Genomic DNA, 60,948 nt, shown 5'->3' with positions numbered 1-60,948 from the left:
TATGAAGGTGAGGTTGTGGAAGTTCCGTAATATAGCTTCTACATAGGTACGAGCGCCCCCAGGGATTGTTAACCACTCTGGCTGACCAAAGACTTGTAGTAGGTGATGGTTGGAAAGAATTGTACAAGAGTTTTCACCGGGAATAACAGAGCGGTTTTGTCTGCGGGGGTTGACCAGATGGCAGAAGTCATTGGCTGTTGAAATTGAGGACATTCAGCCCTATGAAGTCTTTAGCACATATGCGGAACAAACGAGCTTACCAGTAGGCAATGACGCCTGAACGCATCTGAATAGCCATTTTCGTTCAAGTATTCCCCAACACTCAGCAATGGACGTGGATCGAGCAGGGCGTCTGGGGCGTTGGCATTGAAACGGATGATATCACACAACATGCGAGCTTGAGCGCCCCAATCAGATGCCCCAGCAAATGCTGCCATTAAACCTGTCCCAGCCCACTCATACTTTGAACCGACGCAAACTGAGAAAGACATTTCGGAGGGACCACTTCGAACGCCCGGTATAGTGAGAAGTTGGGTGAAGTTAGGATACGTGAGCCGATTAAAAACGATGAAACCAGTGTCTACCATAGCATTGGTGGGGAGTGGGACGGTATGGGGATGACCACCAACATATTCATTTGCTTCGAAAAGTTCGACTTGGTGCTCGGAATGTTCATTCAAAAGCTGATCAATTTGTCAGTGAAACATCAAGTATGGAACGTTCAGAGGGTGTCTCAAACGCTCACCCAGACAGCACCTAGTCCACTGATTCCACCTCCAATGACGGCTACCTTCATTCTGAGATGGGCGAAAGAGATCAGGGATTGATCAAGCTGCACAGCCAGTGCAAGGGCTAGAGATCGATGCAGTGACTCAGACTGTGACGTCTTCATCAGCGCCCCAAGGTTTGATGCCCAAAACCACCGGGGCCGGCGCCCTGACTACTCGCAGCCATTGGTCATCTGATTTCACCTCAGCTGCCAAGGGAGTTCTGAAGATGCGTGCTTTTAATGCTTCCTGCAGCTTGGATGGCACCGTATTTTCTAGTGTTCAATTGACGCCCTCAAGATTTTCTCTCCGGGCTAAAAGTGAATGTGCATGTGCGCGGTCATGTACAAAGTGCTATGCCTGTGCGCTGAGGTGATTGCTCATCTCCTGAGCTTTGGTGCAATACCTCAGACTGTTGACTGACCATAAGCTCAGTAAAGTAAAAAAACGTGGAAAGGAGGGAATTTCAGGCTTTTGACTGAGGAGAAGGTCTGTGAAGGAACAAAACATTGAAAAAGAGTTAAGTGGAAACAAAGTCGGGAAGATCTGACCATCTCGACGTTGAGAAGGTCTGTGGTGGACGCAGTGAATGAGGTACAATAGAGTCCTTTGGGGTTACAGAACAAAGCACGAAGAACAAAGCACGAAAAAAAGTAAAAGAAACATCTTATCAAACGAGAAATGATACACCTTAAACCGTATTCACCATTTCCTAAATTGCATTTTCATAAACCCATTCTGGTCTTGATTGTATTTCGACAGTTCTGGCCAACATACAATTAATATCTCATTAGCCCCAAAATTCTTAGAAGGATCCCTCTTTGCTTCCTAGAATTTTTGCAAGTGATTTATGATTGGTCATCTTATTCTTGCAACTTCTGTTGGACAAGGTCCCTGAGTATTGTAAGAGATATCAGGCTACCCTAAGCTCCCAAGCTCAAGGGAAAAACTTGGGTTCAGGATTGACCATCCCACTTTGTTGAACAGACAGTAGGCCTGAGGCTGTGCATTCAAAAAAACTTGTATTTATCACTATAGATACTGATGTTCAACATTCTTATTTGATACTTAGGTTTCATCCAGTTAGTATATCCGGAGTAAATAGTGAGATACATATTTGTCAGGATCTCTACTGAGTAAGTACTAGACCTTTCTCAGCACCTTTATTAGATAGCCACCCTGACAGGAGTAGTATGTCATAGAAGGATCCATCACTGCAAACCTGAGCCACAATAACCACACTAAATATGTGCAGTAGGCTAATTAAATAGTTGCCTATCTTGTACATCCAGGTCTGCTCATCTGAATAGATAAATCACATGTAATACATCCCATAACTTTTCTGACTTTGATAAATTTATCCCAAACATTCACTACAACATATATCTCTATAGCAACCAGGCAATATTCTCAAACACAACCAGAATAAAGTAATCTTCCCGCGGACAAAATGATTACATTCAATCCATCACATAATCAAGAATGCTGAATTAATGTATCTTTAATCATTTGTTGCTCTAAATGATATCATCTTCTCCACAGGAAAATTACTTTATGCTGGTACTGAAACCCATTTGTCAGTAACAGAAAGGGTCACATGAAGTTTAGTTGATGAAATTACACCAAAACTTTGAGTCAGTCTATTGTAGTCAATTTTTGGAATGCTTTTTTCAATCTGAAAACTGTTACAGCATGTATTACATATGAGTTGCTAATCCATATGAGCTAGGACTGTGGTGCGGCCACAAAAGTTTGGGGCCGGCCACGGGGCCAAAACAGGCCCCGGGTAGATCCAATGGGCTCTAACAGGGAGGGATGGCCGCCCAGGGCACGCCCCGGAAGCCCTGGCCACGTGGCCAGGCAGGACCGGACTCAACAGTAGGGTAAAAAATGCACAAGAAGGGGATAAGTAACAAGTATATTGTTTGATATTCAATAATTCACAAGTATAACACTTAGATAACCACTTTATGAGCCTATTTAGAAATGAAAAACAAGTTTCTGATCCCAAGAGTTCACATGTATAGAAACTTGTACAAGAGCTTTATGAGCAGTTTTAGAAAGTAAAAACATTCTAGATTTGCAAGATCCTACTTGGTTAGTATATTTTGAATTTTTGTGTATAAAATTTCATAAGAGCTCCTACTTCACAAGAAAAGAGAACAGATGTCAGCCTTTTTGAAAGAATATATAAAGGTTTATGACACTGCAAAAATAATGTATTTTTCCAAGGTGAAAAGTGATTGAAATTAATGCACAAAATGATTAATAATGCAGAATTAATGCAGAATTAATGCATTTTTAATCATTTTGTGAAATAAATGTAATCATTTTTCACCTCGGAAAAATACATTATATTCGCGGTGTGAGCTTACTTGAAACATTTCAGGTTGATAACACCTTGTTCCAGCTCTTAAGGCATACTTGCACCTCAAGATTGGTGGGAGTGAATGATGATTGGTGATCGCTCATCACTCTCAACACTGCCAGCATTAAAGAGGTTCCCGGATGGGAATCTGGGTCCCAGGGACCAGATTCCCCTTCTGTTACTGTTACACAGCCTAAGAAATATTGCCTGAGTAGTCATTGTGATATATGTAGTCAATTTTTCAAAATGCTTGTCACAATCTGAGCAAAATTACAACATGTATTACATGTAATTTCCCTATCCAGATGAACAGATAACTGAGCTGATGTGTATGTAGCTGATAGCTAAGGATTTACACAGATGTTTGCACATATGTAGCATATGCTTCAAGGCTCAGTTGTGCAGTGCAAGATGATTTCATGACCATTTTACTCTCAATCATGTTCCCAGCCTAGGTCACTTTCCCACCTGGGAACCTCTTTAATGCTGGCAGTGCAAGGCATTAAAAAGACTCTCACTAGGTGTGCTTGCGGCAGGCACAGCAATCATTGCCTTTGCCATACATGCCAGGTTGGGCCACAGACGGGTGTTGATTTGCCGGTAGTTGAGAGGCTTGCATATCTTGTCCTCTTGAGGGGCAGTGAGATATTTGTGCACCTCATGTTCAATCGGCACCGTCCTGCGTCGCTTGATGTGATGTTGAGGTTGGTCAAGGCGGAGCGTTTCTTGAGGTTCAACTATTTCAATCTCCGTGTCAAGAGCAGCTTTAAAGGCACTGGCATGTTTGGTAAAGTAAGTAACTAGATCTTCATGTCCCCAACCCAGTGGTTCCATTGTTTGAGCTTTAATGGCGGTAAATTCAAGTCAAGGGTCAAGAATAGCACTGCAGATATAGACTGCCTTTTTCTGAGCCGCCTCTTGATATTGAATCACCTTCTTTATCATGGGCATAATTGCCACTTCCAACTCCTTGCATTTAGAATTGGCCCAAGCCTGTAACAAACAGATGTGATATCAGTAACTTATAAAAAGGAATAAAAAAGTAATCAAAAAGAAAAAAATATACACATTCAAGCTGTTTGACTAGCCATTGGTAGTCAGGCATAACAAGAGAGAAAGTTGGGTATTTGTGTCCTTTTAGAGTCTTGGTCACAGTAGCCAGAGGAGCTAAGAACTGGACAAGATTTTCAACTAAGAGCCACTCTTTGTGCTCAAGCTTGAAGCCCTCAAGGGCAGGGGTGCAATTAAATTGATACTCTATCACAACTCTAAGCTTGACAAATTGTGAAAGAGAAGAGTGGGTGGACAACCACCGTGTTGAAACTTTGTGAACAAGACTGACCTTGTGTGCCAACGTCACACAGCTGGCAATGGAATTGTTGAGGGAAGTCTTGAGCTGACCACTGTGTTTAATCTTTTTATGAAATCCACAAATTTGCGTGAGGATGCTGCATATCTCAGAATTTGAGGTAGGCTCAAGAAATAAGGGAATTGACGACAATGGTTGAGGAATAGCTGGGTCAAGGGCATTGATGAGGGGAGGTTCCTCTTGATTCAAAGACTCCCATGACAGCCTTGGCCATGAGATTGATTATGTGTGCCACACAACCATGTAGGTTCTGTGAAGCATTGGATTGAGGAATCATTGAGGAAAGACTCTGACCCATAGTTGTGTTGTTGGAAGCGTTATCAGCTGTGATACAGAAGAGCCGTTTGGCAATGTTGAAAGAATCCAGGGTGTGCTTGAGAAGCATGGCAAGATTAGCTCCAGTATGTGGTCCGTCAATAGGCTTCAAAGCAAGAGTAATCCCACACATTGTGAACAAGTTTTCAATCCAGTGGGAAGTCACTCCCAACATGGATACGTTGGTAGGAGTTGTACATACATTGCAAGTAATACTGATGTGGCTGATGTTTTAGAGTAAGTTGGTGATTGAAGCACAAGTCAAACAATACATGTCCAAAATTGATTCGGAAACAGCGCTTTGTTTGGATAGAAGGGATTAGGCGGCTGGGTTGATCATGTTGATCATTTCTTGGAACTCCTTTGCGTCAACAAAGGAGACCGGAACTTCTCAATTGACAACCATCCGGACTAGGACTTCCTTGAGGTTGGCTCGGTTGAGCAGTTTCACCTACAAATGCAAAATGAAAAAAAAAGTTAAAAACTTAACGGGAAAAACGAAACCCAGGGCCGGGCCACAGCCCTAGATGGCTATCATGTACATACAGGTTTGCTCAGTTATCTGTTCATATTAGGGCTGTGGCCTGGAATAAAGAAAGTCATCAACGACAAACTGGTGCGGATCCAAGGTAAAGATATGCGCCTGTACCTGGTACAATACAAAGGCAGGCCAGCAGACGAGGACAAGTGGGTAGAAGTTTCAACAATTGGAGTTGAGAACATGGAAGCATCCATCAAATTAAAATCACAAGTAAGCCAAGTCAGGGATTAAAGTATTACAAATAAAGTTGCTAAGAAATGCTAGAAAATTACTTGTGATAAAAGGACAAAATTTCAGTTCAATAGACACTGTGAAATGCGCTCTGAATACAACAGATGAACTGAACGAGATTAAGGATAACGGGGGTGAAAGTAGAGATTTTGGTTGAAATTTGATATTAGGAGACAGGTATGTGCTGTTGCTTTCTTTGTAATCAATAGAGGCTTGAGAGTACTCGCATATATTTCCTCAAAAGGTCATATTCGATCTTCTCCTGAGTTTTGCCCGATTACTTGTGGCGCGGCTTGGTTGTTGAAGTACCAATTTTCTTGGTGGCTGCGTCTATGATCTTTTTATTAACTTTACCATTTCAATGATATCACAAGATTGGCGTCAACTTGAATCAGATTCATATGCTCGGGTTGATGACAAGGAGATGTGGATGAAGAGAAGACCCTTACTTGGTTTGGCTTTGCCGCGGATTGCTGTGATATCTTGAGCTAGCTTTGCTGCGCTTTGGTCTGATTGACCTTTACCGCTGATGAATTTGTTCAATAAGTCTCTATGAGAAAGAATCCAGGATATTCCCTTCAGTCTTGGCTCTCAATGGTAATTCACATAGTACGGATTGCTCTAGAGCAATCATGGATACATTCTTGACGAAGACTCACATGATTTGGGAAATGAGCTTGTTGATCTCGTTCAAATCGGCAGTGAGATTTGCCACCTTGGGCCCGGCTAGAAACGCTCGGGCACCATTCTGTTGGATCTCCGAGCATATGCCATGCTTTGCAAGTTCTATGTAATTACCCCCCTTCTTGCCGAGGCCACCGACGATACCATTCATTTGTTTGACTTCTCTGTTCAACATGTCGATTTCTTTCTTGACGTCACCTGTACCCTTGTACTGGCAACCTCCTACCTTGGCCTTACCATCAGGTGTCGTGTTATGGTTATTCGGCTTGTGATTTCCTCCCTTTGCTGAACAAGTTCCGAAGAAGAAGATCAAAACCAACAATATGATAATACCTTTTCGTCTAAAAAAGGCAGTTGAGTGATCTGCCTTGTGCTTTAAATATCTAGATGTAGTAGTCATATTAAGCGAGAGGAAGGATGCCCGGCAATCCCTTAGATGTATAGTTGTTAGTTATAGAGGTCTAGCTCTATTAGTGTGATCCTAGGAAGTATGCGCAGATAGAAAGATCCGAGTACATAATCCGAGTTCTCTTTTATAGGTGACAAGAAAAAGCTGGCCTTGAGCTCACATTTCCTATCTTTAGCAGCAGTGCTGAGCGTGCATCGGCTACATGGCTACGCAGGTGTTCATGGATATATTTCAGATATTCAACGATTGGTCCCGAACATAGATGTGGCAAACCTCGGCAACATTCATAATGTTCTCCTGCCAACCTCACCAGTCGAGGTTCGCCAACCTCGTCAGTCGAAGTGATGTAATTCGACTGATCATCAATCACAGCTTCCGCCGAGCAATTGCTCATAGCATGCAAACCAACCTGGAATCGTCAAGATGGAAAAGCGACAACAAGACGTCACAAATTCTACGGTATCTCATTGCTTGCTCACCCGACCCATACCGAGCTTCGGTGTCCGACCTGAAGCCTTCCTAGCCTGCATTGATACCATTCAAGGTGGATGAATTTTCTTAGCAACTGGCGGGTTTTTTGACTGGTCACGTGGTTTTCTAGACCTTTGCTCGACCAACCAAGGAGGATCGATGTAGATGACAGCCGGGTCGAGATCGACCTTCGAAGAAAAGTCTTATCGCAAGTTTCTTTGACCACATAGTTATGGGGGAAAGGGAAGAATTATGACTTTGTACAGGTTTTTTCTAAGGTCACGTGACCCGAAATTCGCCTCGTCCACTTCATTATTCTAACTTTTTCGCCACCATCAACAACCTCTTATCCCTCTTTATCTCGCGCCCTATGGCCCCTGACGCGCCCGACACGGGCCAAATCGTCGAGGATGGTCCAAGCTCGAATTCGACGTCACGATGGTCGAATCCGACCGCGTCTAGCACAAACGATGACGCGGTAGCCGCCTTCCTGAGAGGCTCGGAACGCGGTCTACCCCAGATCGAAATCACCTCAGACGCCCTAGGAGCTACCCCGAAGCAATCAGAGATCCCATTACTAACCGAGTTCGCTAAAAAGAGAGCCCGTACTAGTACACCCGGACTAGTGGCTCAAGAACATATCCAAACGGTCACCGGAACGCCTCGTTCTGAAAGGATGGCGCGATTGGTCCCAGGCTGTGAGGAAGATCGTTGCCTCACAGTCCTGTTGGCCAAGCTCGCGGTGGTCGCCAACGACGTCATGCAGCTGCCGGCCAAGGGCCGGCTTGCCAAACAGGTTCACATCGATGTGAACTCTTGCGCAGACATCCTGGTCCTGATCAACGCAGCGTTTGATCAGCATCAGTTTGAACAAATGAGGTGTAACCTCTTTAAGCGACCGGCAGCTGACCTAGCAGGCTCCAAAAGAGCGTCAGTGCCAATAATGAACCCCCCATCGATGAGTTCTAATCCAACCTTCGATTTCCGAGCTGACTCGTGGACCGAGAAGCTTGAAGCGCTCTCAGCAGGTTTCAATCCTAACCTCCCACATCATTCCATCAAAACCAACTCAAAAAACAACTGCTACACCCGCTACAGGCTCATATGCCGCAGCTGCGTCCAAACACGCTGGTGACCAAACCCACACTCAAACAGCTGGACCACGTCCAAGCCAGAGAGAGATGCCCAAACCCAAGGCACGAAAGCGCCTTACAAACACCGTAACACTTGTCCAAACGGACAAATCTCAAGTAGCCTTAGGCTCACTATCTGTCACCCAGCTCATTCAGGGCTTCAACACGGCGTTCTGTGCTAATAACATGAAAGCTGAAGAGACATCAGAGTCAACTATAACAGTCAAGACAGTCCAAAGACACCCATCTAATGATCTAGTCCTACACCTAGCCAGCGCCGCACATGCTGAAAAGGTAAGGGAGATGGAAAAGTCATGGCTGCCAACCGTGTCAGCAAACCTTCACATCAAACCAGAACACTTTACAGTGTTGGTCCACGCTATCCCAACCTCATTTGACCCTGATATCCTTAGCCACCGTGAGGAGCTCCTCGCCTCCAACCCCGATCTATTACAGGGCGCAGCCTTCATCAGATGGCTCAACCCCAAACTAAAGGACAATCCATCAAAGAGGTACTCAACCCTCTTGATTGGTCTGGACTCTCAAGACCAAGCCAACAAATGTATCAAAGACAAAGTTTGGTTTGTTCGCGGCCTTCACAAGACGGAGGCTGGAAAAGACCCGCCTAAAAGGTGCTATAACTGCCAAAAGACAGGTCACACCGCCCCATCCTGCCCCTCCCCAGCCATGTGCCCATACTGGGGTGACGGACATCACGCACACGCATGGCCAAAAAAGGGCCCGACCCCCATGAAGTGCACTGCGTGCATCAGAGCTCTAATGAAAATAGACACAACAAAAACAGCCAAAGGCCTGTTTGAATCCAATAACCAGGATCTCACCCATTCCCCTTTTCACCCACAATGTGCAACACAAATTGCTGAGAGCCTACCCCCTCACAATCCAAGTGCCTCACCAAAACTAGTAGTTGTCCCAGAAGTTGTTGATTCCATGCTACGATGTTAGAACAACAACTTTGGCAAAAACTTACCTTACCTCACATCGAGTCAATTCTTCAACTGAATTGTTGCCACTCACCAGACATCTCTAACTCACTCTTTAATTCAGATCTCACTAACTTGTTCTCCATTCTGTCCTTACAAGAGCCAAACATCAACAAAGTCAACTACCTACCGCAAGAACATCCCAACTGGACACTCATTAGCTCAACACCTAACAAAAGAAATATCAGAGCACGACCTAGAGTGTGCCTATATATCAGGAAAGACCTTGATGCGCAAATCAACCCCCTCCAAACAACTTCACAAGACATTGCCGCGTGTACTGTAACATTCACATCCGGATTTAAGCTGCTTGCTATCAGTGTCTACAACAACCCGGCCATTTTCTCTGGATTCTCAGCCTACAAAGAGTTGATGAAAGGCCTTCCGCTCCAAACTCAACTACTCCAAACCATCCTCAACACCGACTGTAACCTCCATTCCGCCCTGTGGAACCCTCCTAATATCAACACAACAGACTGGGACGCAGAAAAACTAGTCGACTAAATGTCTGACTGGGATATGCGCCTATGATCCCCATGTGGTACCCCAACCTTTGGGGTTGGATTGAGCACCACACTAGGCACCTCAATTGACCAAACTTGGGTCAACAAAGCACTTGACGAAACAATCCAACAATGCCTGATAGACAAAGATAGCATCACCAGCCACTTCTCTGACCACCAAGCACTGATCACAACAATACTTACACAAGTCCACTGTTATGATCCATGGATGTCACACCTACCGTACAGACATGTCACGGGTGATGGGGAATAACTCCCGTCTCACAGTTGTATCATATGAGAGTTTTCCCCACACTGCAATCTCAGTTAATTGTATAAGTTCTCACGAACTCTGCATAGAGCCGTTCATAACATATTGCGGTATCTTTAAATCCCAAGAACTAAGCAAGATCTCAAACTTAAAATAGAAGAAGACAGACGATACAGAATCAAACTTAAAACTTTAAATCGAAGATTGTTAAAACTTTATATTGAAAATCATTAGTAAGAAGATTGGAAGAAGTTAAAGAACACCACAAAAAAGACGCCAAGATACCGACATCCACGGTAAAAGAAGAAGAACACGACAGCGAAGATTTCAAATCAGCGACTAGTCTAGACATGTCTGAAGAAATCCCAAACATTGCGTTACTTATACAAAAAGTTGCCGATTTGAACACCCGGCTGACTAAGGAAACAAACTTACAACAAGCTGCCGAACTTAGTAGACAACAGGCTGAAGTTAGATTGTCCCAGCTAGAAGCGAATGCAACTAATCCGAGCGCTGCTAATAAATCAAATACACAACCTACTTTTGTTTCGGTCCCCCCTACCCCAGCTGCACCCATAACACCCAAGGTAGCGACACCCAACAAATTCACCGGAACCGTAGGACTATTGGCTGAAGGATTCATTAGTCAAATTAGCTTATACATACTTACAAACCATGCAATGTTTACCAATGATCAATCAAAAGTCATGTTTGCACTTTCTTACCTCTCCAGAGAAGCCTTACAATGGGCCCAGCCTACGCTAGCACTAGTACTCAACCCGGCCACGTCAGACTCAGTTACATTTGACAGCTTCGTGAAAGCATTCAAAGGTGTTTTCTTTGACCCTATGAGGAAGACAAGAGCATAAAAAGAATTACGTGCTTTGAAACAAACTGGTTCCGTAGCCAATTATTCAATTAAGTTCAATCAATAGGCAGCAGCCACCGAATGGGAAGTTCCAATCCTTATTAGTCAGTAAAAACAAGGTTTAAAATTAGAAATCCGGATGGGAATGCTACAGAAGACTTTTGAATGTTTGGAAGACATTACTAATCTAGCGGCTGAGATTGATAGTGAGATTCATGGTGAACAATTGACAGTTCATAGCTCAAGCACTGTACAAAACACCCCGGCTAGAGATCCGGACGCCATGGATTTATCCGCCGCCCGGTTTCCTATTTCTGGAGAAGAGTATCAAAGAAGAGAAGCAGCAGGAGAGTGTTACAAACGTGGAGGATTAAATCATTGTGCACGAAACTGTGGAAAGTTTAAGAAGTGGAAAGGAAAAGGAAGGAGTAGAGTAGCTGATTTAGAAGCAAAATTAGCCAAGTTTGAAAGTAGAGGACGTAGTAGCGGTGGAAGATCTCAGGGTGAAGGAAGTGAGGCAGACCTATCAAAAGATGGTGACGCTCAAGAGTGATGGATGTGTCTCACTCGAGCGGAAGTGACGAGAGGAAGGACATGGTTATGATTGATGCAGGAAAACTTATTTGCAATTCAAATGATCCACGTTTATTTTCCCCCATAACATTGTCTGACCCCTCGTGCCCCACATCCAAAACTGATGCCAAAGCCCTGATTGATTGTGGTGCTACTCATGAAGTATTAGGAGAGCACTACGTTCGCAAGCATAAGATAAGAACCAGCCCCCTGCCCAAAGCCAAAGACGTCTCAGGATTCGATGGAAAGAATAGAAGAATCACTGAAGACACAAGATTGTGTATTGACGACGACACCGAGCCCTCAAGATTCATCATCACTAAGCTTAAAGACTCATATGATGCGATCCTAGGGATGCCGTGGATCAAGAAGCATGGTAATAAGATTGATTGGCAAAATAGAACTTCTAAAGAAGGTCAAGACATCGCAGCTGTCGAAGCAGTTTTGTCCGATCTGAAAACACCCCAAGTCAAGGAAGAGACCGTAGTTGGGGACGCTAAGAATTGTGACAAGGGGGTGTGTATCCATAGTGGTACTTTAGCACCCCCGCAATGTGAGTTTGATACTCATACCTCTAACCATTACGTTGAAGCAGCTAGCAAGCTTGATGCCCCTTTAATTAGATCACACCACGACACCAAGACTACGAAATCAACGGAGAGGAAGGAAAACGACCACGAAATCAATATCACATCATCATTGGAACCAAAAAACCCTTCCAGAGACCTGAGAGAGGTGATACGGGAGGAAGCTAGGCAAAATGATGAGGGGGTGTGTGCTCAAAAGAGTACATTAACGCCCCCACAATGTGAGTTTGATACGCAAAGTCTTTCCAAGTCTAAAGAAGCAGCTGGCAAGCTTTTACCTTTACAGGATAACTGCAGCCCTTCAATAGCAACAGCAAAAGCATCGTGGTCGACGTCAGCACGTATTGCAGCCGAGGCAAAAACAATGGTGAAAGAAAAGACTGTGGATGAATTAGTTCCCACGCGTTACCACAAATACCTGCACCTGTTTACGAAATCAAAGGCAATGACTCTTCCGCCTCGTAGGAAATATGACTTTAAAGTTAAATTGGTCCCTGGTGCTGTACCACAAGCAAGCAGGATAATACCTCTGTCACCAGCCGAGAATGATGTATTGGAGGAGATGGTCAAAGAAGGTTTAGCTAATAAGACAATAAGGCACACCACCTCACCTTGGGCAGCTCTGGTCTTGTTCACAGGAAAGAAAGACGGAAAACTTAGGCCCTGTTTCGACTATAGGAAACTGAATGCTTTGACGGTCAAACATAAGTATCCTCTTCCGCTCACAATGGACTTAGTTGACAGTTTATTGGATGCAACAAAGTTCACTAAACTAGACCTGAGAAACGCCTACCGAAACCTAAGAGTAGCTGAAGAAGACGAAGATAAATTAGCTTTTATTTGCAGAGCAGGTCAATTTGCACCCTTGACAATGCCCTTCGGACCAACAGATGCTCCGGGACATTTTCAGTACTTTATTCAAGACATTTTGCTAGGTCATATAGGAAAGGATACTGGAGCATTCTTAGATTTCATTATGATATATACAAAATTAGGAATCAATCATGAGGATGTAGTCAAAGAAATACTGAAGATCTTAGAGAAAAACCAATTATGGATTAAACCTGAAAAATGTGAGTTTTCTAAAGACGAAGTCGAATATTTAGGACTTATTATATCAAAAAACAAGATCAGCATGGACCCTGCTAAAGTTAAAGCTGTCAAGGATTGGCCCGCACCAAAATCAGTCACGGAACTACAACGGTTTGTAGGTTTTGCTAACTTTTACCAAGGGTTTATTAATCAATTCTCAAAGACAGCAAGACCTCTACACAAGCTGACCTGTAAAGATGTCAAATTCGAATGGAACGAAAGAAGGAACAAATCATTTGAAGATTTAAAGGAATCTTTTACTACGGCACCTATCCTCCGAATCGCTAACCCATACAAACCCTTTGTACTGGAGTGTGACTGTTCAGATTTTGCTTTAGGAGCAGTATTATCACAAGTTGCTGATGACGGTTTACTACACCCAGTAGCGTATCTATCACGATCCTTAATTGCTGCAGAAAAGAATTACGAAATATTTGATAAAGAATTGTTAGCAGTTGTGGCTACTTTCAAAGAGTGGAGACAGTACCTCAAAGGCAACCGCAACCGCCTCGACGTAATTGTCTATACCGACCACAAAAACCTCGAGAGTTTCATGACAAGCAAGCAGCTCACTCGTAGATAGGCTAGATGGGCGGAAACACTAGGTAGCTTTGATTTTCAGATAAGGTTCAGACCAGGAAGAGAAGCCACGAGACCAGATGCATTATCTTGACGACCAGACTTGGCGCCCTCAACGGAGACAAAACTCACGTTTGGACAAATGTTAAAACCTGAAAACATAGTTGAAGACACATTCATCAGCAAAATCGACAGTGTAGAGGCATGGTTCGAAGACGAGATGATTGAGAACAAAAAGGCGGAAGAGTGGTTCGAGGCACTGTGGACATCATTCAACTTCCCCACATTGGAAGAGGAAAATAATTAATAGTACAGTTTGTCATAAAAAGATCCAATACCACTCACCTGAGCCTCAACACCCACACTACATATGTGCAGTACACTAAGTAAATAGCTTTCTATCATGTACATACAGGTCTGCTCAGTTTTTTGCCCATTAGACTATATAAATCACATGTTATACCACATGTAACTTTTTTGACTTGGAAAAAATTGTCCCAAGAATTCACTACATATAATTCTGTAGCTGCTCAGGCAATATTTTTGAGGCTATTTCTTAGTAACAGAAAGGGTATTACATGCAGTTGAGTTGATGAGATTACACCAAAACGTTGAGTCAGTGTATGTAGTCTATCTTTTGAATGCTTTTGTCAATCTGAAAAAAGTTACAGCATGTATTACATATGAATAACTCATCCTGCTGAGCAGATAACTGAGCAGAACTGTATGTACATGATAACCACCAATTCACTGAGCCTGCTACACATATGTAGTGTGAGTGTTATGGATCAGGTGTGGAGTGATAGATCATTTTATGACAAATGATACTCCCAATCATTTTTTCCTGCCCACTTGGGGAAGTTTATTAATGTTTGCAGTGAGGCTGACGTCCTATGTCATGGCGAAATCAATTCAATTGAGTCTGATACCACAATCATAGATCGAATCCAAAAGACATCAACTACAGATCCCTATATTGGTGAAATGGTCCAAGCAGTAAGAAAGCCAATTTCCATCAGGATGAAAAGCTTAACGCAAGACTATTCAGTCGAAGACGGAGTATTATATCATAAAGGTTGTGTGGTAGTACCGGCGGACAACAGCATCAAAGCAGAGATAGTAAAAAGTAGGCACGATAGCCCAATGGCTGGCCACCCAGGCCGTGCAAAAACTTTGAACTTAGTGAAGAGAAACTACCACTGGAAGGGTATGAAGTCATTCATTAATAGATATGTTGATGGATGTGAATCATGTCAACGGGTCAAGTCATCAAATCAGAAATTATTTGGTCAATTGAAACCTCTCCCAATCCCGGCCGGTCCCTGGACAGACATATCATACAATCTTATCACAGAACTACCTGAATCCAACGGTAAGACTTGCATATTGACAGTTGTTGACAGGTTGACAAAGATGGCACATTTTATCCCGTGCAACAACACTACGTCAGCTGAGGAATTGGCCGAATTGATGTTACGACACGTATGGAGATTACATGGAACTCCAAAGACGGTAGTATCAGACCGCGGTGGAATCTTTATCTCCCAGCTGACTACTTCTCTGTACGAACAATTAGGTATCAAGGCTACACCTTCAACAGCGTACCACCCCAAAACTGACGGACAATCGGAAATCGTGAATAAGGTAGTGGAAGGGTATTTATGTCATTTTACAAGTTATAAACAGGATGATTGGGAGCCCCTTTTGGCTATGGCTGAATTTGCTTATAATAATAGTATGCATAGCTCTACAGGTGTGTCACCATTCATGGCGAATTACGGCTATAATCCGACGTATACTACAACTCCAGCACAGAATCAATGTATACCAGCGGTAGAAGAGCGAGTTCAACAAATTCAAGAAGTACAACAAGAAATTAAAGAAAGTCTGAAGGCAACACAGGAGTCAATGAAACACTTTTACGACAAGAACAGAAAGAAAACACCAAGTTGGAAAGAAGGATCAAAGGTGTGGCTAAGTAGTAAAAACATCTCAACGACAAGACCAAGCGCCAAGATGGACCATAGATGGCTAGGACCGTTCAAAATAATCAAATGTGTTTCAGAAGTAGCTTACAAACTTGAATTGCCTCACAGCATGCACATATTACACCCGGTATTTCACATATCAAAATTACGCCAATACAACAAGGACACCATAGAAGGAAGAAAGCAACCACCGCCGCCACCTATTGAATTAAATGGTGAGGAAGAATACAAAGTAGAAGCAGTGCTAGATGGAAGGTTACGTGGGAGGATTGAAGAGTATCTGATCAGCTGGACAGGATACGGAAGAGAACATGATTCATGGGAACCAAGGAGCAACTTAGAAAACGCGAAAGATTTGGTAGAAGCATTCAAGACTAAATATCCGGAGGCATTAAAGAACTTTAGGAGAAGGAGAAGGATGTGAGGACCAAGCTTTTTCCCAAGTGGTTTTTTAACGCTGGTCCGTGGAAAGAACGCTGGGCTAACATGATGGAGCCTGGGCATTAAGGAGGGGATACTGTTATGATCCATGGATGTCACGCCTACCGTACAGACATGTCATGGGTGATGGGGAATAACTCCCGTCTCACAGTTGTATCATATGAGAGTTTTCCCCATACCACAATCTCAGTTAATTGTATAAGTTCTCACGAACTCTGCATAGAGCCGTTCATAACATCCACCTACAACAAAATCCCAACAAGTCAGCTAGAACCAGAAAGAATTGGAAGAAAGCCGAAAGGATGTCACTGACAACGGAAATTCAGCAAAACCTACCGGACATCAAACCACTGACTACACGTGAGTTAGTTGAAACCTTTGACAAACAAATAACAGCAGCCATCACGACAGCTCTCAACAACAACTCTCCCTGGAAACCACCCATTGGTAAGCACAAAAAGTGGTGGATCCCTGAAATTCTCAAACCTCTACAAAAGGAAGCGCTTTGAACTGAGAGAAAAGTGAAGAAAACAAGAAAAGAAGAAGACCGCCTAGCTTCCAAAAAGGCACAAAACAAATTCAAGACAGCAATGAACAATGCCAAAGAAAACCGTTGGAAAATTCATCTCACAACACTCACTCACGACACACTTTTCCAGGCAAAGAAATTTGCATCTGGAAGACAACCATCCCCGGTGATAAGCACAATGATCACTTCAGATGGAATTACGTGTACGTCAAATGAAGAAAAGGCTGATGCGCTTTTCAAAGCTACATGTGTAGCTACCACACCATGTGACTTACAGGATACCACAACCCTTGACTTCCCATTAACTGAGGAAACAAAAACAACACCATCCACGATGCCAAGCCTTAGTGAAGCGCTGAACAAGGATTCACTCAATGAGATTGTCATGAAGAGCCCACCTTTGAAAGCCCCAGGTAGGGATGGCATCCAAAACTAAATCTGGCAGACCATATGGCCAGTGGTTAAAAGGCATGTTCTCGCTTTATTTCACTGTATCACCATTACCGGCATTTTTCCCGCGCGCTGGAAAGAAGCAAAAACAGTCATGATTCCCAAACCAGGGAAATAAGACTACACTTCGCCCTCTTCTTACAGGCCAATAGCACTCCTCAACACAATCAGCAAGTTTTTTGAAAAGCTGATTACAATCCACCTGTCACAACAGGTGGAGAAACTCCAGCTCCTAAATCGCGGACACTATGGTGGCCAACCAAACAGATCAAGCCAAGAAGCTTTAGTACAACTAGTCAGCTACATACGCAGCAAATGGACTAAAGGTAACATCATAGGAGCCATGCTTGCTGATGTTAAGTCAGCGTTCCCGTCAGTTCACCACCCAAGGCTCTTGGACACGATTGAGAAAAAAGGAGTACATTCTTGTACCATCAACATCGTCAATGATTTCCTCTTGGGCCAATCAACTAGGCTCTTGTTCAACGGCTTTGAATCAGAACCATTCAAATTATCCCACGGTTTACCACAAGGATCACCCTTGTCCCCCCTCCTGTATCTCCTTTACAACTCATCTCTACTTGATATTGCTAACCAAATGGACTGGGCCAAAGCTTCAGGATTTGTTGACGACGTTATCCTCCTTGCATCAGCACCCGACCAACACCAACTCAAGTCAAAAATGAACACCTTGACATTCAGACAAACAAAGTGGGCTGAAAGACACAGTGCAATATTCAACACAAAGAAGAGTCACTGGATGATATTCAGCACAAAGAAACCCAACAAAGACACAGCTCTCCCAACCATCAACTTTGGCGCACAAAAAAACATCTCACCACAGACAAATACAAAGTGGCTAGGTATCACCTTCACCGGCCAGCTCAACTTTTCACAACACAGACAGGATGTAATCACAAAAGGAAAACTACGGTCAGGTTTCATTGCATCACTAGCTAAATCAGAGTGGGGCATCCCACCGCACCTGATGAGAACACTGCTAATAGCCACAGTTCACGCAATGACTGATTATGGTATAGCTGCATGGATGCCACTCGACCCCCCAAAATACCTCATCAACCACCTTTCAACAATTGACAACACCAGCGCTCAAGCAGCGTTAGGGGCTCTCCAAACTACTCCTCGTGTAGTCCTTCAACACGACATCAACCTTCTTTGGCCCGAAACCAGATCAAAAGCTAAGCTTATGAACTTCATAGCCAAATCCCTTACAAAACCAAGTCACCACCCCCTTTTTCCAATCATCCAACAGGCCCAAGTATCAAAACCACAAATGCACCACAACATCTACCACCAGTTCTTCCAACACAAATTAGGAAAATAGTTTGATGAATTCACCACACAACTACCAGTAGACCCGACTGCAATTCTCATCAGACCTCCCAGATTATCGACTATTATCCAAGATATCAAAAAGGTAGCTATTTTAGGAACAAAAAAACTTAAACCCTCAAACAAACACCTTGTCATCTAAACAGATGGCTCTCACATCCCAACCAAGAACACCGCAGCTGCTGCTTGGTGTGAAAATACTAATAAATCTATCGCACAACACCTAGGTAAGGCCAGACTCCGCAGAATCTATCAGGCCGAATACAAAGGGGTCCAATTAGGTCTCACAATTGCCACGCAAGAATCAACTCAAGCTACTAGAAGAATCACAATTATTTTGGACAACCAGTCAGTAATTAAAGATCTCAGCAACTTTCCCCTATCAATCGCTTCACTACTTGATCGGAAGGAGACCTTCAAGATTATCAACTACATAGGAGCATCATTCCCAAACGCAAGAATTACAATCTGTTGGTGCCCAGGACACTGTGGTGTACAAGGTAAAAAAACGGTGGACAAAATCGCTAACAGCTTGGCAAAAAGAGAATTGCCAAGCACCTTCACATCTACGCCCTCTCTCGCAGGTTTTACATCAGCAATCAAGGAGTGGTCAAAAGCAGACAAAAACAACTTTACCAATAACAAAATCAAAAGATTAGGCCATCAACCATCCCAAAAACAACACTTCAAGGCTCTCAGTGAACTACAAAAACATGAATGCATGGCAATCACACAACTTAGATCTAATCATATATATGTTAACTCATACCTATTTAAGCACCAGCAGCGTTTTGATCCCCTCTGCAATTGCAAGGGAGGGGTTGAAACTATTGATCATTTCCTGTTCATATGTAACAGGTACGAGAAGCAACACAAGAAGCTCATCAACGCGATAAACGAACTCCAACTCTCAGAATCATCACTGCCAACATACTTGCCTCGGGTTGAGAAATCCGAGGCATCATCGGATGCATATCCTCGGATGAATCCTGTCTGAGGTTTCAATCCGAGGCAATCTTATGCGTCATGAAATGGCTTGGATCAAATCTTCAGACAAGAGCTGTCCGAGGGCATAGACCCGAGAATACCTCAGATCTCACAATCCGAGGCAAAAATGTTGGCAGTGCATCAGATATCATCAAGAACCCAACTGCTTTTGGATGCATTGCCAAATACTCCAACTCAACCTGGCGGTTCAAGAATTGTTGGGTGTGGGCAACCATCACCAAAGAGGAAACCCCTCAAAATCTCCAAACCCCATCCATCTAATAACTTACAATATCTTGTCAAACACCTTCCTTTAGCGCCACCATCTGTATCTAAACAAAAACACTTGTAATACTTTAAACAGCCAGCATGTGACCTTTTCCCCACTGGGGTGTTTAATGGAGTGGAGCACAAGTAGTTAAGTGCCTGATAGCCTTTGGCTCAGGAGGCACTCTAAGCAATGAATATAAAAAAAGCTATGGGGTCAATTCAGTCCAGCTCGATTGACACATACATGATACAATAGATTTTGTGGTATGTATTCACTTCCCTCTTCCAATCATCTTTTGTGTGGGCTCTCACATTGCTACACTCGGAGATCCACAATCAAACCTTGAGAGGACCGCGAGGCGCTCCCTAGAAGGGCTTCAAATTCCATTTTTTTGTCAATGGACATTTGAGGTGAACATGGTTGAAGCATCGCAGTCACTCCAAACTTAAGGTGCATCACAAACACCCCAAACTTAAGGTGCATCACAAACACCCCAAATATACTTTGCAGCGTCATAGGAGGGTAGGCAAGGGCAAACATGGATAATATCTACTGCTTCTATATAGTTGTATAAATCTCTTCTAGCATTTCTTCCCCTTGCAGTAACAGCTATTGAATTCATTCCTCAATTGCTAACATCATACTAACTGTCCTCACAACCACATCTGCATTGATCATAGTCTATGTAACACATTTACATCTCTTGTCTCTTTGTTATTGAATCTTAATATCCACATTGCCCCCTTCCTTCCACAGGCAGTGTAATATTCGTTATCAGTGAAAACAGTGGTGACAGTAGTCTACCTGGTTGAAGGCTCAGCCTCTCACACTCAGGATTCGAAAATAAAATAATTCACAGGGTGTGTTCAATACCGCACATCTTTGACTCATAGTTGTGCTAAGCAAAATACATTGGATCTACACCTTCAACCACTTCACACAAACCAAGAAGTAGAAGGCCAGCTACACAGGAAACAAGGGACAATTTTCCCGTGGGAAAACCAATTGTATCTGACTCAGTTAATGAGCCAAAATGTATTATTTTGGTGTTATATCTGTGTTATTTGTACATTATGGCTCAGAAACTACATTATGTGTAATCGGTCTTCCCGCGGGAAAATTGTCTCTTGTTTCCTGTGCTATCAAATGCAATAAATTCACTCGGTGTGATTGAACTCATTTGACCATGTTTTCTCACATATTGACATGTGTTATCATATGTCTGTGCTGTGCTTCTAACCTACAATTAAAGACAATGGTGAAAGACCACCACTTGTGGTGATCAGGACCTTTCAGGGCTTCTCTTAGTGCAATCAATGCTCACACCTTAGGGCAATGACTACGGTGAGTGGTAAGGTACGTTATGGCCCACAGATATCTCCCTAGGGTTAAATATCAGTATACCACCACTCAGTGTTCACAAGGTAGGGTGCTTGCCATCCCAATTTGTGTGTCTTTTACCTGCATTGGTGATGCTGCCAAGGAGACACTTGGATTTGACAAATGATTAGCAGTCTTCTTCCCCTTCCTTTCACTTTCTTCATCTCCATATTCCATCCATCCCATAATTTCTTATTCCATCCATCCATTTTTTTCTCTTTTATCTCTGACTAGATGTCAGACAGCAAGCTGCCATGATACATTAGGATTATGAATCCAATGATGCATGCAACAATCAAGAGGTGCATTCTCTTGTCATCAATACTGAATTCCCTAACAAATTGGACACATTCCCTTTCCAAATCACAGGCTGAGGTGATTGCTGTGCAATTTGCTCCAAAATTTGTTGCTTTGATCCTACATAATCTGAGTTTTGCCCCAGTATTTACACTGCGCCAAATTGAAAATTTACCGTGGAGTTTAGAAAATTGAGCAGACATAGAAAATTATAGAGAAGCTGGCAAGGGTCAGAAAAATATGAAAAAATCTTGGGAGGGCCCTTTGATGCATTCCGATTGTCTGGCATATTTTTTCATATTTTTAAAACCACAATGCATATAATACTACACAAAATATAATATCTTCTGGGCAGAAAATATAAAAACCAACAAACAGTGATATTGAGTAGTCTTGGAGAGAGACAAAAATACACAAAAATATGCATATTGTTCCTATGGCTGAGACCTTGGATTTGAGTATTTTTTGTATTTTTAGTGTGCAGATTGTTGATTGTACTAACAAAAAACCTCCAAGTTTCTCAGATTACAACCTGTAACACGGATTGGAATTTGGCCACTGGAATTCTATATCCCTCATATCTTTTGCAATTCTGGGTCAAAACACTTGGTAGTTAGCTGATTAGGAAGCCATTAAGTGCATTTGAATGTTATGCCAATGCGTCAAATCTGTAGCTCCGCTACAAAAAAACCTATTTGTCTTCAAAACAATTTCCTATATAGCCACATAGATATTCTTTGGGATTAGATGCAGGTTTTTTGTCTCAATGACAGATATAGTCACAGAGTTTGGCTTTCCAATGAACAAAAAATCAAGTGGTTTGACCAAGAATTGACAAAGATATAAGGGATTGTTGAATTCAAATTATGCCCTCCAATGTCTGTTACAGGTTGCAATCTAACAATCCTGGAGGTTTTTTGTGAGTACAATCAACAATTCTCACACTAAAAATACAAAAAAATACTCAAATCCAAGGTCTCAGCCATAGGAACAATATACATATTTTTGTGTATTTTTGTCTCTCTCCAAGACTGCTCAATATCACTGTTCGTAGGTTTTTATATTTTCTGCCCAAGAAGATATTATATTTTGTGTAGTATTATATGCATTGTGGTTTTAAAAATATGAAAAAATATGCCAGACAATCGGAATGCATCAAAGGCCCCTCCCATTATTTTTTCATATTTTTCTGACCCTTGCCAGCTTCTCTATAATTTTCTATGTCTACTCAATTTTCTAAACTCCACAGTAAATTTGCAATTTGGCGTAGTGTTACCCCACATTGCTAGGATCCGCACCCTTGCTACTTAACTCATTGTCTGCACCCAACACACTTAATACAACACTGGTGCCAAATAATCTCCTTTCAAGTTGTTGCTAAAGGGCTTTTGAGTTCACATGAAGTTTCATCTTGTGGACAAGTGAGGAGAGAAAAGAGTATGGCTGAGTAAATTCCTCAATAAACTGATATTAAGCCATCAAATTCCTATACAACACATGATTCATCAATCCAACAAAATGGGAGGGTAAAAGTGCAGAGGGGAAGAGGTGAGGTGTGAGGTGTCAGCAACTTTCAGGCTGACTCTGCACCAAAACTTGAAGTATGAGTAGGGTGCAGGTAGTGGTAAGGTTTTCACTTAGCACACTCAAGTGAACTCAGTTGGTTGACCTCTCAAGATAGCATTTACTGCCAGTGGGATGGCCAACTAACCTTTCAACATATCTTACTCGAAGCTCTAAATGTCATTGAATTTAGAGCCATCAGAGCTTCAAACATTGATTACTCAAATGCTCTGCTAGATACTTCACACTCCCTCTGGAAGCATCCTATGCAATTCTGAAGCTTGGTTCTTTGGCTGAATAGTGCCACTACTTCAAAGCTTACAAGGGCTTGCAGAATGTTGTAGAACTATAAGATCAAATACAATAAATCAATTTACCTAAAATTTGGTAAATATTAAGTGTTGAGGTTCAATCAACACAAGCATAGAATTACTTTTTCCTGGATTATGCTTATAGCAGATTCACCCCAATCTTCTTACATATATATACAATAACAAACTATCCTTGATCAGCCTTCTTTTCCTCATCTATGAAAAGAAGACTGTGAGTGAACTGTGTTTCTTTACTTCTTATTCTTGATCTTTGTGAGCTTGTCTGACTTATGTTATCTTATCCTAGTACTAGTTGCTATCTTTGTTAGACCCAAGATAAGGCTCTGAAATAGTTTGTTTTCCCCCAACTTAGACTGTGTTCCAAGACTTTCTTATTAAGCAAGCTGTGATGTGGAGTTGTGGAATGGTAATAAGTCCTTCCAAAGTGAGAAGACATAGCACAGCCAACAAATTTACCTCAGATTTTCAATCTGTGGTATCATCAGCCTCAAATCCTTGGACAAAGTTGTTCCAAGGATTTGATCTGGGGTATTTTTTGGTGCAAAACAATACCTTGGATCAAAACCTTGGACAAGATCTGTCCAAGGATTTGCATTCAATTTCAATGATGCCTCAGATTCTGTGACCCAAGGTATCTTCTATGTTGGTGGTGAAGGGTTTATATATCCAGGACCTAGGCATCAACTTGTGGTTGGAACTTAGGTCTGATTTTCTTTGGGCTAGGGTTAACTTCACTGTTTAAATCATAATCAAGTCTTATTGCTAAAAGTGACTTTTGACACTGGGCCATGCAGTGTAATTGTTATTTTAGACAAGTGACATATAGTTACATGTTTGTTTGTTAGTCTGCAGTCTTGTACAATGGGATCAGGGATGACAATACCCATGCCAATAAGCACACTTATTGAGTAAGGAAAACCACATACAGGAGATATGAATCTTATTACAAGTAGATTGCAATCGGTTTACATATACAATATGTAATCTTAACAACAGTAATCAAAGAGAAAAATGACTAGAATGAGCTCAATATGTGGCTAATAACTATGGATGGGCTTGATAAAGAACTTATGGAGGCTTTGGTGGTTAATATGGACAAATTGGACAACTTCAAAGCCATTGGTGATCTGATTGCTGTTGTAACAGGTGAGGAGAAAAACCAAAGAGAGAAAGCAGGGTTTAAATATTGGTAAGACAAGCTAGCATATATAACAAGTGTTTAACAAGCCAAGATCAAAATAAAAATGATGAGTTCAAATAAGTTAGAAAAGAGCCATTCATTATCCAAGACACCATGTCCTTCTGGCAGTCTCTCAACAACGAGCGCACACGGACTGCCTTTGAAGCACAAAGGCAACTCGTGTGCACTTGTTGACGGGCAAACACCACACAGACATGGTGAGATCAACTCATATTAATATTACGTAAAGATCAGTTATATGTTAAAGCCTCCTTACACTGCATCTACAGTACCACATATATTCTTGACATCAAAAAGGGTAGATTGGTTGGAGTTTGGTGACATAGAGGTCTTTTCAAAAAAGAATGTTTCTTCAGCTCAGTTGAAACAATACCTGAACCGCACCGCTTTGATCTGCTTTTTTAGCGAATTTATGTAACGGTACATCAACCCGCCACAGGTCCCATCCGCTCTTGCTCCGCTTAAGGATTGGACCCACTACGTATTCTAAGTAGCGCCGCGGGTTCAAGACCCGCTTGCGCTCCACTTAGGAGATTTGCCTGTCCTTGGAGCGGGCAGTGTGCAATACTATTCACAATTTTTTTTATTGAATATGGACATTGAATTGAATAAATACACAAAGAGCAATATAGAGTCTAGAAAAAACAAAAGGCAGTCATGTTTTTTGCCACAGATAGGAAAAAATAATGAAAACTTCGGACACAAATCAAAGAGACAAAAGAAGGTGAAATATGTTTCAAATGTGTGTAGATAGAAGAAACATAACCAAAGAAAAGACACAAGAGAAAAGGAGAACAGGAAAGAAATAAAATTACTTGGGGTAACCCAAGCACAACCATCACCTAGCTGAGCAGAAAACAAAACTCACAAAAATTGAAAAAAGGAGAAGGGATGTATAAGAAACAGAACCGTGTAAGAGAATTAGACTAAAAAACTTATTGAGAATTCAATCAGCCTTCTTTTTCTTGATCATATTGGCTGCAAAGGAGGACACGTAAGCAATTGCATCGGCAAATTGTCCCAACACCGTAATGTTTGAATGCAGCCATTGTCTGCATCCAACAGCACGTTGGATAGTCCTGGGTTTCAAAGACCCGCGTGCAGGAACAGTGATGTCTGCCGCAGAAGAGAACGTGCGTTCAACACAGCACGACGTAGCTGAGATTGAAAGGTAATCTTGGGCAATCGAGGCCAAAACAGGAAATTGAGCCGAATTTTCCTAATGAAATCAAAGTTTCAATCAGCCTTGGCTGCTGAGATTGAACAGGGAACAAACCTTACCTTCCACCAAGTAAGCTCTGATTGTCCAGGAGTAATCGGAACTGTTCCTTGGAGATATATCTCAAGCTCGAATGATCGGATTGAATCGGAGGTTTGAAAAGTTGCTGATGAGGTGAAGATGTCAAAATGATCAAAAGGGTTACTGGAGGTTGATGGGATGGGAGGAGGAGTCGAAGGTGGTTTAACTGGTCAATCAGCCAAAGCAACTTGAAATGCTTTCTCGATAAGTTCCTAAGCCCTCTCGGAATCTTTGCGATAGTGAAGGTCAAAGAAACGAAGCCGATACTTGGGGTTCAGGATTGTAGCCAGTACAATCACATCAGAAGAGACTGCTTCTTCTTGATAGACAGCAAGTTTGGAGATCATTGTATCGATCATCTTGATCAAGCTGGGGAAATTTGAGGTATTGCGCAACTGGTGAAGCATCTCAGTCACCCGCAGGTACTCGGCCAGGAGTACTGAACCCAATGGAAAGTCACCCTCCATTTGTTTGGTGGAGAAGTGGAAAACCTGGATAATCAAAAGAGGTAAGTTTGTTGGTTTTTATTTAGTGGTCCATTACGGAGATAGGAGATAGAAATAAGAACACTTACTTTTAAAACTTTACAAAGTTCCTCTACAGCATCCCACTCCTCCATTGTCATCATTGCACCCTGATAGTACCTTGTTTTCCGATCGGCGATGAGGATGGAATCAATGACCTGTAGAACTTAATTGTTAGTTAATATGATAATTATTAATCAAACATTTGAAAACACTTACATCTCGAGCAGCAACCAAGTTGGAAAACATTGCTAAGTCAATGTTCCAGCGTACGCCCCATCCGGCAATAGGGGCAGGACCATCATACCCCATCTGAGTCGCCTGAGCTTGGAATTCCCCTTGACGTGCATTACTTCGGGTTAAGAGAGCATTGATGTTCTTGAGCTGAGGTTCAGATCAATAATGTGGTCAGCATACTTGATTAAAGAAGTGAAAAATTGAGATAAAAAAGAAAGAACAGACCTTGATAGCTCCCTGAACCACCAAACAACTCGTAGAAGGAACATACTCATAGTCTGGACCGTCTTCTACATCGGAGGAGGCCTCATCATGAGCATCTGATGAACGCGGGGTAAAAATCTTGTTGTCCAAGTCATCGGAGTCGCATAAAACTTCGGTCATGTCACCATTGAGAACAATCGTGGGAATTGGAATTGAAGTTTCCGGTGGCGTTGTTGGTTTGATATGGCCAGCAGCCAAACCTATAGAGTTCAAGCCATGCTTGACAACCAGTCCGAGCTTATGAGCATAGCATCAGACGTGGTTCTTGGCCGAATTCCATTGGACCTTCTCGTCAGAATTGAGAGAGGAAAGCATCGAGAGTGTTCTGGCCGTTGGCTTCGGTCAACATCTGAGCGTTCTCAGCTTGGTCTTGAGCCCAAGACTTGGGCAACTTCAAACCGGATTGAATTGCACGTGCTCAACGGGAACAAGCAGCTTGACCTTTTGCCCCGTCGTGATGGGCATACAAGTTGTAATGACTACGAGAACCTCATACAAAGATGCCCTTACACCAGCGGCACTTGAAACTACGGGGGTCATCCCCTGACTGCAAACATTGAAAGGTGTCAGAATAATGGAGGAAATAAAATAACAAAACAATGAAGATAATAATGTATCTTACCTCGCCTTTGACATGGGTCGGGGAAAAATAATACTCCTGTCAGCCCTGGGTACATGTACATGTACCCAAAACTAACTTATAATATTGAACTTCCACTTATAAACCTAATTACATGTATATACAGCTTATAAAACACATGTAACATATAATAAAACATATACAAACATCAATTACATATACATATACATTTAAAAACATATGTAACATGTAATAAAACACCAATTACACCTTGTAACTCAGTGTCAAGAGTTAAAATGCTTATACTACATAAATTACATAACACGTATATGTAATTATGTAATATTAATAATAATAATAATTAATAGTAATCATTAAACCCTAAACCACAGTAATGATACAATCAAATATCACTACAATTAGGTTTGGAGAGGAGAGTATATAAACCCCTCCTCTCTCAGCCTTCAAGGACTTTCCCTCAAGCAATTTATTACACACATCTTTTAAAGAACCCTTTAAAGTTCAATTGAAGTACATAATCAAAAGTCTTATAATAATAAGACTAGTGATTCACTTCATATCTTTAAGGCAGCTTCCTGACTAAAAGATAAAGTAATCCCTTTCTTCACCTTCTGGATCCTCTACTTTCCCTAAGTAGATCATTTCTAGGTTAGTGACCTCCCAATTAACTTCAAGGTTAGTTACCTCTTGAACAACTACAGTTTAGTGACCTATATCAACTCACAGGTTGGTGTACCTTCTGAACAACCGTAGGTTAGCGACCTATATCAACTCTCAGGTTGGTGTACCTTTTGAATAACCATAAGTTGGTGACTTTATAACAACCAGACTAGTGACTCTATACCTCACTCTCCAATCAGTCACCTTGAAGATTGAAGGAAAGCCCTGGATCCAGCTTTCATATTCTTTATAATAATAATATCCTCTTCAGGAGTCATTTAACTGTAGCCTGTCTGGATTTACCCAAACAGGCCAGTTCCCCTCTCCCTCATCCTTTCTTTTCTCTATAATTTTATTGTAATTACATTATATTTGAAATATAACATTAATTATATAAAATTACAAACCTACCTTGCCATGTTTAGTGAGCCTTGAGTACTCTTTTGAATACCCAACCCTCACAACTCCAATAACTTAGCAACTTGTTCCAGTTGAGCTCGGCGGACACCGGGTGTTTCAATAATCTCGATGTCATAGTCCTGATCAACATCAATCACTTCGGGAACAGTAGCCTGAGTCAATCAAAAGCAGCAGTTAGTCAGTGATAGGATTGATATCAGAGGTGTCAGTATTGGCTTACCTCGAGTCGTCCTTTCTTAGTCTTCTTGGCAGGGCATCAAGCCAAGCCCGATGAAGCACCAGAACCACAAGGACGGCCACGTCTTTTGACAACGTGAACCTTGGCCTTGGACTTACAAGCTGCCTTTTTTTTCTTAGAACCTGTTGAGGGTCCAACATTGCCAACCACTTCAACACTACCAACGCTACCAATGCCATCGGTGGTATCAGATTCACCATTGCTGCTGACCTCGTAAACACTTGGGTCGGCGTCAGACTCCAGTGATTTGGGGATGGGAGACAGGCAAAAGGTAGTCACACGCAGATCAGGAGATTGGGCAATGAATCCAGGTCTAGGTTGTGTAGGAGTTCTAGGATGAAGCGTTGGACCAGTAATAGGTGGAGCAATAGCAGAAGATGCAGGTAGGGAAGAACTTGGAGGCAACATAATGGTCTTTGATTTGATTGCTGAACAGAAGTGATGATCAAACTAGAAATGAAATAACAAGAATAGTAATTAATTTAAGTTACAATATTTCCATGACCCCAGATATGAGAAGACCAAACCCTACGCGATGAGTATAGATTCTGACGTTGGAAGATTCAATTGAGCCAAGATTGATATGAAAATGAGGTGAGAGAATCATAGCGTCAGTAAGAGCACAAGAAAGAGGCTATTGGAAGCGATGGAAGGGATCGAACACACCATAGAAGGGCTTGAATTGAAGTGAAGGAGAGATTGAGTGCGTCAAATGGTGTTATACGCAGGTGGTGGTGGAGGGAAGGGCTTCAAAAGGCCTTCCTTTGTGGTCTGATATTAGATATCCGACGATATCTGAAAGGAAATCTCGGATGTCAGTTCCTTTGACGTAGTTGGTACTGACCCGCTACATGCAAGATCTGACATCCTGCAGCGTGGTGGTATGTCCTACCGCCCCAACATTTGCGCTCCCCTTTCAAAGGGAAGCGCGGGCGGGGCGCGGATACCCACTACATCAGAGACCCGGTAGCGCGGGCGGGGCATACCACCCCGCTTGCGCTCCCCTTCCGCTTTTTGCGGCGGGACGCTTCAGGCATTGGTTGAAACTTCAGCAACCTTCAGCTATATCACAACTTGTACAGCTCAGACCTGCTCACCAAAATGCCAACTGATTTTACTTACTGAAAAATCCCTCTCTTGGATCCCAATCAATTAAAATTGTCTGATTGTTTTCTCTGAAAGATTCATTCAAAGCAGATGAATCCACTTACAGCATACTGATGGTAGGAATTCCACTGTATCATGAAATTGACAAGACATCAACAGATCTAATCCAATTTTAGAACCAACAATTTAAACATCTCAAGAACTTCCTCAATATCTGGATGCAATGGTCCAGACTCCAAATATGTGCAGGATATGTGCTTACGCACATTTTGAGATTAGTATCTGTGGGTTTACATATGTGAGGGATGGGGTTGAGCAAATGTGATGATTTGGAGCCCAGCTATATGTTGCCAAAACTTGCAGTCCAAAGTTCAAAATTTGAAGTTGGCTACAAAGATCAATAGGGACTGCCACCACAGCAAGGAATCATATCCCTATTGCCAAATTTTGAAATAGTCCCAACTTGTAGCCCACCACTGTGGATGCTCTTTGATGTTTTATTCTTGTGTTTGGTATATAGATACTTACTTGTATCATATTGTGTTTTCCTCTTCTCTATTGAATTATTAAAGTAGTTTTTCTCTCTAAAAAGCATGCCTAGAAAACCATGCACTTCTCTATGGTACACCTGAGCCCTGGCACAGAAATCTTTTGAATACATATTCAGCTTCTCAAAACATTGAGATTTGTGGCTATAAGCATTTAATGTTGCTACATATCAAATGTATTCTAGAAAATTACTTCGGTTAGTATTACAAATACATATTCAGTTTGAAGGTTATTGTAGAAAGAGTCTCTAAATCTATTAGATAAAGTTCACAAGAATTATAAGAGTACGAGCTTTGGAAGAACACGATAGTTCTCAGTGAAAGCTAGGAGAACGCGAGTGTTGGGGAAAAAGCAGAGTACCTAGAGGTACGAGAAACACTGATAAGAATGGATGAGGAAAGACAACATAAAGTAAGAGACACATTCATTCTTATATAGAAAAAGTGAGCTCGTAGAACCAAGGTACATATGAGTAGATTGAGAAGGATGACTAAATAATGATGTCAGATAATGAAAGATAGAAATGAAGTTGACATCATAAAGATATTAACTATGACAAAACAAATAATGAAAAGGTGGAAGAGTTAATTATCTCAATAAGAATGAAGAAAAGTCAAGGGGAATGATATTAAGAAGGATTGATGGTTGAGCCATTTACTTGTAAGCAAAATGTCAGAAGCTTTGTGTTTCAGTGGTGCGGTTTTGGTTTATTGCCCGACTGGTTTGTTCCACTACCCGCGTTTTTGGTAGCTGCGTCTATGATCTTTTTATTAACTTTATCATTTCAATGATATCACAGGATTGGCGTCAACTTAAATCACTTACTCGTGTTGATGACAAGGAGATGTGGATGAAGAGAAGATCCTTACTTGGTTTGGCTCTGCCGCGGATTTCTGTGATATCTTTAGCCAGCCTTGATGCACCTGCAGGTGTTTGACTATTACCATTAATAAAGGCTTGCGATAATTTTCTACCAGAAAGAATTCAGGACGTTCCCGTCAGTTGTAGCTTTGAACTGCCTATGGGCAAACTTGAAAAGTACTGATCACTCTAGAGAGATCGTTCACAACAGGTAAATACATCTTGGATGAAGACTTACATGATTTGATCAATGAGCCCGTTGATGGTCTTCAAATCGCCAGGGACATTTCCCACCTTGGCTAGACTAGCTCGGAGAGAATTCTGTTTGTGCTCCGAGCGGATGCCACCCTCTGCTGCGGCTTTCAAAGATTTTGCATCTTTGCCTGAAGTGAGTTTGGCGACGAAGCCGTCCATAGCTTTCACTTCTGCTGTCAAAGCTGCGACTTGGCTCGAGACGTTTTTATCCCCAGAAGTAGGCTTATCATTCTTTGCTGTCTTTTTAGACCCTGTATTGGTATTTCCTGGCCTATTATTTCCTCCCCTGTGACTCCCTCTTTTTGCTGAACAAGTCCCGAAGAAGAAGATCAAAGCCAACAATATGATAAGACCTTTTCGTCTAAAAGAGAGAGTTGAGCGATCTGCCTTGTGCTTTAAATATCTAGATGTAGTAGTCATATTAAGCGAGAGGAAGGATGCCCGGCAATCCCTTAGATGTATAGTTGTTATAGAGGTCTAGCTCTATTAGTGTGATCCTAGGAAGTATGCGCAGATAGAAAGATCCGAGTATACAATCCGAGTTCTCTTTTATAGGCGACAAGAAAAAGCTGGCCTTGAGCTCACATTACCTATCTTTAGCAGCAGTGCTGAGCGTGCATCGGCTACATGGCTACGCAGGTGTTCATGGATATATTTCAGATATTCAACGATTGGTCCCGAACATAGATGTGGCAAACCTCGGCAACATTCATAATGTTCTCCTGCCAACCTCGCCAGTCGAGGTTCGCCAACCTCGTCAGTCGAAGTGATGTAACTCGACTGATCATCAATCACAGCTTCCGCCGAGCAATTGCTCATAGCATGCAAACCAACCTGGAATCGTCAAGATGGAAAAGCGACAACAAGACGTCACAAATTCTACGGTATCCCATTGCTTGCTCACCCGACCCATACCGAGCTTCGGTGTCCGACCTGAAGCCTTCCTAGCCTGCATTGATACCATTCAAGGTGGATGAATTTTCTTAGCAACTGACGGGTTTTTTGACTGGTCACGTGGTTTTCTAGACCTTTGCTCGACCAACCAAGGAGGATCGATGTAGATGACAGCCGGGTCGAGATCGACCTTCGAAGAAAAGTCTTATCGCAAGTTTCTTTGACCACAATAGCTTTTGTGGTCTGTATTCACTTCCCTCTTCCAATCATCTTTTATGTGGGCTCTCACATTGCGACACTCGGAGATCCACAATCAAACCTTGAGAAGACCGTGAGGACCGTGAGGAGTTCCCTAGAAGGGCTTTGAATTCCATTGTCTCATCAATGGACATTTGAGGTGATCATGTTTGAAGCATCCAAACCTAAGGTACATTACGAGCACCCCAAACATGCTTTGCAGCGTCAAATTGGAGGGTAGACAAGGGCAAACATAGACAAGATAGCGTGAGACCGCGTCACTTGATTCCTGCTGAACATATTTGAATTTCAAAAGAGTTCATAATCATGCAAAAAAAGCTCCAATGGTACAAATTGCTACCACCAAAAGGAGACTGTGCTTGCCAACACAAAAATCCAGAGTAAGTCCCCCTGCTGGCTAATACTGAAATTAGATAATAAACTGGCTTTGAACAGAACTCTTTTTCAATTCTTACCTTACACTGGAATTTCCACTTTGAATGCCAAATTCCAGTCTTTCCAAGGTTTGAAACAAGATAAAAAGATTGGTGATCATTTCAATCTTGAGGTTCATTTGAAAAGCCTAAGATCAAACACAAAGATGTGAATACCAGTGAACATGCCTTCTTATGCTATTTCATAAGGATATGTTGGTCTCATTTTACCAATCCTTCAAAGCGAAAAAGATCCCTCAAGACCTTGACATTGTGAGAGTCAAGAGCTCTTCAGAAAAAAGAAATATGAAAAAAAAATCTTCCTGTTAATAAGCACCATGAAAATACAAAAAAAAGGACAATAAACAAAAGAAAAAGAAAAAAGAATGGAATTGAAATTGAAATTGAATTACAAGTTCATCTACCCAAAATAATCTTTTTCAGAGTTCATCACATATATAAGATAAGTGATGTTTTATAATAATTAGATTAAGTTTTGAAAACCATACACAATAAAACAAAAGGAAGGGTCTCTGAAAATCAACACCAAAAAAGAACGGTCATACAATTTTTTTAAAGTGAGAAAAATGACACAACACAACAAGATCAAATAATGAATTGATGATGAAATGCAAAAAAAGGAGATTGGAGAATGAAGATGATTCCTAAGTAGAAACCTGAATTGCAGGGATGATGACCAAAGGCTTTTCCGCTTTCTTCCTTGAGCCCGCCTTAGGTTTGTTGTTGGCCTTAATTGAATTGGTTGGGTTACTAGTAGTGTTAGATTTAGAGCCAGCTTTAGATACGGTAAAGAAAGTATTGATGTTCTTGCCACCTTTGGGTTTGGCATTGGTCGCAGAAGGATTGACATTAGCCTTGACCTGAGGGGCCGCAGCCTTTTTACGTCTAGGGGTAGATGGTAGTTTAGTTGCTTCTTGTTGAGATGCGGGTTCAGCTCCTTGTTGTTGTTGAGCAGCTTTGATCTTCTCTTTCTCCTCCTTTCGTTTCTCTCTTTCAAGCTTCTCTTCTGCTTTCTTCACTTTGATTCTTTCTTGATTCTCACGTTCTTCATTCACCATCTCGATGAATTTGACCAGATCGCCTTTGACCCATACATCGAAAGTATCCTTCCATAACCCGCATGGAGAAGGAAATTCATTATTGAGAAAGATTGTGTGAATTGGTTTATCTTTTTTCGATGCTAGCGTTGACTTCTCTTCATCTTCATCTTCTGAATCCGTTGCTTGTTTCGATGGTGGTCTAATCACCTTACTCAATTCTTTGACGAGTCGCTTGGTACCAGGAACTTTCAATGAGGTTCCAGCAACGATTAAAAGATCGGGTCTTCTTCCCCTCATCAAGTCTCGACTTGTCACAGCCCCTACCATCTCTCCTTCTTTATGTTCTTCGCCGTAGAGGACTACGCCAGATTTTAAGACGCCCACACCTCGAGGTCGAAAGCCAGATATGGTACGAGCAGCATCGAACGTTTCACATTGAGAGCAATAAATTAGCTCCCCTGCGCTGAGAGCCGGAATGTAGTCGGACATAAGTTCAGTGCTCTTGCAGACCGAACAGGTAAGATGTTTGAGGGTACCGTGGAGGGGAATCACTCGTGGGAATGGATCTTGAGGCTTAGCTCGGATAGGACGTGGTTGAGCAGTCGCGGTAACAGTGGCAGCCGCCGCCGCTTCAGCGGCACAAGCAGATCGAGTCCTCACTCTTCCTACAGCAGCTTTGACGGAAGATGACTCCAATGTGCGTATAGTGGAAGTGGTCGATGTTTGTGAGGCAGAGATCTCTGAGGTGCCTACATCACTCTGAGAGGAGGCAGATACCGATGGAGCACGAAGACTGTTTGACTGGCTGCCTTTGTCATCCGAGTCGCGTCCATGGTCTTCACAGACTGATGCGGGTGGAGTGATGGGTGGGGTGGGTGGTAGGTTGGATGGGAAGACTTGGCCTCGTTTACGTTTCAAGTCACGTTTCTTCGGGGAGCCGGGAGGACCATCACGAGCACGTAAAGGAGGAGCAGAATCCGGAATGCCATAGCTCAAGCCAGCCTTTTCTTCCAAGCCATCGATGTTTTGACTGGAAAAGGATAGAGCAGATGTCAATCGTTTGAAATAGAGCTCGGGAACGAACATAGACACAAGAAGAAGAGATACTAACGTATAAACTCGACTCAATTTACCCTCTTCATCTAAATTCTTGAGAAACTCGTGAAACTTGGTTGGTTGAGCTTTTTCACAAACTCCATGAAGTTCAGCCAGCATTCCCAAGTGCAGACTGCACGTCTCAGGATCCTGAAATGGAAAGGAAAAGGATGCATAGTTAACCGATTGAAATGTTGAAGAAGTTCGTTTGATTAAAGAGTCACTTACTTTCCAGGCATTGATATCGAAGAGATCGCGACCGCTGCTGAGCTTTGCGTTCGGGAAGCGGGATTTGAGAGAAGCGAATAGACCGGTGGATGACCGAAAGTCAGGGATGTTGGCAGCCGTAGAGATTCCAGCCCCTATGATTGGAAGGTGAAAGCGAAGAATGAAAAGGGGTTAGAAGTGTTCTCGTTAATTTAGGAATCATATTATCAGATAGTCATATCTGATAGTAATAGTAATGATAAAAGGAAGGCTGGATAGTTTAGAGCATACCAACTACGACAGCAATTTTCTTAGCAGACAAGACAGCTTTGATAGCACGCTTCAATTCGAGATCTGCAACAGATGATTCCTCCGAAGGAGGTGCAACGAAAGAGGGTAAAGGACCTAAGCCATGCTTTCGAGTACCGGGAAGGAGGAGTAGATGAGTGTTATTGGAATTCATGGTGTGATGGCTTTAGTTTGAGGTGATGAAGGGGCGCTTCGAATAAAGGCGCCCTAGGATGGTGATTAGTGAGGTAGTTGAGGTGATTTTTATGAGAGAATGAATGATAGTTGAGAACAGAACGATGAGATGGTAAAGAGAGTCAAGCCAGGGGGATGGGAGGGGATGGGATGAGGATGAGACTGAAATTTGAATTAAAAGTGTTTTAAATTTTAAAATCGGGGAAAACAAAATCAAAAAGGTCACTGAGCTTAATGAGGAAATACAAATCTATAAGTGTTACGTGTAATAAACAGTTTTATAGCTCAGTTTAGTCTTGCGAACGGCGGTAACTAGAAAAATCAATCAACAACACCACAACACCGAGATACAAATCATAAAGAGCTGCTTCCTATTGCTCCAGAGTTCAGACCTATCGAAGCTAATTGGCTGGCAAAGACTTCATCCCTCTCCTCCTTCATCATCCATCCCACATCGTCATGCAAATTGAGATTTGAGCAAAGACAGGAAGTCTGACAACTTTTATGAATCATGCTCAACCGTGATCAGTCTCCAATCAGGCTCATCACGCTCCTTTTAATTATGCTGAGACAAGTTGGATGTCCTATCCTTGAATCCTATCTAATCATCATCATTTCCACACGATCTTGAACAAATGACCAAGTCTAAATTTGGGTTTAGAGCATAAGAGTATCTGAGAGATTCACCAGAGGCCCTTGAAAGGAATCGCAGTGGAACGCTCAACAGTTTCATATTTGAAAGTTTGCACTGCGCGAGCCCTAGATCTCAACTTATCAAACACTGCTTTACCAAGCCAAGTGGTCTTTAACTTGAAATAAATGAATTCTCCTTTTCTTCTCCACATTGTCAGAAGTCATTTGACCAGAGTCCTTACTTCAGTTAAGGTTAGAGTGGACTTGATGAAGTCGTTGTACAAGAAAAAGACTTTTAAACAGTAGAGAGAAAATGGAAAATCTTGTACGATGGAAGAGATTGATTGCATGATGATCGGTTTGTGAACATGGTGTGATTTAAGACGGCAAGGGTGAGAGCTATGCAAAGAACCTGTGTTTCGTGGTCTATTGTCTTTGCTTTTGTAACTTTGGGGACCATCTATCTCATAGCGCAAGAAATAATTTATAAAATAGACAACGGATATATAAATGATAGTTATTTTATTGGAGCTCAAAATCAAATCAGGTAAAGCCTTCTAACATCCTATGATGATGACAAGTGTTATCTTATGCATAGATCTGATGATCCTTTCCATGATAAGGAGCCTGGAAAACAAAATTGGATGTCTTGATGAAAAGATAATGGGTTATTAGGTGCCAGTGGGTGAGAAAAAAGGTCAGTAGAACTCAATAGGAGATAAGGTGTAGCTCTTTCAACGCCGAGACAGCTACGCTACTCTACGCTAAATAGCAGATAACGCGTAGGGTAGCTGTACCCGTTATCGGGATATTTCACAAATGGCTAACGTACCGTCTAGAGCTACGATGTAGCGCTTAGCGTAGATTTTACAAGTGTTGACCGCTATCTCAATATGCTAACGTAACTGACAAAGCTACGTTAACTCTACATTAACTCGTTAACAGTGTTTTAAAATTGCCACTGTTGAAAAAACAGAAAAAAGCACAAAAGAAAAATAACAAATAGGAAACTACATGAAATCATTCACCCTGATGCACTCAATAACCTTGCCAAACTCTTTGCCCAAAGGTACACCCTCAACAAGCCACATGTGAGTTGAAACCGATCTCTCGATGTTTATAGGACTTAAACCTCCTCGAGAGGCTGAACACACATCAGCTGCTGCTGAGAATGTGCGCTCAGGTCCAGCCGAAGACCCCAAACAAGCCAGATAATCACGAGACATTATAGCAATAATGGGGAACCGAGCGTAATTTGTCTACAAAGGGAGTAAAGAAACGAGTTAGTACAGATTGAATGGAGTTGATTAAAGTGACAGCAAACCTACCGCCCACCAGCGAAGAGCTTCGTTAGGATTGGCCAGGTCATACTCAGGTTCTCTCATCCGAACGGAAGCACGAAAGTACTCTTTCATTTGTGAATCGTCGCCAAAGTCCTCAACACCATCATCATCATCACTATACAAGTCATATATAGCTGAAGTTGAAGGGCGTGATCAGTCTGCTGAAAGTTCTGACACAGGAGCTTTTGAGGTCTTCTTTTTTGTTGTTTGCAGCTGATATTCATGAAAGATCCGGTTGAAGGTTGATTCGGCATTGATGTATGTAGTTGATGTTTTCTCAAAGAATTTCTCAAAGAATTTGAGTCGGAAAGCAGGGTGTAGAATTGTTGCCGTTACCAACGTTTCGCATGCAAGGGCCTCGTCTAGATAGACTTGCAACTTGGCAAGCATTGCGGCAATCATAGGGTAATGTGCGTCCCTGATTGGTAAGTCAATCTCTCGTTCCTGCAACCGACTTTGTATTTCAACATATTTAGGAATAACTAAAGCCCCAGTGGGCATGTTACCTTCCATTTGTTTGGTGACGGACAAAAACGGCTGTATGTAATAGAAGAATAGAAAGAAAGGATTCAAAAGTCAATTCAATGAAAAATCGAAAGAAAAAGACAAATTGTAATATACCTCAAGTTCCGAGTTCAGTTCTTGAATTGAGGCCCATTCTGAAGGACTTATTGAAATCTCGTGGAAGTAACCATAAGGTTTCCCGTTTTTGCGAGGTCGGCAAGTCTTTGAATGGACACGTGCAAGGTCTTCCTTCAAAAGTTGGTCGATCACCTATTGTAATAATATGTCAGTTTGAGTTTGTTTAAATGAACAAATAGATTGAAAGCTTACCTCACGTGCCAGCCATGCTTTATGCCTGCTGATGTACTTGATGTTCCATTGAATTCCGTACCCTGCAACCAACGATCCCAGAGATAGCCCACGAGCTTTCATGATCCTTTTAAATTCATTACGCCAAGATGAGGATCGAGTGATCCTCCTAATGACAAAGTCGAGCTGTGGATGGTGTCGATCATGATTGGTGTAAGTGGATGGTGTCGATCATGATTGGTGTAAAACAGTGAGGAAGGAATGAGACATACCTTTTCCAAAATGTAATCTAACTTGTTTGCCTCCCTCCTGTGAGTTGGAGCCACCGTGTCATTAAGCATCAACAAAGGATTTTCAGCATCCTCAGCATCCACTGCATCCCAATCCTCCTCATCGTCTACCTCTTTCTCTGCCATGGAAGCCTCCAAACGTTCCATAATGTTGGCGTCCAAATCATCTTCATCTAATTCTTGAAGGTCGTGTTCGACATCGGAAGCTCGATCGTCCTCCGTGGGTGAAGTAGGAAGATCAGGTACCTCGAGAACCGGGCCATCACCAGAACGGGGGTCTTCCGGCGGCTCATCCTCTTCAAGTAAAGTTGTACAAACGGCTGGAAACCGTCCACGAACGGCCGTCTTGACACGGCGAGGTGGAGGTGTCTTCAGACCTAGGGCTGCCAATCCGGCACCTACCACAAGCGCAAGCTTGTGGCAGAAACAAAACGCGTGCATCATTTTGGGATTCCATTGGTAGGACGAGTCAGTACCATAATGGCCAATGAATTGCCGATGCATTTCATTGGTGAATTGCCGATGCATTTCATTGGCCATGGTTTTATTGTTTGAACCCGAGTCGGTTGTTTGGCTAAGCAAGTGAGGTCCGCAACTATAAACAACATCAGTCTATGTATTAATGGAAATAGATCAGTAGACTAAACTTATCTTTTCAGCAAGATTGTTCTTGATGAGTACATTCGCCAACGGTTCAGCCAACCAAACACCTCTGTGCTCCCATGCCACTACCTTCAGCGTGAGATGCCGAGAAACATACTTCCACGAGGGATCAATATAATTGACCGATGCGCCGATAAAACCGTGCCGGTTTCCTTTTGAAGTCCACACGTTGTGCTGCATACAAAACTTAGAGTCGAGGCCCTGTGAATTTGACAACCAGATTGTCAGTACTTTCAAGGAAAGGAAGGAATGGGGAACAAAGCAAGTGGGAAGAAGTGTATATCAAACCTTGAGCTCGTTGATTACTTGCTCCTTCATGGAGAGGTTTAGACGCTTGGCTTCAAGTGCAGCCCAATGCCGGCCATAAAGCTTAGCTTCAGGTCTGAGGTATTGAACACATGCACGGAGCCACGGATCCGCAAGTTGTGTCCATGGTAAAGACTGACGGACCAGCCAGACTGCCATGCCTTGGTTGAAAGTGAGATTCTCAAATTTCGAAACCTTTGTGCTTGTTACGTAGGAGTCGAGTGGCCCATTGTTCTTCTTACGTTCAGCTTCCTCACGGGCGCGAACTTCGGCAACTGAGGGTGGAACCGATATCCCAGCTTCCCGAGCTCTACGTCGGCCAGGGCAGCCTGCTGCTGATCGTCCTTCCTGAGTCAAACCATCGCGGTGAGCTTTGAGATTACCTGTGGGGTTGGTGTAGCTGATCCAAACCGGGTTAGATGTGTCTCGGCTGCACCACAAACACGGGTAGCCTAGTGGTCGCTTGGATTTGTCCTGAAGGAGGGAAAGCAGTTGATGATGAGGAGAAAAAGATGACAACCAACAGCAGTGGCGAAATGGCACTTACATCTTTTGGACGATACTGAGGTTCTCCAAAGTATGCCAAGAGGGCATCGTTCTTGTCACTGTCTTCAATAGTGATACGTTGACGTTTCCAAACTGTGTTGTTTTCTTCGTCTGAGTCGGCTCTGATCGTTTCTTCAGTAACGTGTTTGGATGAATAGTCCTTTTAACAAAACAATCAAGATTTAGAACTGACTCATCAGCTTGAGCACATTGTATGAATGATGAAGTTTACTTACTGGTAGGTCTTTTTGCTTTGGTTTTCTCTTTCTCTGTCGAACAACTTCGACATCAGGAACATCACCATCATCTTGTTCATCTTGAGAAGAATCAATGACCATCGCTTGCTTCTTTCCAGTCGTGATTTTCTTCTTTGTAGCCGTGTATGATTGTTTCTTTCCCAAGTTTTTCGTCTTGTGGGTAGTTGACGACGGGGGTTTGACTGAAACCCTTCGGCGACCATCAGGTGACGGGGAAACCATCCCAGGGTTCGAAGTTGGTTGACGTATGCGTTGAGAGCGACTGGAACCAGGCGTGGCTTGGATTTGTGATGACATTGGATTGTTTTGCGACTTGGAGCCTTCTGGCATTGGCATGACAGATAGGTAAAAGTATTGATATTGAATTAATTGTATAAAGATTGAAAAGAAGAAAAGCTGAGATGGGTGAATCGTTGCGACTGATGTATAACTGTGATCAGTTTTATAAAATAGTTCAAAATTGTGGGAACGAAAATGGGTTTGATAGGCTAAGAAATCAAAGTGAAAGTGAAAAGTATAAGGGATAGGATGGGAAGAATGAAATGAGAGTCAGTGAAACGAAAAGGAGAAGAAAGAAAATCAGCGAAAGGTCACTCACCTTCTGATTTCGAATCAAGATCAGTAAGGCCCCTTGCGTGATGCAGTATGAAGGTATCCTTTTGGGCCATGACGATATCCCAAAAAGGGTTGTCGTTGCTGGTTCGAGGTCTAGATGTGGATCTAGGGCTGCTAGATTCGGATTGTCGAGTGGTCCAGTGTGGCGTGCTCAATTGGTACAGACCCCTGCGTAACACTATGCGCTATCCTATCTACATTAGCGGGGCTGGCCCTGTTGCGTAGGGTTTTTAAAAAAGCCCCGTTATCCCGTATGGATAACGTAACTTTTCTGAAAAAATTCCACTACGGGTATTTGCAAGCGTGACTATTTCGAGGCCAGCTACGCTATTGGATACTTTAACGCATAAAGCTACGTTATCACTACGTTAGCGCTATCCGGAGCGTAACTGGCTCGGCGTTGGCTCTTTGACACCTAGTGGCAGTGCAAGTAAACCACAAATGAATCAAATTGGTATTTTGGAATATTTTTTCTTCTTGATATCAAATATTTCTGAAAAGGCCTCATCTCTTGGTATGGGTATTGAATTGACTCTCAAGAAACAAGATGGAAGTAGGATAGTATATATCTTGAAGTAGATATTTTCACTTGAAGATCCATCATAATGAAGTTGTTGCTCTTTTTGAATAAAGATCAATAATCAGTCTCCTTAGAAATTATGCCATATAGTTAACTTCTTCACAATTTCAGTTTGGGATTTGAAAGATAATTTCAAGCTTTGGTATGGAGAATAAAACTGCTTCCTTACATCCTGTGTTATTTTGACTTTAACAAGATATTAAGAATGATGCATGTTCAAATTGAGATAAATAAATGAGCTCCAAATAACAGTGTAATGTGTCTCTAACAACATCCAGTAAGTAATAATCAATAGAAATGAAAAAGTATTTTTTCTGATATTTTTTAATTTTTCCTAAGGCTTACATCAATATGGAGGATGAAGTGAGAAACAAGGATATGGTTCATTATGATGAGGGCAGTGTTTCATATAAACTTGTCTAATCCCACAAGTGTCTTTACACATGTAAGTCTTAGAAGTTATCTTGCCTCTACAACAATAGTCACTACTGATTCCACATGTACATTTTGATTCTTTTCTACAGTTGGAAGATATTTGAAATCCCAAGCTCATGTCCTCACCACATTTGTTGCATGAGATTGGGTTATCAGAGCTGGATGGCTTCAGTTGCTCCAGTTGCTTCTTGAATATTGGAATGATGATCCCCCATACTTCAGTTAAGATGACACCCAAGACCAGCAGGGCTGTGATTATTTGCCATCTGCTATGAACCCTGTGAGGATATGTTAGATTGAAAAAAAGGCTCCAGATATGATTATTGGATGTACAATTTCCTTATAATGGATATGATATGTTGCATGATTTCAACTTACATTGTGTGTTGTTTCTTCAAATTTTGTATCAGAGAACAATGTGTTTGTGATTTTCAATTGCAGTGTTTCCTGCAGGGACTAAGTCTTCAAGAACCATTGATTCAAAGGGGGGAGATACACATGTCAGTATTTGATCATCTTGCGTACATTCATTACATGATGATGTGATCTGATCAAATGTTTTGCAACAGGGTGGATGAGTTTTCTGAGGAGTAAAATGGTAGGGCCTAAAATAAGGGTTGAAGAAATTTTCGAACTTTGATGCAAATTCCTTGGGACCAGTGAAATAGTTGATGCCACTCTGAGTATGCCAGAGCTTGGAAACTTGGAGTTTATTGGGATAGACTAAAAGATCATATTGCTTACCTTGTTTGAAAAGAGAGAAGGATATGAAACCTGTTTCTTGCAATTATTTTTCTTGATTTCAAAGATAACTTCAAAGGAACTCTTGAATCTTGAAGACCAAACTCTTATGCAAGTGTGGATTAGTGAAAGGGTGATATTGACCAAGATCAATAGGACTCTAATATCTCAATATATAGTCTAGAAACAGTTACAAATGCAGATCAGGAACTTGGAATCCCGGCAGACTTTATATCCTTTCATGATCTTCTCAAGAGTCACATAACCTTAGGCTTTGACACAAGACTTGACCTGTAGTACCACAAGATCTGTGGATATTCATGAGTGTAGAAACACAATATCATAATTCCATAAAGCACAAGAAGCTTTAATTTTGACGTCAACACCTTGCAAGTTCCGTTCGGAATAAAGAGCTTTCAATTCATCAGGACTTGTATTGCTTCCTGGATGGGAAGATGAATTGGAAATATGATAGTGTTACAGTTATGTTTAATGCAAGGATCAACACAGTAAGGCCTCAGCATCAGTATCACCCATGTTGTAAATCATCAACTTTATATCACTTGTAGAGTTCTGATTCTACTTTTATGAAAGTTTTTTTTGAGTAATACTGACTACCAATCAAAGGCGCGATTCTATAACCAGTAAAACGTCGTATTCCTATCTAGATACAAGGCCTTCACTACCAAGTGAAGTCTACAAAATAGAGCAACGTGAGGAGAGGATGAGGATCAAAATTTCTATTCAACCCTCAAGTGTGACGGTCAGCTCCTACCTTACAATTATGAAATTGTGAAATGATTATGATGCATGTACTTAGCTTCACTGCTTTTGCTACTATAGTATCAGTCTAGTGTTTATCAACCACTCTCAAGTATAGACCTGATGATCACCAGACGACTTCAAAACCAGGCAAATGCCTTGGATTCAGGTGAACCAGAAAAGAGATATCCCTGAAGGTACTTTGTAGAACATTGCTCGAATATCTTAGCGAAAAAAACAATGGCCAAGTCGCACCTTGCATATAATCCACTTAGTATACAAAATAACTCTAGAAGAATCATGGGAGGTGCTGGATAAATTTGCTCTTTACCGGATTACTTGCGGGCGTTTGACGTGATTCGTACTGCTGGTGCAGTACCGTAATCAAAAAAATGTATGATTGACCATAAGAGAGCTGCCCAAGATCTCAAATCCCTTTCGAAAGAAATGTCGAAAGGCAATACACGTTCAACCTTTGTGATCACGATCTTGAGCTCTGTGCCTTTGTTCATTGCGTCAAAATGCTACTCAGCCAGCATGCGTAATGAGACGATGACTTTTCGGCCTCAGCATCGCAATCAGCCCTGGTAGATAAATCCATTCAGATTAGATTCCACCTTTGTTCACATTTTTAAAAATGCATGATTCGCATTCTGATAGATACCATGCTGATCTGAATCAGCATCAACCGTGGTATATAAATCCATTGGCCAGCCTCAACTTGATCCAATCCCTCCTATCCAAATACCACATCTTATCAACTACACTTCATATCCTATCTGCTTGCCTCGTCAACGTTTTTATATTCAACAACTCTTCAACTTTTATATCAACCCTCATCATTCTATCATGGCCTCTTACAACCCAAAAGCTGAACAAGAATTTGAACTCTTGACGAAGATTGGTTCAGGTGGCTTTGGTACGGTTTGGAGAGCTAGAAGCAACATTGACCAATCTTTACGAGCAATAAAAGTCATTCGATGCTATGCTGATGAAGAAGGAAAAGACAACGCTGACGACATCATACAAGAACTCAGGATACTGCGTCAAGTTGATCATTTTTCTATCATCAAATATTATACATGTTATGTTAGTCCTGACTTGGTTCATATCGTTCTAGAATTCGCGCCTTTTGGGGATCTTGAAGAACTACTCCATAAAGCTACTGCAATCTCTACTGTATTCCCTGAAGCAGACTCAAAATTAATTATAGAAGACATTGCAAGGGCAGTCGAATACCTTCATGGCAAGAAAATAATCCATCGCGACATCAAACTTGCCAACGTCTTGATAGCATCTGATTACAGGGTCCGACTTGCTGACTTTGGTCTTGCTGCCATAGCTTCTGCTGACGGGAAGACCTCTGGTATTTGCGGAACTGATTATGCACAAGCGCCTGAAATGCTCACAGAACAGTTTTACGGCTATTCAGTGGACTGGTGGGCCCTTGGGGTGATGCTTTACCACATGGTGGTAGGAAAGCCACCTTTCGAAGCAAGTATGTATCTTCCTCTATCAATGTATCTTCATCCTTCATAGTCAATTTTCTGACTGACTTTGACTTTGTTTTACTTCGATTCTCTCTTCAGGCGACGACAAGACTTTGGCGGAGAACATTATATCTGGCCCATTGATGATCCCTTCGTCTGTATCGAAAGATTGCCGCGAAGTCATTGAAGGACTCTTGAATAAGAACGTGGAGCTCAGAACAAATAGTGCAGCGGTTTTGTTTGGATCGAATTTCTTTCATGACGCGAATTCTGATTAATAGGATTTCATTTGTGTTTTTCTTGTAGTCACCTCTTTCCTTACTCCCTATATCAGAGAACTGGTTTGTTTGGTATTTTTATTAGTCGAATTGAGACTTTCGTGTCAGATACTTCTTGGTTTTATCTCTTGGTCCAACATTTAGTAATGATAATCATAACTGAACAATGAACTAAACCTCTTCCTGTTCTGAGACATATTTTTTCATGCTTTCAGAATGAGCCATGTCCCATGTGATGAGTAAAATGAACATGAAAATTGTGGTCCCCATAAACCGCTGAGGTCCACAATAAACGGCACCCACATCAGAGGTATGCATCAGAAGTTGACAGCAGATAAACCTGTTCATCATCTTCTTAAGAACAACACGACTTTCAGCTCACGATAGCCCTGTTGGTGCTTAGCTCACAAAATGGCGTTCTTGTTTGGTTTTTCAATCTCTGAAAAAAATTGTTTTGACAAGATGTATTTAAACCATTAGTAAATGAGACCAACACAATAGTTACACGATTTGTTCACTCTTCTTTAAGATTTATTTCAATCTAATAAAAGATGATACATTTTTTTCAACATAAACCAAAACAGACAAAGAACAATGAACAAACGAAGAGGAACCATGTTTTCTTTTAAATAATTTGAAATCTAGGACAAACAAAATTGAGGCATTTCTAATCAAGCCATACACCACATAAAAACTCATCATTTTACATTATTTTAAAACAAAAAAACAAAACTCTCAAAATAAGAAACACACACACATATATATATATATTACCAAATCCCTTGGCGATAAACACCATAAGCACCAGACAAAGAATCTTTTTTAGCACCATTCCCAACCAATCCATCCCAATTAATCCAATGATCATTCAAACCATTCAAGATTTCATCTTTTTCTTTCCAAATTGATTCTACCCATTTGGTGAGTTCTGCATCAGTGTTAGGTAATTCATTTAAAGCATATCTTCTTACATGCACATGATATGAATAAGTTGATGATAGGTTTGAAGTTGTGTGAACTGTTAGTAAGCTTGAGGGGTCGTTGAAACCTTTTGGTCCTCGATATGCTAATGTCAAATCTTGAGAAACGATAGATGAAGGTATCAGGTGACAAATCATCAGATTTATTGGACCAGGATTCTAGGGGTCTTTTTGAGTTAGGGTTGCTTACCATACACATGAGTAACTTGACTTCCTCTCAATTCTACAGGAAAAGTAGTTCAGGTTTAGTTCAATTCTCTCATGGAACAAAATGTCTAAAATCCTGACTTACCTTGAACAGCTGCTACAAAACCTTTTGTGCGAGGTGCCAAAAGGTGTTGCAAGACTGGTTTACCCTTCGATCGACAAAACTCTTGACTCTATAAATACCCCCCAAAAAAGTAAAGAAAACATCAGTTGTCTGATCAGAATGATTTTGTTTTCTCAAGAAGAAGATTTGAACTAACTTTCAAACGTTTTTCAGGTGTGAATCTTGTACCTTCTAAGAAAGAAACCAACCAAATCCTTTTACCGATTCCAATTGGATCTTTAAGATGTGCAAATGCTTTACTAATCGAAGTTGAATCTTTTAACCAATCCCTTGTTATCATGACCATTCCGATCAACTGATAAAAACGAGATTGAATTTAGGCATCATTTCCTGATGAGTTTGATTATAATTGAATGGTTTCCTTCGACTTACATACATACTTAATCCGAAGATGGGCAATTGATATTTCAATGAAGACTTGGCGAACCATCTACAATAAGGTAGCATTCCTTTTCTTAAAGCTAATCCATTCTGTATATTTCCAAGCGAGATAAAGATTGATTAGCTATCTACGATCGGAGTTTCTCTTATAAAAGAACAGAACAGAACAGAACTTACGATCAAATAGAAATCGGAATAAGAAAGATGGTTAGCTAAAGAACCAAACAATTTTTTTCCAAACACATTAGTTTTTCATTCCTTCCTTCAAATCAAAATAAAGAAAAGAAAAAATCAAAGTTCGTTTTTACCAATAATAATCGCATTTTCATTTTCAGGTAAAACATCGCCTGAAAAAGTAATTTGACCTAAACTTAAACCTTCAAAGATGAATTGCATAGATTTCCAAAGTAAATTAGCAATTTTAGAATTAATTTCATAAGCTAATAAACCATTAAAAGGCATCAAGATAATAGTAGAAATAAAAATCAAATTTGAAATGAAACAAAAACTAAGAATCAAATCGAAATAAATTATAAATTTAATGGTTTTGATGAGCTTTGATTTCAAGCCATTTGAGGTTGATCGATTTGGTTGGATCATGATGTTGATGTTGATGGATGGTGGGTGAATGAGTTTGAGTTGTTCGTTAATGGCTTTGTGGTGGAATGAAGTTCGAAGTCCAAAGTGAAGTGAAATGACGTGAAGATGACGGAATTTCATCCAAAACACTCAGAATTTAGAAAACACTTTTGGTCTTCAACTTTCCTGTATACAGTGAGATTCCTTTTTAAGCATTGCCTTTACAAGCATATTTTTTATTAAGCATACAAAATGGTGCAACCATTTTTGGTAGGCGGTAAATTCAGATTTATAAGCATTTTAAGCATATGCTCCAGGTTTTGACTGATATGCTTGTAAAATTTCATGTGAAGCATGAAAAAAGAAGCATATCATAATTTCTACACGTGGTTATGCTTCTATGTGATGTGAGAAAGGAAGGCGAAGTGGAGTGGAGTGGAGTACAGTTTAGCCTGAATCGACTCAAAAAGCCAAGACCAATTGAAAAAATGTCTGTCCATTTTTGCTGCCAAGTTTCTTTAGTACATATTATTCAATAGGTGCATCATTTTGGAGCATTATTGGCTCTCAAACCTGACCCAGTTTCAAAAAACCACCATGTCCGTCCCCCATGAGCACGTCAACGTGCTCACACGGAGAGTTGTGTAATAAATTTGAACAGATCTTTATCCAATTCGTCTCTAGAAAATGCAAATCCTTTGTTAATAATAATAGACAATCAAAAAAGTACCGTTTGTCAATGGAACTATGAACAAAGGAGCCCATTTAACACTCTTGCTGTCTGAACCTCTTGACAAAGGCAATTGTATGCTTAGCTCTCAGACCTGTTTGTAGGTTATATCCACCCTCTACGGAAATTGATTGGTGTGAGCACGTCGACATGCTACCTCAAAACAGACATGGTGAACCTGGTTGCACCAGTGGAATTTTTGGCTGGGAGCTGTCAACAAATGTCAAGTTGATACACAAAGTTACTGCCAAAAAACAACTGGGTCAACTGGGTTTTTTGAAAACTGGGGCAGGTTTGAGAGCCACTATTACCACTACAAGAAATATAATATTTTCTGGGCAGAAAATTAAATTATTGATATACAAAAATATTGAGAGGCCAGGAGAAGGGCAAAAAATAAATAAAAATATGCATCTTGTTCCCTGCATTGAGAGCTTCACTCTCCATATTTCTCCGTATTTTTACAGTCCATATTGATAAGTGTACTAACAATAAACCTTGATAATCATCCAATTACAACCTGTAACAAGCACTGAAATTTGGCTGATAAGTGTTTAGAGAAACTTTTGAATTCTGAAAACACCCATAACTTTGTCAAATCTGCCTCAAAACACTTGATTTCAGGTGCATTAGAAAGCTGAACTCCCGTTCTCAAACTTTCATAACATCAATAACTATGTAGCTAGTATGACAAACATTCTATGGATCTGTATGTGCAAATGTATAAAAAAGATGATATCTTTTTTAGCAGACCAGCATGCTGTGTGGTCTTATTATGAACTATTTGGAGGACCATTCCAGCTTGCCAATGCACTCAAAATCGAGCGTTTTGGCCCGGAATTGAAAAAGTTATGAGTTTTCTCAGAAATCAAAAGCTCTAAACACTAATGAGCCAAATTTCAGTGCTTGTTACAGGTTGTAATTGGATGATAATGAAGGTTTATTGTTAGTACACTTATCAATATGGACTGTAAAAATACGGAAAAATATGGAGAGTGAGGTTCTCAACGCAGGGAACAAGATGCATATTTTTATTTATTTTTTGCCCTTTGCCTGGCCTCTCAATATTTTTGTGTATCAATAATTTAATTTTCTGCCCAGAAAATATTATATTTCTTGTAGTGTACATAACTGACAACAGCTGAGCACCCAGGTTTGGCATGAGAAACTGAGAACATGTTTTCTCCCTCACCACTCGAGTTCCTTCAAGTTCAGGAGTTTCAAAACATCAAATTTCTATATCTACAGATATGTTTTCTCATCTAAAATATGTCAACCTCATCTGTTGATCAGCTTCTTGTGCGCATCTTGTCTCTCAGCCAGACCTCCCCTCTGGGCTTAGCTGAGAGGAATGGTTACATCTTTACGACTTTCAGCTGTGTCCCGATAATCTTGCCAATCAATCTCATTTCACAGCTTATTGCCTGATGTGTGATCTTATTGAATAAGTTGTTTTACACCTAATCTTCAGTTGGTTTGCTCCAATTATTTCTCAAATGCTTTCTTTCCCTGCACTTTTGCAAACAATACATGATTCTATATGTTTTTTACAACTCATTTGGGCCATTTACTGCGCCAAAAGATAAAAATTTGGCCCTAGGCATGACATTTAAGCATAGCATAATTTTGAGCACATTTTATGCTGCTATTGGGTCTGTTCCGATAAGAAGCATTTTTTATATTAGCATGGGATTTGGTGCAACCATCATCATGCTTATAAAGGAATCTCACTGTATATGTAGAAAACTACACTTTAAACACAACACTTGAGGTTGAACACTTTGAACCATTGGGTATTTACATACGGATCAATGATGTCAAGATTCTCAACTTATGAAGATCAATAGAAGACACTCAGTATTTAAACAGTATCTCCAAAAAAAACTTACCAAAACGCTTTTCCAAGTTGCTACAAAGAACGGCTTTAGCTCAAGCCAGTGTTTTGCAGATGGTTGCTGGTCATTGGAAGTGTTTTTGATTTATGTATGTGGACACATAGCCTTACAATTACTTGAGAATCAGAAGCATGTAGTAGGGCATGTGTTTCATGTTGGGGCTAATTTTACTTTCATTTTTAACTTAAGACTAGTCGATAATTATTGAACCTTTTCTTCTCTTCATGTTGATTGATGCCTTATTATGATAATTATTGCCGCATTAATGGTAGTTATTGCCTGAATTATGCTTGTTTGATGGTATTATCTCTAGTTACGTAGTCTGACTCTGGGGATTTTACCCAAAACATTCTTTGCTTTCATCTAAACAAACTCTCCAAGTTCCACTTGTAGGTTTGCTTATGCACATTTCAAAAAGGAATTTGTAGTACGTCTCAATGATCACTTTACAACTCACAATTCTTGTGATAAGAATAGGTCTGGGGGTCCGAGTGATCCGAGCTACACTCATGATGGTGGTTTTAGCCAGAATCAGGGGTAGAGCCCCAGTTGCAATGAGAGAAAAATCTACCCCAGAATAGAATCTAACTACAGGGCACCTGACTCAAAGTCAATAAAAGGTTGTACAAAGAGAGGAAGAGGCGTGGTGGGACGAAACATTTATAGGAATCGAAGAATAATCCTATAAACAAAGAGAAGATCTCAAAATAACTTGAATCTAATTGATGAAGTATTGATAGGGGCTTTGAGTAATAAAATAACAATGTGAGAAGCACCGGATTTCAAGATCATCCACGTGATTAGGTAGAAATCATTTGAGAGGGAAAAGAGGCATCCTCGAAGATCGATGGTAATGAGAGATATTCGCGAAGGTAATGAGCACAGCAAGTTGGATTACACATCGTTCGTCGAGGCTACGTCACAGTGAGGCAACTTCTCAACCTATTCTCGTATGTAGAAGCGCGCTCCGTGCCCAGTGACCAGTCTCACTTAGATTTCTGGACATCGAACTCATATGTTTGCTTTGCCAGCTTCTGCTCAAACTTATATAAGTCCACTCGCTCTGGCCCCGTCGGTACAAGTACCACGTACCTCCGAGCGCCAGCGAGGGACTTACGCCTAATCCCAAATTTCTCGCGTGAGACTAGACAGGGCTTTTGCCCAAAAACTCCAATCTCACTTGCTCAATATTGGTGCTTATCAACTTGTGACAAGCACATAATGAAAATGATGCGCACTAATGCCTTCGTCATTTTGGCACCCTCCATTTCCCAACGGCCCATCAGGGGGTCATGATGAAGCCAAAAAACACTTTGGCACCAACACCGGGGCCGTACATGACCCAATCATGACTGCGCCGCCTAAAACCCTAATAAGGTGGACATAACGGACTAAACTGGCAAGTCAAACTGCAGTTTGACCTTCTTCGAGGAAATTTCGCCAAGTTCGCGATTTCAACACTCAGTAGCACCACACGCGCATACCACTCACCCGTTCCTAATAACTTCTCGCCTCAATCGCCTTCCAATGTTACGAAGGAGTGTCTCCGCGGCCAACGCCCAGCAGCTTGCACTCGCTGTAGCTACTTCAATCAATGCACGGCCCCAACTGCGCCCAGAGCTGATCGGTATCACTGAAGCCGAACAAGGAAAGATCATCGGCGCGTTATTCCAAGTCAAATACGGATACCCCGCACGAGCTGAGCAAGTCGAATCGGTAATACATCTTATCAACCGTCGGACGACCTTTTTATTAGCTGGAACCGGGTTTGGTAAAAGCCGGGTCCCTGAACTATTCTATCTGGCGTATGCAGAGGACTATGCACCGATACTGCTAAGCATCAACCCACTCGATGCTTTAGGGGATGATCAGGTGAGTTCGGACGCCGGGAGACCGTTACGTTTTGTGCACCAGGCTAACCGTACTTGTTCCTGTGGGCAGGTGAGCGAAAAACTGACCGTCAAGTTGAAAGGCATCAATTTGACCGGGGCCAATTGCACAAAGGAAACATGTAATGCAATTCTTCAAGGACATTACACATTTGTCTATGTGGTATTAAATCTCGCCTTACTTCCGTGCTTAGATTTTGTAGACTGACATATCATGGTCTCATTTGGTGGTATAAGAGCCCAGAAGTCGCGTTGACTAGCGACATTTTCGATCGAATGTGGACGGACCCGCGTTTTCAGACTTGGTTGGTACTCAATGTGGTCGACGAGGCCCACATGGTCTATACTTGGGGCCTCGTCGAGAGTGGCCAAGCCAAAAAAATGGCCAGCTGGACTCGGGTCCATGATGGCGGAGCGTTTCACCCGTCCTACGGCCAGCTGGCCAGGAGGTTCCTTGGTTCCGATAGGGTTCCTCTTTTGCTAATGTCGGCTACTTGTACACCTCAGGCAACTAGCACAATCCTCATCAACCTCAAACTCGACGAGAGGGATGTTCGCTTCGTACGTGCCGAACTCTGCCGGCCGGAACTACGCCTCATCCGGCGCACTTTCAAGCGGCCGCTGCAATCATCCTTACGCACACTCTTCGCCCATCACACTTTGATACCATCCTGTGATATACCCCCGACTCTCATCTACTCTGGCACTCAAAACGGCACGTTAGACTATTTGGAGCTGATCAATGCGGCACGTGGTCAACCGGCGGAAGCTGTGAATGGCCGATCCGAGTTTGCTAGGCGTTACCACGCGACCACGGGCGATAACGCAAAAATCGCCGCAGTCGAGGCCTTTCACTACACCAAATGTAATCTTTACCGGGTGGTAAAGAAAACTACTGACATAGAAAAGTCCTGAGGCACCAGGAAGAGAGCTAAAAATCTGAAAAAATATGCACCTTGTTCCTAGATGCTGGGGCGTCATGATGAGTATTTTTTTGTATTTTACACGCAGATATTGGTTAATTTACTAACAATAAAGGCTGAAAATCATCAAAAACCCACCTGTAACAATACCTGAAATTTGGCCCTTGATTTTGTAGACAGGTTTTTGAAATCTTCAAACATCAATAACTTTTGCAGTTCTGAATCAAATAACTCGATTTTTGGTTCATTGGAAAGGTGAGTCTTTGCTCTACATTTTTCATTGAGACATCACATCTGTAGCCCGTCTGAAGAAGGTCCTACAGAGCTATTCATGCAGAACTGTTTGGACATATGTAGAGCGTTCAAATGACTAGATAGCACCTTGCTGACATTATGAAGTGTAAAGGAGAATGGTTCAGCTTTTGAATGAACCAAAAATCGAGTTATTTGGAGCAGAATTGCAAAAGTTATTGAAGTTTTTAGACCACAAAATATTGTCTTTATAATCATGACCCAAATTTCAGGTATTGTTACAGGTGGGTTTTTGATGATTTTCAGCCTTTATTGTTAGTACATTAACCAATATCTGCGTGTAAAATACAAAAAAATACTCATCATGACGCCCCAACATCTAGGAACAAGGTGCATATTTTTTCAGATTTTTAGCTCTCTTCCTGTTGCCTCAGGACTTTTCTATGTCAGTAGTTTTCTTTACCGCCCGGTAAAGATTACATTTGGTGTAGTGTTTGTTGCTTGCTCGCTGGCCGTTATTTGCTGCACGCTGGCCCTGGGATTGGGCCAGAATTGGAGTCGTGTACGACGGGTGGTAATAGTGGGACGCCAAGACCCCTGTAACTGCATCCAGATGTCAGGCAGGTGTGGGCGTGATGGGCGGAGAGGTTTAGGAATCTTATTGGTCGAACACTGTTGAACAAACGGAAAGAACTCAATTGAGGATTTCGATTCGACAGCGCTCATGTCCGACGACGACCGAATGGACGCTTTGGCTATCACCACTGTGTGTCTAAGGGTAGCCCTAGCCGTTGACCTCAGGTGAGTGATATCTCAGGCAACCTCAATTATGGTGGATGCATCCTGATGCATATCGTTCTCAGGCATGGTTACATTCCATTAGATGACGATAGCTGGGTGGTACGAAATGAAGAGGCCCGTCAACGTGAGGCCAACATGCCCGAGTGCGACTGCTCGAACTGTGAGCCTGATGAGGCGGAAGCCCTCTGGCTCTCCCAATCTGCCCTGACCATTGAAAACTTCGACTCCGCCCTCGAAATGGATGCAGACGAGCTCCTTGAACTTGCAGATAGTCTGCCTGAACCGCCCCCGGACCTGGTCAAAGACACAAGGCACGTGGCGATTCCTTGCGGTTCAGAAGACCCGATTTTGGTATGCCCTCTGATGATCAGCCTAGTAAAACGATGGACCGACTCGTTCGCCGGTTTATGGCGGACTCACTACCCTTCACCTAGTCACCTGACACCTGACGACTTCTTTGGCCAGGAACTTGCTTGGGTCCTGGCCAAGAACGTCGACATACTTGCGCACCCAGAGGACATTGCGATTGTCCTGGTAACCGAATGCATCCCTGGCCAATTCCAGTGCCTGTTTGACGCTTTTGAAGAATGGAAAGCCGCCTCTCCAGCAGACGCTTTGATAACCAAAGCAGGCGAACGCAGATTGGCTGCTTCTCGGGGGCCACCTAAACCTATCCTCTCGGTCGAAGGGGCTCGAATGTCGAAACTGCGCGCGGAGGCCCACAAGATAGCCACGAAAGAAGCCAGACTCGATGAGAGAAGGAAGGCAGCTCAGTTAAAGGCCAATGCGAAGGTCGCCGCCGCGGCGAAAAAGGCCCAGGATAAGCTGGAAGCCGATTTGCGCCGTTTGGCCCTGAAAGAACAAGGTCAAATCGAAAGGCAACGTTTGCGTGACGAGGCGAAACAAGCCCGCCAGGCTGTCATGGCTGCGAAGCGTGAGTCCACAGCGGCTTCCGCCGCTGCGAAGCGAGAGGCAGCCGCGTCTAAAAGAACCGCGGTGCCACCAGCACCTCGCCCGTTGTGCAAAAGGGCCAAAAGGGGCGCAGATTCTCATGTAAGAGTTTTATTTGGTCATTGGGATATTGGTTGGGGGCGCTTTCAAACGTTAACTGAGATAACTTGCTACTTTGTCAGGTTCATTCCTCTCCTGGGAATTCAGCACACTGAGCGTCCCATGACGACAGGACCTCGGCTGCCCCCCACCGGAAGCGCGACTTGCGACCTGCGGCTTGGTCAGCACGGATTAGCTTGATCATCGTACCCACGCCGATTTTCCAGACATTTCCCACAGATGCCAATGCTCGTCGCCCAGGTGCATCCTCCAAGTGATCTTTGGCGTAAGCGAGGAACGAGAGTAGTGATGGGCCGGTGATATGATTGAGGTTAGGTTGGAATAACAACGTGTGACCCGATTGTGTTTTGAACAAGTGCATTAGTTTGCGTAGCTGAAAGTGCCGAAAGATCAAAGTGGTCAGCTAGTCATGCAATTCATCATATTGCTACGTTTCCGTTTAGACACACCATGGGGATCAAATTTGAGATCAGATCAGTGAGGCGTCGGATGTCGGTGCCATGCCCCTACATTTCGAAATCGTTTGTTGGTCAGCTGATGATCGTGTATCCCGGCTGTGACCATTCGGATGAGTGCTCACCGTATTATTATACACGCGTTTTAGGTAGAATATACTGATTTCGAGGAATTCATCAGTGGGTAACCAATGGTCCGCCCGTTCATTGGAAGGGATCAGGAGCGAATGCTTGATAGCATTCGCAAGGTCCTTAGGTAAGTCTTCTTCCAATAGCAATACAATCCGTGGAATGTGCCTGGAATAATGTGATAGCCCCTGAATTCCTTGCGCCATTACCGACCATTGTTTCCACATTAGCATGAGCCGGCCAATATCGCCTGCACGTGTGGCCTCGTGCGCTTCGACAACAGTGGCGAAATCACGCAGTCGCAACATCAGATTATGTCGAGTCGGGTCTTCGAGGTCCTTTGCTGCAGCTAACTGTGTCCCATCGAAGAAGTCATGCCATACCTGATCAATGAGTCGCTGACAGTCAACAGCGATGCTCAGGTCCAGTGTTGCATCCTTCGCTAAAGTATGGCTGAAATACAACCTGACTCGTCAGCGCCCTTGGAAAACGCTTACGGCGTGGTGAAGACGAAACTCACGTGATCGCATGAACAAGGTTGGCTTGGTGAAGCATTCGAGATGAGCGCATGATCGTGTTGAAGTCCTGAGAGGCAGGGGGCTTCTTGTATTTGGCGCCCAAAGCAAATAAGGTCCTCCAGGCTCCGGAATCTTGTCCGTTTTCGGGGCGTCCCCAATGGTGAGTTAAAAGGGCCTTTGTGAAGCTCCACATGGTATGGGCCCCACCGAATATTGACAATACCCATTGCATTCCCTCCACCGAATCAATTGAAGGGAACCGCTTAGTTCGAAGACTTTCCAACAATTGGTTGGATCCAACATCGCCACCGGCCACCAAAAGGCTCTCAGCGTATTTGGCCTTGTCAAGGCCAATCTGTGCGATCACTTCATCCAGCACCCGCGAGACGCCCTCTGCAGATGAATCGGGGGCGTCCATCATGCGGAGGAAAATGTTGGGTACGTGCATCTCGATTGGGTCAATTGCAGGCGGGCGAGTTGACAGCGCCGGCAGTAGGCTGGCCTCGGGCGCACCTGGTATGTAAGCAACATACTCTTTCAGCGCTTTTGATATTTGGGCCTTGACCACCGCTTGCCAATGTTCGACTTCCGCCGGCCTAGGGCAAAAAGATTCGATTCCAACCGTCTTTCGGTCTGCGGCAGACATGGCGTCCAGGAAAGCCGCGAGGCTAACCACATCTTTGGTACATTTCGCCTGAAGACACGCGCGAATTACGGTATAGAACCCCCAGGTTCCATGGAATAGACGAGACGACGTCTCCACACGTGTGTTGTGTATTTTTAAATGTATGTCAACATTGTCATACACCAATAACGGTAAGAGTTTCTGGTTCCTCTTAAATACGTCCATCATCCGCTGTTCTTGTAAAGAGCGTAGATGGTCCATGGCTGATAGCGTGCATTTCCTTGATAGCGTGATTCCATGGCTATGTAGCCATTCATTCACTCGTACTGACACCCCGCCCGCGTACGCCATCAGGCTGTTTGCCAAAGGGAGAGCGTTGGCACGGCGGTTGCAAGACTGCGCGATCATCGAACATATCATGATGGGCAGCTGTCTTAGCCGTTTGGCGCAAAATCAGCGGTTGAACTTTTGCAGCAAAAGCGTTCAGAGGGGGCTTGCCTTGGTAAGTTTGAGGGCTTTTTGATCCGCGGCCGATGCCTTAACAAAAACCATGTTCTCCATTGACATAACTGTTCCTTCATCTTCTTGATCATTGAACACAGTTCCACGTGCATCCAAAAGGCCACGTGTTACCCCCGCATTGCTGGCAGTTTGTGATTCATCCATCGGGTCACATACATTTTCGCCCTTGTCGTCAGTGACGGGGGGCACTTGATTCATTCCGAACGCCAGCTTGTTTTTGAGCAGTGAGTGCAGAAAGCTCATACCCATTGTCACTTGGGAGTCTCGTAGTATTTCTGAACTGTTGCTGAAATAGTCCGGGGTAATCCTTCTGGAACTGACATATGCTCCGCCTGGAAAATGCCCCCGTGGTAGGTCTTGCGCATTGACGATATCGGTGGCCTGACATAGGTATGTGCAGTAGCCATTGAGTCAATGAAAACCTGATTTCAATCAGTTAGAGGCTATAAATTACTAACCTCTTCCAAAATCAAAGACTCCCAATTGGCTTGGCCATGTGCGCAACCTCGTGACAAACGACCGAAATTCCGGACAATCGAACGGGTTTGTTTGAAAGCCTTGCCCACTTTCATCATGCGTCTTCGAAAGATTAAATCGGGGTGGTTAGAAGACATGAAGGTGACCATGAACTGCTTTGGTGTCAAATCCAGCGTGGTGAGGTATTTGCACACCAGGAGAGTGCGAGCGAGTGTGCTGGCCTCGTCCTCATTTGACTCCTCAGGCATCTTCCGATGGGCAATCTAACGATCTCAAAGACTTTCGGCAACCGCGAATCTGCGATGAGGCCAATGGGAATCTGGAGGTCCTTTCTCTCTCGATCACGTAGCACAATGATCAACTTATAAAAGCCATGTGACACTTTCTCCTATCGCTTTGTTTTCTTTGCAATGACACCTAGCATGGAACATCTACCAGGAGATGGGGATTCAAGCACGTCCATTCATCCAGGATTGCTCGTGCTTTACTAGTTGTCTCATATTGATCAGATACATCGTGCCCACTGAGTCCGAATGAACGGGTGTGCGCAATGTTTAAACCCCCTGTGGCTGCAAATACGACCTCGCCAGTCGAAACCTCACATGTCGGCCGAAGCTGCCGCCGTCATGTCCCAAAATATCGAGATACCAAGTTCAATGAGTCCCGATTGGGATTGCAGGCCTGGTGAAACTTACCAGGGGAATATACTAACATTATAGCAAAAATAAACCTTTCGCGCGATAGTGCAAGGCCTCCCAACCGGATAGGTTTGACACTATTCGAATCCGAAAGAGTTGTGATATGAGTGCCAGGTTTCATTAACACGAGCCAAAACCTGATTCGGAGCGAGAGATATCTGAACCCCATTTGAAGGGGAAGTGCCTGTCCAAAGTTCCCATCCGATCAAACCATCCACCCTTCCTTCAATCTTGGCACCGTGACCCAAAGACGACGTTCTGCACCTACCTGTGGCCAATGAATCCGTACGAAGACCCACTGCTCGACTTGGAAGGTGCTGTAGGCAGGATCACCGGCTTCATCAAAGATGAAGGCTTGAGTGTCCAAACATTTGTGGACGCAGTTGGTGGTGGTCCTTATCCCAGTTCTGTCGCCGAACAGCAAGCTTTGACGACCAGCTATTCCTTTCGCCGGACGGTTGAGATCATCCACTTCATCGAAGCCAGCTCGATGAGTGTCTGGGGGTTTATCTTTACCTTCCTTGACCATCGGTTCCTCCGTCGAAGGCCCCAACAACACGATCTGCGAGGGAACACCGAGGAGTCCAGGACTTTGATTCGAAATCTCCTGATGGAAATGCGAGCGGTGATATATGATGCGGGAAACGGAGAAGCGGTCTGGCGAGCCTTTATCCAGGACCAGGTGAGCATATATTCCGCTACATCTAGGAATAGGCACTGGTATTCACACTTTCCTGGGTGTTTTGCTCAGGCAGATGATCTCAACATCAATGCTGATGAGCTGGCCACCGAAGCCAATCACTCTGGCTGAAGGATGGATGGGGCTGTCGCACCCGGTGTGAACAAGGTATTGTACGTCATTAAAGAATCCGTGGGGTGATCATGCATATTCAAAACATATTTGTCATATCCAGGCTCAGCATTCCCCTGGTTGTCTGGATGGCGTATTCGAGTTCTATCATGGGCAATGCATTATGAATTTGCTTGGGTAAAGCAAACTGCTGTTTGATCTGTAATGATTTTATCTCGCGAGCACCATCGTTTCTGACGCGCAGCGATGGTGGCACATGTAAACCAATTTGGCCCCGGTGTTGGTGCCAAAGTGTTTTTTGGCTTCATCATGACCCCCTGATGGGCCGTTGGGAAATGGAGGGTGCCAAAATGACGAAGGCATTAGTGCGCATCATTTTCATTATGTGCTTGTCACAAGTTGATAAGCACCAATATTGAGCAAGTGAGATTGGAGTTTTTGGGCAAAAGCCCTGTCTAGTCTCACGCGAGAAATTTGGGATTAGGCGTAAGTCCCTCGCTGGCGCTCGGAGGTACGTGGTACTTGTACCGACGGGGCCAGAGCGAGTGGACTTATATAAGTTTGGCTTCTGCTCAGTTGTGCTATGCTCATATAGCGTAAAGCAGGGAGCATTTCTTTTCTCAAGTGGGCGACCGATTATCTCACACCAAAAAGGATCAAGCCGATTGTTAGCAGGAATGAGCCGCTTCTACGTGTGCATTGTGGGTTGAAAATCCAATCAAGGAAACGAACTCGAATAGTTAAGCTAGAATGCGATCACCCAGATTCTCATGACTTCGAGCAAACTGCACAGCTGCGAGACATGGTATCTCTTTTCTATGATAAATCGACACGACGAAGCATGGTGATGACGACTTTATGACTTGTCACCTGTCCTTTAATGTCGTCGTCTCAACTAAGCTTGACGAATTCAACAAATATGACGGTGCGAATTTCGATCAGCCCGGATGGCCTTCTTGGTCGTATGATCTTTGGTCTACAGCTGAACGAACTCCTGAAGGATCGTTACATTATGATTATTCCAGTCCATCACGGCGATATCATTATGTTACCCAGAAACGAGAAATTGCATGAAAACAACGTGGCATTGATGGGGCTCTCGGTCTCCTATCAGCAAGGAGATTGTTCATACATACAATCCTTAC

The 60,948-nt window shown here is 42.5% G+C and overlaps 9 protein-coding genes across 9 annotated transcripts; 2 read left to right on the top strand and 7 right to left on the bottom strand.

Annotated features, from left to right (window-relative positions):
- Positions 1-230: 230 nt before the first annotated feature.
- MELLADRAFT_123266 (amine oxidase) lies at positions 231-796 on the bottom strand (the record flags this gene model as incomplete). Its single annotated transcript, XM_007412297.1, has 2 exons — positions 231-683; positions 746-796. The coding sequence occupies 2 exons, from the start codon at positions 794-796 to the stop codon at positions 231-233; spliced, it is 504 nt and encodes a 167-aa protein (XP_007412359.1).
- Positions 797-5,972: 5,176 nt separating this feature from the next.
- MELLADRAFT_108502 (uncharacterized protein) lies at positions 5,973-7,223 on the bottom strand (the record flags this gene model as incomplete). The annotated part of the gene is made up of 5 exons (XM_007412296.1): positions 5,973-6,141; positions 6,251-6,560; positions 6,845-6,882; positions 6,990-7,093; positions 7,164-7,223. The coding sequence occupies 5 exons, from the start codon at positions 7,221-7,223 to the stop codon at positions 5,973-5,975; spliced, it is 681 nt and encodes a 226-aa protein (XP_007412358.1).
- A 21,596-nt stretch (positions 7,224-28,819) lies between these two features.
- On the bottom strand, positions 28,820-29,470 carry MELLADRAFT_89429 (uncharacterized protein; the record flags this gene model as incomplete). Its single annotated transcript, XM_007412295.1, has 3 exons — positions 28,820-29,229; positions 29,293-29,329; positions 29,468-29,470. 3 exons carry the CDS (start codon positions 29,468-29,470, stop codon positions 28,820-28,822), a joined length of 450 nt encoding a protein of 149 aa, XP_007412357.1.
- Positions 29,471-31,145: 1,675 nt separating this feature from the next.
- On the bottom strand, positions 31,146-31,993 carry MELLADRAFT_64924 (uncharacterized protein; the record flags this gene model as incomplete). Its single annotated transcript, XM_007412294.1, has 3 exons — positions 31,146-31,220; positions 31,283-31,394; positions 31,557-31,993. 3 exons carry the CDS (start codon positions 31,991-31,993, stop codon positions 31,146-31,148), a joined length of 624 nt encoding a protein of 207 aa, XP_007412356.1.
- A 1,443-nt stretch (positions 31,994-33,436) lies between these two features.
- MELLADRAFT_117100 (uncharacterized protein) lies at positions 33,437-36,116 on the bottom strand (the record flags this gene model as incomplete). The annotated part of the gene is made up of 4 exons (XM_007412293.1): positions 33,437-35,229; positions 35,311-35,444; positions 35,523-35,656; positions 35,793-36,116. 4 exons carry the CDS (start codon positions 35,962-35,964, stop codon positions 33,804-33,806), a joined length of 1,866 nt encoding a protein of 621 aa, XP_007412355.1.
- Positions 36,117-44,817: 8,701 nt separating this feature from the next.
- Positions 44,818-45,068, top strand: MELLADRAFT_89427 (uncharacterized protein; the record flags this gene model as incomplete). The annotated part of the gene is made up of 2 exons (XM_007412444.1): positions 44,818-45,018; positions 45,063-45,068. The coding sequence occupies 2 exons, from the start codon at positions 44,818-44,820 to the stop codon at positions 45,066-45,068; spliced, it is 207 nt and encodes a 68-aa protein (XP_007412506.1).
- Positions 45,069-46,273: 1,205 nt separating this feature from the next.
- Positions 46,274-48,144, bottom strand: MELLADRAFT_56706 (uncharacterized protein; the record flags this gene model as incomplete). The annotated part of the gene is made up of 7 exons (XM_007412292.1): positions 46,274-46,814; positions 46,907-46,939; positions 47,009-47,096; positions 47,184-47,342; positions 47,420-47,518; positions 47,606-47,640; positions 47,737-48,144. 7 exons carry the CDS (start codon positions 47,888-47,890, stop codon positions 46,507-46,509), a joined length of 876 nt encoding a protein of 291 aa, XP_007412354.1.
- Positions 48,145-54,420: 6,276 nt separating this feature from the next.
- MELLADRAFT_108498 (uncharacterized protein) lies at positions 54,421-57,368 on the top strand (the record flags this gene model as incomplete). Its single annotated transcript, XM_007412445.1, has 7 exons — positions 54,421-54,497; positions 54,560-55,550; positions 55,656-55,728; positions 55,933-56,097; positions 56,993-57,108; positions 57,139-57,190; positions 57,271-57,368. 7 exons carry the CDS (start codon positions 54,421-54,423, stop codon positions 57,366-57,368), a joined length of 1,572 nt encoding a protein of 523 aa, XP_007412507.1.
- A 410-nt stretch (positions 57,369-57,778) lies between these two features.
- On the bottom strand, positions 57,779-58,542 carry MELLADRAFT_108497 (uncharacterized protein; the record flags this gene model as incomplete). Its single annotated transcript, XM_007412291.1, has 2 exons — positions 57,779-58,198; positions 58,276-58,542. 2 exons carry the CDS (start codon positions 58,540-58,542, stop codon positions 57,779-57,781), a joined length of 687 nt encoding a protein of 228 aa, XP_007412353.1.
- Between the last annotated feature and the right edge of the window lie 2,406 nt (positions 58,543-60,948).

This window comes from Melampsora larici-populina (assembly GCF_000204055.1).
Source record: "Melampsora larici-populina 98AG31 unplaced genomic scaffold MELLAscaffold_30, whole genome shotgun sequence".
NCBI lineage: Eukaryota > Fungi > Basidiomycota > Pucciniomycetes > Pucciniales > Melampsoraceae > Melampsora > Melampsora laricis-populina.
The sequence above is the reverse complement of the archived record's forward strand: the minus strand, read 5'-3'. Positions and strand labels throughout refer to the sequence as shown.